The sequence below is a fragment of the Chrysoperla carnea genome, chromosome 5, assembly GCF_905475395.1.
Source record: "Chrysoperla carnea chromosome 5, inChrCarn1.1, whole genome shotgun sequence".
In the NCBI taxonomy this organism is placed as follows: domain Eukaryota; kingdom Metazoa; phylum Arthropoda; class Insecta; order Neuroptera; family Chrysopidae; genus Chrysoperla; species Chrysoperla carnea.
Window position 1 is genome coordinate 21,948,036 of NC_058341.1, and position 65,078 is coordinate 22,013,113.

A 65,078-nucleotide genomic window follows, 5' to 3' on the forward strand; every position below is an offset into this window, starting at 1 on the left:
GATTCCAGTTGGATTATTCTAGTTAACACCCAACAGCAGCTGTCAATTGTGTTCTGTCAATATTATCTTTGCATATACCTAGGTGCAGTCAACTACATGCATTGTAAGTCCATCATGTTAATTTGCAGGTCAGGATATTTTTCTGCCACGATAATGAAAGAAATTCAAGTTCAAAGTGATCATAACAATACCATTTTCCAATATCCAAGATATACCGCAAGCACTATTTAGTCAATATATAGGTATTCACGTATGTTTTCCTAATGAACTAACAAGCAAGCTTACGCCAAGCCATGATATTATTATATATATTATATAAGAGTCTACGTTTATATAAAATTTACCAATGACAGGGCTTCATAATTTTAAGTAAGACTACAGTTCCTATATATATTATATTCACAATAACTACTGAAAGAATGTGAATAAATCTTGACAATAATATAGCTCATACATCACAACAACACATGAGCTATAATTTATATAAACATTTAAAAAAATAAACCAACAGTTTGTTATAACTCTTTCAATTAGCAACTTGACTTTTGATAAAAAAGAAATAAAAACAGAGCTTTATAAATTTCTATTTCAACAAATTTTCTGTTGCAGTATTGATATTCACAAAATTTGTACGTATTTCACAAACTTTCAGACGTAGCTTCCTTTTGGTTTTGCTGGAATTCCTTTACTCAAACCACTTTTATAAGATTATGACTTTTCCCTTTGTAGCTTCAATAATGTGGTGCTTGAGCATAGGTCACATTTTGACTGAACGTGTTGATGAAAATTACGTTACAGGACGTTACTATGAACGGTTTTCATTTATTAGAGGATCCCGGAAGCAAACTTAATGATGAATGAAAGCAAACAATTGACTGAGTTAATTGTTGAAATACAATGTATAGACCGCGTAATCTTTTGTTTTTTAGGTCATGTAAGTAAAAAAATTGTAGCCCCTCTTAGATAGGCACACAAATATACATGTCACACAGAAAAGTTGTTAATTTTTTTATAAGACACATTTTTCACTCTTAATTTTTTGATCTATCTCTAACGGTTTACAAGAATGGTCTTACGAAGACCCAATTGACCTATGTTGCTCGTTTACGAACTCGATCTCACAAACTTGATATCTCTTTTCGTTTTTGAGTTATCGTGACGATAGACGAGCAGGCAGACGGACAAACATTAAGTGATTTTATGAACATCTATACTAAAATTTTGTTCGTAGCATTAATATTTTTAAGCGCTACAAATTTTGGACCAAACTTAGTATTCATATATACGTGGTATAAAAAGCTCAATCTAGAAGCAGTGCTATTTAGATACATTGTATAGCCCTGAATCTAATCTAGAATAAGGTTGATAATACTAACAACCATTACGAATACTCCATTATATACCATATACTACTCCTCAAACTCAATCTTATGTACTATACCATGCATACCTTTTAGATATTGTTGTAATCATTACATTTACTTACTGATTTAATCACAAGTTAATTATTTGTGTGGTCTTGTGTATAACTTTTATTATTAAAATTTTCAAACTGATTAAGGTACAACCATATTTATGGATACGTTTAACTATCTACCTTATTTTATATACCTTATTTTATTATATAGTGTAAAATCATGTACCTTTGATCATCCTTTAATTTTCTGAAAGACATTGCTATTTATTTACCATTCTGTATCTTTGAAAATATTATTGAATTTGGATGCGCATTAGCTTGTTAGACAATTTGTACTTTCTAATTTTAAAACATGTTGCTCAAAAATATTTATGAACCCTTGCCGCTTTGCACCGGTTGCCCTTGAAAGGGTGAAAACTGTTATCTCTAAATTTTATATAAAGATTAGCAACTTACCAAAATTGAAAAATTATTTTACAACAAAATTGTTGAGATCACTCGAAAACTTTCTTTTTGGACCAAGATATTCGTTTTCCAAACAAAATTGTCTCGTTTGGATTTAAAATACTGAATCTTTTGAAATAATCGTCGTACTGAAATTTGTTTCATATCATTCGATTACTTAAACTGACTTATTTTAAACCATGGCATAGAGTTATGTAAAAACTTTTAGAACTCTCTCGTTCTTGAAACAGAATTTTTCAAACGGACGTCATTTTTTAATACGAGACGCTGTCTAAATTCTTTTTCATGTTCATTAGAAAATTTGTACTTTCTAGTTTTGGAATCTATTGTTCAAAAATTGTTAAACAGTAAAATAATTCAAACTTTTCTAAGCTTTCATCCATTTGTTTTTTTATCGTTTTTGTTGTTTACATACGGAAGTAGAACGTTACAATACATTTTAAAATCGGAGAAGATACCTACATCACCCTACAAATATAAATTGCAATCCAAGGTACAACATTTTTCCATTTTTCAACCTTTGGTTGGCTCCATAGTAATATAATAGAACAAAATTTAGTGATTTTCACCCTTTTAAATGTAAAATAAATTTTATTATCTATAACGCATGAGAATGTATTATATATTTTATGTGTTTATAAATAGATTATTTAGTAGATTATAGATAGATACATTGTATCTTATATGTATCTAGTCTTGTAATAAATATATTCTTGAATAATTAGAATTTCTTCTAAAATAGTATTAATCCAAAACGATAAAAGTTCTAATAACCAAAACTGCAAACATACTCTAAATGAAATATTTTCAATTGTATAAACTTTGACTATTACCCTGCGAGAAGAAGCATACGATTTCTCCTCAGAAAATTTGAATCATTGATTAAATTTTCTAGAGCGATATACTTACGGCGTTATGATGAATGACTATTAAAACCGTCGGAAAATTATGGGTTGATGATTTTCGTGAAGGAGAACGGTAAATATAAAATAATCCTTGTTACAAATTCTTTTATAGCGTCAAGGACCAGTGCTGTGATTGTTATTTTTATTTCAGTAACTGGATGTAATTCGCCTTAATGTATAAAAGGTCTCCATTAAATCTTGTAATCAATGGTTTTAAATGGCTCCTTTGAGATTGAATCTCACTTATGAAAAAAGGTTTGATGAGGGAATAATCCGAAATGTTTCTACTAAATTTGGTAAAATGTCAAAGTAAACTTACCCATAAAACATACAATTAAATTTAAATGGATTAAAAAACGAAGAAGTTTTAAGCATTCAAAGGTTGTTACCCGTCTCTTTCTTGCAAAACAGAGTTTTATATGGCTATGGCGATACCGTTCAGAGACGTCACTATTAGATATCTCCCTCTTGTTTTTATTAGGAGTTTTAAACGTTCATATTTTGCATATTTCTAAAGATTTTCAAAAACCAAATGCACTTTTCTGCGAACTGATAAAAAAAGTTCAGGGAAGGTATTTTTCCCATCGAAAAAATTGAAAATTAAATACACCTATATAGTCTAAGTACCTCTTCTTTCAAAGTCAAAGTGTATTCATCAAATTAAACACACCTAGTCTAAATAATTATATTCATTTATTATATTAAGTAACAATATTTTAATCTTAAAAAATATTTCTTTTTATGTGTAATAAAAAAATGGATAAAATACATCCAAATATTTAATTGACATAATATTCTGTTTGGAGGTGATCGAAATTAATGGTGAGAAAATTTTTTTTAAAGTATCGAATTACAACAAGATCTTTTTAAAACACACGTATATCTTGTTATAAAGATATACAGTGTATCCAATTAAGTCAGCATCATGTGGGAAATTTTTTAATTATTTGTTCTACGAATAAAAGCCATTCTTGATAAAAAGTTCTGCATGGCCTATAACGCAATATGCATACTTTTGCATTCGTATACGTTGTTTGTCGAAAATTTTACTTAGGGATAAAGGTACATGGTAAAAAATTTTTTGTGGATATCACTGTGTCATCATCGGTGTGAATACCATACTGATTTGACCATTGAGGAAATAGTGAGACTAGCAATAGCAAGTCAAATCGGCGTCAAGTCCATACTGGTTGGAGATATCACAATATTTTTGGTGAATACTCCTATTCAATGCTGCAATATTACTTATGCTTACATAGATACTAAAGTATCTGTCTTTATACCATACCAGCATTGTAGTAAACGCCAAGCATTTCTTACTGTGTACTTTATATTTAGCCAGTAGTCAAAGCAAGTAAGAACGTCTTATCTCATTCGGCTACTCAGGGGATTTTAATTCTGTGTAATATTAATTTGTTTGCACGCTAATCTGTAGGCATAAATAATCAATACCAATACAAAGAAGACTTGTTAAATATAAATAAGTATTTTTGGGCATGGTAAATGGAAAGTATTGGATATAGGTCCGTTATTTTCATTTAGAATCAACCTCTCCCAATATAATTGCCGATATTTTAAAAAATGAAGTTATCTTTCTCTAAGCAAACTTAAAATTTTTCCACGAACCTTGCCTACGAATGCAAAAAATTGATATTTGACTAATACATATGGAGTTTTAGGCTACACAGGGCTTTCATAAAGATTGAATGTTTTTCATAAAACGAATTATAATAAAGATTTTCATATAGTGCTGACTGAAATTTGACACACTGTATATTATGTGAATTAAATGGTTAATTTATTAATATAACGATAGATTTAAAAAGATGTAAAACATACATTCTTTTAAATTTTGGACTTTGAGTGAGAGAGCATTATTACGTGGTGATTCATATGTGAATAATAATAAAACTGATTTTTTATATGAATGAAATTCCATACCAAACGTAGAATTTATAAATATACAACATGTGCTTAACTTCTAATATCTTGGTCTTAAGCATTGCTCCAATCTTGGGTAGTTCTGCAAACTAAAGAATTTTCGGCTTCTAAGCTTAAATACTATGAAAATATGTGTTACAAGATAATTTGTTTGCAAAACATACTATTATTTTCACCTTTAAATTTTTGTCTGTGCTAGTTTTTACGCATTTCCGCGACATTTGAAATAATTTAGCCATCGAAAAACTTATTTTTTAACCGAGAGATATCATAGGAACATCATTAGTTCGATTATCTTATTTGAAAATGTACAACTAGACCTTAGAATAATAATAGAAGCCGACTTCGCATTATCGAATGTACAATCCTTTGGTATTTTGAAAAATTTATTTATCATTAATGCCAATCTACTTTGGTGATAGCGGTTCTTAATTTTGTATAAGTTTTTTTTTCAAAATCTTCCATAACATCATTAGTTCAACTGGTAAGAACCATATTGTTTTCATGTTATGTGTTTTATTGAATTTTTAATCTATCACTAATCAATAATCAAAATCACAAATACCGAAATATAGAACAATAGTCATTATATTATTATATACGATATCAATTCATTCTTTAGTTAAGCTAACTGCAGTCTTCTCCAAAATTAAAAAAGTAAAATTCTTCATCTGTTTGAAATTTGCCCTTCAAACAAAATACAATGCACACACAATACAGGGTATTACTATTCGACATTAAATATTCAATTTGATGAGATTATAAATCGCTATTGAAAATAAATAATAGTTAAAAGTACTAAAAAACACGCTTTTGTAACTAGCTGGACTAGAAAGTAGAAAATAATTTCTATATGTTTATATATGTATATAAAAAAATACTGTGATTAAGAAAAAAATTATTTACGGTAAACAAGCTTTGGGTGCTAAATTTCTGTATTTTTTTGAACTTATTACTTATGTTTTTTTAAGTTATTTTAAACTGTTATTAATTTTCTAGTCCAGCTGGTACAAAAGCATGTTTTTTAGTTTTAGTTTTTAAATTATTACTATTATAGAATGTTATCTGCGCTTCCACCATCAAAGATTTTTTAGTTAATCCTAGAGATCCTGAAGATCTTGATCAAGATAATAAGACATACTTATTAAGCTATTGTATTTTCATCGGTTCTCGATAATTATGTGAAGTTTTAATTCAATCCGACATTTTAAAGGGGGTGAAAATCACGTTCAAAAATTGCGTTACATAGATACATACCAAGCTAATAAAAGTGTGTGTTAAAAATCGACTTGATTGTTAAACATCAATGTTATTTCTTTCCTTGAAGATCAAATATCTTGAAATCCTTTAGCCTGACGGCTAAATTAATGCCCATTTCTATATTTTTAAATTTTAATATGTAACGAATTCACTTAAGAAGTTTCAATCGAATAGTTTCAAGAAAGAAAAGAAAAGTTCAAATTAACTATTAGTACTTAATAGGTCATAATTGGCCGTTGTTGTCTCTTATTCTTCTATTGATGAGCTCTATTTAACCCCATTCATAGGATAGAAACCCCCTGTATATTAATAGCATATCAAGAAAAAATTTTCACAAAAGCTATCAATTGAATTTTAATTACTTAACGAAAGAAACAAAAGTGATTTTTAAAACACACGGGACCTTCTTTTAAAAAATGAATACAAAACTCAAAAGAAAAAAAAAACACCAAAGAGTTCTACATTTTGATAAATATGTAGATTCATATAATCCAACATGAAATGTAACCGATTACACTGGAGAGAAAAAAAATTAAAATACCCATTAAATACCATAAATACAATGACACTACCAGTAAAACCTACCTAAAAAAAAGAAGACGACAAACCATTATATTGTAACAAATTAAAAAGAGAAAAAATAATTTGTTGGAAATAAAAAAATATAAAAATGAAAACACGCCGATTGTAGCCTAGAAAAAATTGGCGTATGAGTCAAAATTATTCAGTATATCAAATATTCTAGTATACTATGAAACAATTTTTAGTTTCGCGATATTTATGAGATTTACTTGTTTGAGAAACACAGAAAATTCAATATTGAATTTCGTAAAACAAACCTTTTATCAATAACGCTCAACTCCAGCACTCTAGGTGGTATTCAACCCTGAGATGGGGTTCATGAATAGGTAAATAGCGATAATTTGCATAATCTCTTCTTGCAGGTCTTCTAAATCAGTTTTCAATGTCTTCGAAATCAGTTTTTAATCAATCTTGTTGTATTGAAGCTCAGATTTTTATTTATGAAGTTTTTAAATAATTTAACTTGAGAAGGTGAAATTAAAATAGAGTGATCATACGATTGCAGATAAAATTTTCGGAACTGAGCAAAAAATAGATGCAAAATTCTGTGTTTAATATTCACCTTAAAGATAATTTTATGGTCGGAATGTATTGATATCACCATTCTTTGCTTATCATATGCAAATTAAAAGGTGGAGCCATCTCATTGAAATACCATAATAATACAATAATTTTCCTGAACTTTTCACAACTTGCTGTCATTTTATCTGCATTTTTTTAAACTATCCTAACTATCAAAACATAACTATATAAAATTCAAATTTTTTGCTTTTTTAAGAAATTTTCCCGTCAAAGTAAGCTTTTAAGGACTAGTTTTGCATTAAAAAACTTGCAATAAAACATATTCTTCTTCTATCAAACTCTGTACGACTTTATACATTTCGAAGGGAGTTGGATAAAACCATGCAGCATGTTTTCTACAGCCAATTTGTGTTTTAGTCCAGCTTAACCTGTAATAACTTTTACACATTTACTATCGCCCTCGTATTCGAAAGACAGTAATTCGAAAGACAGCAAGCTTTAAGAAAACCGCACTTGTCATTACTACAGTAACGACTTCATCAAGTTTAAAATATACTTTTTTAATTTTTTGCTGGTTATAGAGGAGAGTTTAGGAAAACAAGTGTTAATGATGAGTGAATTTCTGGGATCTGTTGATGATAATTCGAGTAATTTTCTCAAAGGGTTCTTAAAATTCTCCTACAAAGTGTTTCATCTTAAAATTTTCCACCTCATAATTTTCATCAATCATACACCAATACATCCTAGATTAAATGTGACTTAAGTTTTTTAAAACAGAAGAAGAACATTATAGTGTGTGCATAATAAGATATTTTTTTAAAGGTTAAGTTTGTGTATGCACCGATCATCATCTTGATAGCTTATACAACAACAACAACAAAAAGAAACCAAAGCTATTATAGCTTGTTGCTTGCTTAGCTAGGCACAAGCTGCTTGCTTGCTTGCTTGCTTACTTACTTACTGCTGCGATCAAGAATTCCTGCGAAGTAGCGACATAAAGTGTTTGGTTCACATCTGTGTGTTGTATGCCGCGCCGCGTTCAACTGGACCACACACGTTGAATTCAATACATGATACTATAGAGTTCTGAAATCTATTTCTTTTTGTATATGTGTGTGTTGTTTTTTTTTTATATAAATATTATTTGTTTGCTGGTTGTATATGTATTTGTTGTATCATGATATCTTACTCACTTTATTTTATTTTGTTTATATGATTTTAAACAAACATAGAATGATATTTGAATCTGATTTTTCATGTGTATATGTTTTTTTTTAGTTCCATCGTTAATAAATAGATGGCAATCTACGTATTAGATTCAGGTGTTATTTTTTAATGTATAATTCAAAGAAGTAAAATTTACAATATATCTAAAATCGTTACTAGTTCATGAAAATATTTTCCTATGATTAAATGCAACTAAAATAATTAAATAATGGTGGAGGAGCAGTTAAGTAGCAAATTGTGTTAGCAACGGATATGTATAATGCACTTCCTTGCGCTTCCACCAAAAACGATATTTATAATCAATAGTGTTTTCCATAACAGATGATATATACAGAGCGTATACAAATTAACCTTTTCAGCTGTGGCTTTTTTAACATAGAATTTCAAATTTGTTTCAAAAGGTGTATTTTTGCTTACCGTTATTAACGAAAGGCTTTCTATGCTATTGTTGGATTGTTGTGATTATTTTAAAGCATTAAGAAATTCGTGATAAGTTTGTCGTAATATTTCTATTTTTCCAACCAAATTTTTTACAAATACACTTGTGCAAGGTACTTAAAGCAAAGTTTGATGACCTTGACAGAGCTCTCACCATTTATTTCGATCAAGTTTTACGTTATTTTTCCCTTTGTAGCAAATTCCTCTAATGTGATATTTCACAACACAAATCGTTTGAACTTATCGACCAACGTCATTCTATCGTTACCTTAAACTACAAACAAACAATTTTTCGGATTAAATTACCTGTTTGATGAATTTTTTAAATAATTACATCACCTTCCTAATTACATCCTCTGTGACAACTTCTATCACAAAAAATCTCGGTGACGCGGTGTTCTTTTCACGAGGTTAAGAAAATTTTGCGCCCACTAAGTTTCAAGTAGAGAATTATCCATGTTTTTTGTTAATATATCACCGAATAATTATTTGTAAGTTTGTTCGGAATGCAATAAAACGGAATTTTCAGAATGTTAGCTTACAGACACCCCGTTTTATTGAACGTTGATGAAAAAGAACGGTTAGAAACAATTTTCTTATGTCAGAAGTTATTCAAGAGACTGTCGATAATAAATAATTGTTCTTTGAAGGTGTTTGATAGAAGATGTGATTCGGGTATTCAGCAATATATATTTATGTTAGAGTATCGGTGACCATTAATTGGCATCCCGAAGTAACTTCGAATTTTGTTAATTGGTACTATGACTATACACACCTTAGACACGATTTTTTTGTAGCAATCAATTGTTAATGAATAAAATATTGATCTAATTTAAAATTAATTAAAATTAAAAAATTTATTATTAAAATAATATAAAATAATATTATTTAAATTAAGTAGGTATATATGATATTCAAATAATAGATTCTAATAATAATAAACAGAGCAAAAATATTTCCCGTGTGATTTTCAATCAAAATATACATATGGTACAATCAAATCAAAATCAAATCAAATCAAAATCTACTTTAAACACTTTGAAAATTATATCAATATTATGTGCTTATGTTGTATATATTCTATGAAATATCAAATTAATTATAAGTATTATTAATATTTTATATTAAAAATACACGACGATGAAACATGTTGAAAAATTATTTGAACCTTTTATATAATTTTTTTAATTCAAACAGTCGCACCTCTATAAGTAACATTCCTAATCTAAAGGAAATTAAAATTTTTAGGGTTCCAGGAAATAAATCAAAATTTGCTTTATTCTTTAAAATTTTATTGGCTGTTCATGAAAATAGCAATCAAATTTGTCTGCCTATTTCTCTTATACCCTCACTTATCACTTTCTCTTCACTTAAATTGGTCCATGTAATGAAGTTTTTCTCAAGATGTTCTTTTTGAATATATGACGAGTAAATAGCTTGGTAATAAACCTTTAATTTACAATCTTGATTTCCAAATATATTTACGGCCAATATATTTAACAATAATCTACAACTACTGTACATACCTTCTGTTGTTTCAACTGTTTTTCAATGACTGTCCGTGGAGAACTCTTCATGTAGATTATTCATACTGAGCCCTCGATATCAACTCACATGTTATTTTACAGAACCCATAACTTCCTACACTTTTACAAAGAATTCGTTACCAAGGCGATCATGAGCTATTTTTGCTATTCGCACAGCCAAATAAGATGTCATACTTAATCCAGTTTACTTCTAGAAAAGACTCTTCCACAGCCACCCACGATATCAGCCTTGTTACAGTATTATGGTACTATTTTGAATAAAAATACTTAATATAGTTTATATTTTATTATATTTGTATGAAAAAATAATGCGGGTTCAATCAACGCTAAGTCTCATGAATTTCGATCCCATTGCGAGAGATTTGTCTTTTTATGGAACAAATTTGGCATACAGATGGTTTAGTGATGAGGCTCTCCAGAAATGGAGTATTCTTCGAAAAGAATCTTCGAAATCATTCTTTCTATTATTATTATATGTTAATAATATTATTATTTATTATATTTCTTTCTATAAAATTTGATAGTAATATCTATAATCAAGTATTCTGCATCTGTTGACTTAATAAGTTTATATGCATGCTATAAATAACAGTTTTTGATCCGTTTCCGTTTTTCGATGAATTCTAACACCTCAATAAAATTCTTTAATTTTTTATGATGGAAAAATAGTATTTTAATAATCATAAGCCACTTTTCGCAAAGTGATCTAAGGATATAAGACTTAGATCTAAGTGATCGTAGGCAATAGGATTGAAAGATTAGAAAGAACATCGGACAATAAACAGAGGATATTCACTTTCATCTTTGATAATATTTGTGTAATGTTACTACAACATATTGTTATTTCACCAATTTACATTGTATTAAATAAAGATCACTTTATGTTATACATTATAATTTGTATAATATTGTTTTAAGAAAGTTTTTACAATACTTATGGTATTAAATATTTGATTTTTATATTAATTATTATTTTTATTTTAAAATAACATATTTCATTATTAACATTAATAATTTATTTATTTTTTTATTATTAATATTATTTGTTTATTATTTATTGCTTGTGTGATATTAAACTTTCATATTGATAGAAGTCAATCAAAAAATATAAATTATATTGTTTAATTAATAAAAATCTATATATGTTATTTTAAATAGATCTCAAAGTAAATATATGTTCTGTGTTTCATGAGAAAATAATTTATGTATGAATTACAAAATATACTTAAATTAAAATTATTAATAATTATATTTGTGAATTTTATTTTTTATTATTTTTTTTAATTAGATGAAAGTTATTAATCGGGTTTTTTTCGGGATAAAACAGCTGTGTAAAACAACAAATTTTTGTTTAAAATCAACTAGCAGTTTATCATCAAAATTTACACTTGACACCATGGAAACAAAATAACAAAAATTTAGCCTTCTGATGTGTATTACTGTTGTTGTGTATGAATGCTAGATAGAGTATCTCTTAGCTGGAAAACTAAGAGTTTCTCTCTAGCTGGAAAGCTAAGAGAATCTGCAAAATTTCTATGCTTTCAACATGAAACGTCTATTACACTCAAATCATGAGATCGAATTCTGATAGACTCTTATTTTTATGAGTGATTTTTTTAAATAATATGCACATATCCATGTAGCTGGGAGGCAAGTATTGGTAGCATATACTTAAAGATAAAAATGCAAAACATTTTCTGCAAAGTAATTTATAAAATCCATGTTTTATTTTATCAAAAAATTGTAACAAAAATTGATAATTCAACACGTATTTAAACTAAATATTCTTAGCTACATATAATTTTATTTACTTATAATCCAGTTTTTAAGAAAAAATAAAGGTATAAGCAGTAGCAAAAGTAATCATCCTATTGAAGGAACCTTTTCTATGTCGAAAATATTCTTATGTCTTTTATTTCATCAAGTGGTAATTAGCCCACTTACTATGGTATTTTGTCTCTCAATAGTACACAAGACGGTAGAGAAAGTTTCAAAGCATTCACTTAATTCAGGCTTGGTACCAGCTTCGCAGACAATTTTACTGTCTTTGAAGGGTAGTAGAAGTAGGATTTTCTTACCTGTAAAATCGAAAGTAAATCGTTGTACTAACATTAACTCATTAGCGATTTTTATGTAATATGTTTTTCAGGAGTAAATCAAAATAATTTTCACCAGGCTCTTGCCATAAGAAAAAATTTCATTTCACATTTTTTCCTTCCTTTTTAATCCTTAGTTAAAGAAAAAATATTGGCTTCAGGAAAACTTTATTGTATCAATGTAATGTGTGACTTTTTTTAACACGATTTTGTTAGGTTGGTATGAATCTATGTATCTATGAATCTTTAAAGGTGATTTTCACTCACTTTAAAACGTTGGCTTGAAATGAAACTTCGCACACTAATAAAGGACTGATGACAATAACATAATTTAATAAGTTATTGTTATATTATCCTTATCCAAAACCTTCCAGACTGACAATTAACTAAAAAATTTTTTATGGTCGATCCTTTTCTAAAGTCAAAGATAAATGTGTACAACGTTTCCCTTAAAAAATAATGGAAAATTCCATTGTTCTTTAAGTTTCAGACATTTGACATATACCAAATACAAAAAGAAACAATCTTTTTTTTCATATACCCTTTTAAATTAGGGTGTTTTACTTTTGTGTTATCTTGTATATTGTACAATATAATTCAGTTTTATAGTATACAATTTTATATAAATAAATAAATATTTCTCATGCATCTTGATTGTTTGATTTTGAATTTTATTATTTTAATTGATATAAAAATAAAAAGTAAGTAATATAAAGTAATAGTTTTTAATTAATTCTGTGATTTTGTAATTAATTGCATCTGCCATTTACAGATAATACTAATTAACAAAACATTTATTTAACTTTATTTTATATAGCAGCTATAGCAAAGCAAGCTTAATCAATATATATATATTTATATATAATAGTGGCAATGTTTTTTTATTTATATATATCTGCTACAAATACCTGGGTAAACTGGAGACAGGAGCGGGAACACTGACTTTATTCACACGTTTTGTCACAAGTTACTTTTAAAATTTTTGTAACTTTATAAAACCCCTACTAAAATGAGGGGTGTTTGTGAAAAGTTTTATGTATCTGGATATCTGTCTGCCTGTCTGTAACATCGTAGCTCCTAAATGGATGATCCGACTTTGATTTTTTGTTGTTTGAAAGGTAATTTGATCAAGAGTGCTCTCATGGAAGAACGTATTTCTCTGATAAAGGATTCTGTTTCTCACTTAAAAATATTTTGGAGTTTTAGAGCGTGAAAATGATGGTTCTCGTTTATTTAGATCTCTGACTCACCTAGACTTGACTGTATCAAGAGATTTTAGAGTTTTACATGGTTTAGATGACGGTTCTTGCTTATCCAGGTTAAGGTTCACCCAGGCTCAACTGTATTCAGAGGTTTTTGAGTTTTACAGGGTTAAGATGACGGCTCTCGGTTATCCAGGTTCACAATCCCCCAGGCTTGCGCATTCTTTGAAGTTTTAGAGTTTAAGAGGGTTAGGATGACTGTTTTCGCTTATCCAGGTCTCACTCTGACCCAGGCTTAGTTGTACAACTTCCTATGTTTAACTTCACCCCCTTATATACTGAGTCATAAAATATCTACGGCACACCACATTTCAATACTTTAAAAAACAAAAATATAGCGATCCCAATTTTACATATTCTTAGGTAACAAATACTGAGTAATTATAATAAAAGCTAAATAATATCACAATCTTGATACATTAAAATAGATTAACAATTTTATTTTATCTTAATTAACATGAAAATTTATTTACTCAGAATTTAAAATTTTTATACTTTAGACAAATAAACAACTCACGATTATTTTAGAAAATCCATTTGTTAAAATCATGAAATCGGACTTATTTTAAAAACACTTTTTAAACCAAATCTCATATTCCATACTATTTCTTGACGCCCTCTATTTTCATTTTAACAGCAATTTTAACACAATATTTTCAATTCGCCTTTATTTGAGTATAAATGCTCAAGATTTATGGATGTTCATGTGCTGTTAGTATTATAGTATGGAGAAACAGAATGTAAATTTTAAATGAATAGAAATTGATAAATTTGATGAAATTCTGAAAAATAAGATATTAATAATCAACTTGTAAAAGTTTCAAGTAATATATAAACGATAGCAAATGATAACAAATATTGATCTTAATTAAACAGCTGTTTGAGAGGTACAGACGTACAATTAGTTCAAGGGGTTAAAAATGCGGATATATTTGTATAAAAATGTTATTATATATACTTTTTTTTCTAATTTTAATTTATTATCATTTTTTTGCAACTAGGACAAAATTTATTACCGTGTGTTTGCAGCACAAAGTTCAAACCAATTAACAAATATAAGTGGATTTGAAACATTAATATGATATTTACAGGCTGGGTAATAAATTACTGAACAAATTTTATATTCCAGGTGCTTTGTACATTAATTTTTTCATTAGCTCTAAATGTAATTACCAAAATAATCTGGCAGCTTTATTTTACTGCTTCGTTATTTTGTTTGTGAAAATTGTTTCTCAACTTTGAGCTCTACAGTTGTTAGTACTGCGGTATAGTTATTCGAAAAATAATTCTTCTCTCCTATTTGTTACATGAATGAGCTTTTATTAAAGCAAAAAAAGCCATCGATATATCTATCCTACACCCTTTTTACAAATAATACCTATATGATAAAAACGGCATATTCAATAAAAAGCATTAAGAATATCGATGGACAATATGAGAATTTAAATTTGAAATAAATATCATTTAATTTCAAAAAAACTTCGAAGTCATCCTATATTATAATTATTAACAAATATAATATGTTATTAACTGACATCAAAATGACATTAACAGCGTTAAAAGAGTCATTAATAAATCAGTTTTTGATCGTTTTTACAATATTAATTTTGATTTGACTTATAAATTATACATTAAAAATATTAAAAATTTCTAATTATCCATATACGTTTAAGTTATAAATTAATTTGAAACATTCAAATATACTATGTTTGAGTTTAGTGTGTAGGTATTATTAGATAATTTCTTGATCAGAAATAATTATATTCGTACCAAAAATCAAAATCAATTACAGTTAGGTTGACTTTTCTGGGAGCTTTTAATATCCTTAGATGTTTTAATAGCTGTTCTTAAGAAATAACAACAAATTAATTTATATGAATTAATTGGACATATACTAAATAAAATTTTGAGTAGTTGTATGACTAATGCATGTAGTCTCTGAACAGTAGTTCAATATGCTTTAACATGTAATATGAGTCGGTTAAATTATAAAAACATACAAGTAAGCATTCAAGAAAACATACAGTAGTATCTTTCTTATACACATTGCTTAATGTATATGTACTCCGTCATACTCATGGATGCAGTATGCGATTTATGGATGTTGTCAGAATGATTTATCAAACGTTCTCTATAACCCCCCCCCCCCACCCTAATATTGTTAGTGGCGTAAAAACAAAGACAAAGCCAAGTAAAAATTATTGATCTACCTTCCAAATGTTATACCTACCCTAGCTTGTTTTATTAGTTGTAAATATACCTACTTAGTTATTTTCAAACTATCTATTAATTTGTTTGTATCTACTTACCTTACTAAGTAGATACCTATAAGTATCTATCTACCTAATAATAAAATTATGTATTTTTAATAATAATAAAAAAATTGATTTGAATTTTATTACCTAATGTAATAAATAAAAGTTGTCCATTTTTACTTATACTAATGAGGGGAAGGTGTAGTACCTAGAATCAACATTTATATTTATGCATTTTTTAGGGTCATGTATTAAATTATCATAACGGACATCGTCTCTTCTAACCACTATAGATAAATACCTGTAAACTATGTTACAATATCATTATATACCATGGCTCACACTTTAAGCTATCTTCAACATGTAATCGGTACAGTTCTTTACATCAATGTATATGATTGAAACATCGAAAATCTTACTTGTTTCTCTTGCAGGCATCCACTAATTTAAGCGTTAAGCAACAACTTAAAGTAAATTTTTCAATGACTCAGGGTGAATAAGATGTTAATTATGATTTATAAAACAATTTTCAATTCAAAGATTATAAATAGACTATCAAAAGAATCTTTTGATTTTGAAATTTTATACTTTTTTCACAAAGCAAGTTTATTCGAGAACTACTTCGAGAGGTACTACTTCTTACCCTTATGATAATAATAATAACTAACCATTGGTATTGGTTGAATTCCAAACAAGAATATATAATTTACTAATAATTTTATTACTTAAATTAATGTACAAGTTTTTTTCTTTTTAAAATAATATTATTTTTAATATTAATATTCGATAAAAATTGATCTATTACGAATGAGTAAAAAAATAAAATTGAAAAATATACTCTTGTAAACTATCTAGTTTTGTTTAAATGCCATCCCATCTGGAAGTTCTTTGGAGGATACTAATTTAATTTGACCCTACCGGTGGCTACATGGTATTTGAGTAATATTTGTTTAACATTTATTATCAAATTTTAGATTTTATAGCTGAAAGAAATGTTAACAAATTAAAAAATTAAAGCCTGTTTGTACTAAAATATCAACCTTTAATTTATACTTTCAAATATATTACTCGTTTACATTTCCACCATATTACCATTATATAAGGGTAAAGTTTAAAAAGTATTTTGACATATGACATTCTTATGTATTGAACACTTGTAGTCTTTTTCTATGGATATGGAGATAGACAATATTTGGTTGCCTATTATCTTCATTTTATATCCTGTGTATAACAAATATATATCAAGGTATTCGACACGTCTGAATATACTGGGTATTTCAACAATTAATACAGTTAATTGTTTATTTTCACTTGTCTATAAGATCATTCTATCATTGAATTCGTATGTTTATGATTTTGGTATTCGTTACCCGTCTTGCCACTTATAACAACTAAAAAATGGACAAAAAGTTTCAAATCATTCACGAAGCAATAAATGCATCTCTGATGATCACAGAGACTGTATTATTCAAAAGTGAAGACTGACAAAAACTTCGTAAATATGTTAATAGATCAACCTATTTAAAACTGTCTTTTATTTAATTGTTCAATTTAAAGTAAGTTCATAAGTTCAATTTGATTATTATAAAGAAATTTCAAATATTTCAAAATCAATTTACCATATTATTATTATTACTACTGCTTTAAATGCAACTCGTTGAAAATTATTATTCAAAATGAATTTCAAATCAACGCTGGTATTTTCAATTTTTGCATCGGAGGTACACAATGGAATAGGATTTGCTGTGTAAAATCCTATTCCATTGAGAATTTAATAACCAAAAAGTTATTGCCTAAATTAGCCTAGAATAATTGTTTTGGTAAAACTGGAAGCAAAATTATATTTAAGACTGCATTAGGAGTACACTGCCTATACTAGATATTAGAGAATCATTAAGAAGTTTTGTTCCTGATTTGAAAGAAAATAATATTTTTGTCTGTTCTAGATTATTTGAAATAGAAAATTGCATCGAACTTTCAACAAAATTATACTAGTTGTTTTATTTACCACTATAAAAATACATAATAAACTTATTTCATTTAAGTGTAAATCAAAACTTTATTATTGTCACAAATATTACAAAAAATTTATTTTTTATTCCGTTTCTTTGATTAGAAAACTATTATTATTACTATTTGATATAAAGTTACCTTTAATTTATGTTAAGTGCAAACATTAGTTTTAATTTTTTAAATTTTGTCTTAAGGTAATTTTATTATTGAGTACTGGATATTAAAGTATTATTACTTCAAATATTGTACCATTGCCCAAGATTCAGAAAGGGAAAAGAAAAAAGTTGGCAGAAAAACTTTAAATTCTCTTCTCTGTCCGACCCTGAACCATCAAAATTTTCAATTTTATAACACGCGCCTCTTTTTATTGGGAGATAAAAATAATGGATATTTTTTCAACAAATTTTTAAATAATTTAGCGATAGCACGTATGAACTACCTTAAATACAGTTGCGTAATTGACAATAAAATAAATTTTTGTATTTATTAAGATTATATTTATGTGACTATCAAATTAATTCTATAAACTTAAGAATTCAAATAAAATTATTATGAATATAAAAAAAAATATTTTGATTTTATGAAAACATCTTTTGATAGATAATTAGCTGATTTAGATATAAAATATGAAAGTTTTCTAGATCGTTAAGAAAGTTTTAAATCCAGTCATTTTTGACGTTTGCGGTATCTATTCATTCAAGTAGTTCTCTCGAAATTTACCAACAACGAGAGTACCCTGAAGGTTTGATGAAATTTTCCGACTCGCAGACGTTAATTATTGTTTTTTTTGATTAAGAGTGAATGGATATCAAAAATTTTAAATTGTATTTATCAATTAATCACCCTCTTGTATGTCTTTTGAGAAAAGTTTATATCGATTCTCTATTAAGTTTATGAGAATTGCGCTCTATTTTAGGTAAAAACACTGACTTTGATAGTTAATTTCTGATAATTTCTGATAAACCGTAAAAAGAATTGATATGAATTTTTCACAAAATACATATTAACGTGTGATTAATTGATAAGTAGAATTTAAAATTTTTGGTATCATTTTCATTTTATGGAATCGAAATACCTTTAAAGCTGTGAAAATGAGCATTATCATTGACTATATTAAGAACCATATTACAATTTTTCAAAACAAATTAGGTATAAAAGAGTTCAAATCGTGTGTTTTAAAACTGAAACGTAGGTACAAAAGGAAACAATAGTTGTGCGAATCTGAACTAATATTTAGTAAAGTGCATCACTAGACCCACGGTCCACCAGCCGCCACTGGACAAAAGTCCAAAGAATGACTTTTCTAGACCTACCATGTATCAAAAAATATTTTAATGCTTTGTTCGGTTTCTTACTTTTATTCGAGAACGATTAATTTGTCTACTAGATTACCATTCAAATAAATACCGAAACCGTCAAAGGCATCAATAATTCCTTTGAGTATATATTATTAAATAAGATTAAAAAAACCTTTCAAAAGACTGGTGAATTTCGAAAAAAAAAGAAGTTTTTATTTGAATGATAAGAAGAGACGAAGGAAGAATTGAACTTGAAACGATTAAATTAAAAAGATGAAAAAAATAAAAAATCAATATACTTTAGGTATAGTGCATACGTATATTATTAAAATTTTATTTATTGTCGGTACCGCACTTCAGGTGGTCTTCAAAACACCTTCAAAATATTGACAATAAATATGTTTGTTTGTTTGTTATGTGGTGATAGGATTGTACACATAAATATAACGTATCTGTGAACAATATGTGTCAAGAAAAGAACGTAAGAATGTACCAGGGGATGCAAAAGTAAGCACCCTATTTTAAAACGAAGTGATGCTGGCAGATTTCACGAGGGCTGGGTGGCATGCTCCAAAGAATTCCATCCAAAAATTTCGAAAAGCTTTTTCAAAGTATATGTTACTCTCAAAAATTTTGTTTAACAACAGAATTATAATTATTTATTTATTTAAGTAATGCAAAAAATTCTAACTTGTCGACCCTGGTATAGCTCAGTTGGTTAAAGCGTAACCAATTCCGTTCGCCATACGCCTAGGGTAGCTGATTTGATTTCCGCCGTCACAACAAAAATTAATTTAATTACTAGTGGTGATGGGCTGGTGTAGTGCATGGTATATTCATGAAAGAGATGCACTCAGCCTCTTAAAGTAATTGAGGAGCTGATAAATGAAATTATCAGCAGAAAAGGTGGTAAAACACATATATGGTATCACAATGAGCTCTACGGCCTAAGTATGGCCTAAGTGGACAGTCAATATAACCTAATCTAACCAAGCCATTGCAAAATCCATCCATTTCCATAGGAATATGATAATATCAACAGGAATAAATGTTTGAGTATCTTTTATCATAGATTGATTTTTGATTACTTTTAAGCTACCTTGTACACGAAGATAGACCTTACAGGTCATCAATTTGACCAGGTCGTTGCTGTTCAAATGACTCGGCAGGTATACTAACCACACATTGTACAATAATATCAATACATAACAATTGACTGCATTCATTTATTTTAAATGAATGGTATTGATATTTTTATTTATTTATTTATTTTTTTTTTTGAGAGAAGACAGATCAAAATATTTTTATGTAAAAATCTTTTTAAATGTATGGATGGATGTATGCATTCATTCACCGTTACGAATTTGAGAAAATTTTAATGATTTTTATTTGACATATTTTATGTGTGTGTTAAAATTTGTGGAATAATTTCAAGGATAACATAGTGAGAATTTCATCTTCAGTAATTTTAATCGTATTTCATAAATGGATCTCAAATTATCAACATTTGTTTGCTCCGGACACAAAATAGAGTTGTCGATCGATCAACTCTTAAAAATTAAAGAGATCATCAAAATATCATGTCCACAGATACTCATCAAAAGTATTAAAGGGAAAAAAACCCAAATTTTAACAATTTGAACTTAACTAAGATTAAACGACAAATTCTCAAAATTATGTTCAAATCATCAAAAACAGAAAATTACCTTTTCCAAAAATATGTTGATTTCTACCAGTTAAAAAAAATTCATAGCGCAGGCTAAGAGAGTTTCCTCAGAGATTGAAAAAATAACACATTTTTCATAAAATCGAATATCTTTAGATTTTCAAGAATTTTTATTTCGAAAATGAAGCGTCTCTAGAAAAAATTGCAAGGGTACTTTTTTGCTTGAAACTGATTAAAAAATACAAAAATATTCTTTGCGCTTCTTTTGTGCTTTTCTCTATTACATAGGATCGATGAACAATTGAAGAAATTTTTCCAAAATTCCATCATCAGTACAAAAGCAACAGCTCCATTTCCTTCGGAAATTCTCAAATACGTGCTTTGGTATCTTGAAGTGTTTATATTTACAAATAAATAATGCATTTTTAAAATTATTCGTAAGTGTGAATTAATATTTCCCAAGAGAAGTAAAGAATTTTTACATTGTATTTATTTATAAAATCTTTTAATAAAGCCAAGGGGTTGTTAATGACTTTCATTTGTGCTCTTTTGAGAAATAAAAACTTGTCTTTTAGTCCATTGGGAATATTAATATTAATATGTTCTAGAAATATTTTCTTATAAATATTTTAATCAGTTATATACTTAGAATGATGTATTATCAATTGCAATTTTTCTAGTTCAATGCATAGTTAAAAAAAAAAAAAAAAAAAGTCAGTTGATGTCAATTTATGTTATCAGAACTGTTAATATTTTCAATAGATCATTTTAAAACGGTTGAATTTTGAATTTTTCTTTACTTATAGAGTTTAGATAGGTCTTACATCTGAGGGTACTTGCGTACACTAACGCTCGATACGGATTAGAAACGCAATTGAAATTCTAATTTAAATTCTAAGGCAAATTTAAATTTTATTTTTTTACCATGTATATATGAAATATATCAAGGTATACTTAGTTTAGTCCCAAGTGTGTAACGCTTAATAATATTGATGCTTCGAGCAAAATTTGGGTATAGGTGTTCAAATAATCCATTTTCGGTTGTCTTTTCGCTTGTCCGCTCGTCTATCAGTTTGTCCCTCTGACAGCACAATAACTCAAAAACGAAAAAAAAAAGTCATATGAGGTCAAATTCGTAAATGGGCAACATAGATCAACTGCATCTTGAATCCGTAGGATCTATCTTGTAAACCGCCCGAGATAGAATTGTCCGAGAACAAAAATTTAATTTTAAAAATATAACTATGTTTCTTAAATATGCAACTTTTGTTTGAAACATTTTTTCGTAAACATTACTGTTTACCTTTGAGAGCGTAAATTAGGCGCAAATTATATCGTATGTATTATATGAGAATATCAGTTATTTGACTATGGTATGTATGTAAATGTGACTCTCAAAGAGTGGTAATCTTTTTTTACTTACATGACGTAAAAAAAAAAAAAAAACAAACGAATGCTTAATATACCCTGTCTATAATTGGTATTCCCACAATTAATTCTGTTAATTGTTTATAAACCTAAACCAAACTTATTAAAATTACAGCCAAAATAAAATAATTTGAAAAGGTATACTTTTTTTTTAAATTATTAGAATCATATTCGGCAGCGGTAAAACTGCCTAGAATGTATAAATTATTGCTAAATGGACATAGAAAATTGTCTTAAAATTATTTTAAAATTGTCAAAGGTTTTTTCGAGATGTCGCACTAGTAAATACAGTAAACGCAACCATCTTTCAGATGCCAGGCGTATTTCACTAAGATAACGCTTTAGCCGTCTTGAAATCAAACTTTTTCGTGTATAAATTTCACTTGTTACATGTTTATTCAACTTTTATAATCCAAGAAAACAGTGACAAAATTTATGATTGATTATTATTTCACAAAAGTTCTTATTTACTAATTAGCAACAAAAAAAAATATTTGTATTACATACAAACAAACATATAAACAATACATAAAATAACCTCGACCTAAATTATGAAACGACAATTAAACAGAATTTGGACAGAACAGAAAACAATTAAGGTAACAACAAAAAAATTACACTTTTTTTTCTAGTCAAAAACATTAAAACAGAACAATTATGTCATACACATATAAAATATTTCTTAAACAATAGTTGCTTAAAAATATTTTGTTGTATGATATAACTGAGCTGAGCTATTTACAAATTTGAAGAAGACAAAAAAGTAGATCTACTGTGCATGCAATTTTGTTTTGTTTAGTAGATCCCTTGGATTCTCTTATTACGTTATTTACTCTTTAATAAAGTTTTATTACACCTTACACAAGAATATTGTGAAGTGATACCAAATATCATAAAGTTTATGGAGGCAAAAATATTTGTGTTGTGTGAGTCCATAAAAACAGAAGTCAAAAAGACAAAACAATTCAATATACAATACTGCAACAAGAAGACTGCATGCAGTAAGACTACTGACTGGCAGGAATTCTTTTTTTATTTTCTTTGTTTTTAAACAATAACATGTTTTGTTTTAGATATTGTTGATTTTTTAATTGTTTTTCATTGATATCAACTGAGCGGAAATAATTTTATTTACAATATTTATACATTTAACACTATCTGGATCAAAACAAAGTTTAAAAAAAAAGATTTACAAGTTTTGAGAAGTTTAATTGCGTCAAGCAAATTTTGAATTTGAATTACGAACAATATTCACAATTGAAAATTATTTCAAGGTAGATACCTGTAGAAAAGGAAGAAGAAATAAGATTTTGCAGTTTTTTAAATGATTAACTTATTAAATTATATATGATAGGGTTCCATTGGAGCGTCAGTATGTTCATGAAATTTTATATTAGAAGCAGTATATAGATAATGTACCTACATCAAATCTCTTGTCTTAATTCTGGTAGTTTTTTCGATATTTGCATGTTGATTTACAATTTTGGTTCAACGAATAATCAAAAATCATGTCCTTGAGAGCCATTATAGCCATATACGTGTATCGGTACCTGTGTGTGATGCGAGCGACGCAAAAACGACGTAAAAAAAAACTATACGCGTTTTTTTTCGAAACTACGATTTTCAAACTAATTCGCCGGTTTACTTATATTTATGTTTCAGTGAAGCACGTCTCACGCCTATAAAGATCGTGCAGGTAAGTTATACAATTGCTAACATTGATATACAACTTGATGTTTTCAATTTTTTATGATGAAACGTTCATTTTATAATAAATTAGATGGCTCGGTGAACTTCGTTTCGCCTACAATTTATGTAATTTTAACTATTGATTGGCAATTATTAATCTTAATTAACCTGCAGCCCCAATTCATTAATAGCTATACTTTGCTGAGCCGGCTCACTAAATCCATTAAAGCCATTCGTAAGCTCTACTACTGGTTAGCCAATCCGCTGAATACAAATTTTACTACTATCTCTTGGACCAACCTTTGGCCTGGTTGAAGCCTTCGGCAGGGTAGCTTGCATATAGCTCTAATAAGTCCTCATTCGAATAACCTGAATAATAAATAATAAATAATATCTCAATACTATTCAAATACCTGGTTACAATTCTAGATCATGGTGGAAGCGCAAATAAATATATAAGTATATAGTAAAGTAATATTAAAGCATTACTTATATGCGCTTCCACCATTTATTACATTTTATATTTTGTCTTTTTTCTGGTATTTTGCTCAAATTCCTTAGTTTTTTTCTCTCATGAGAATCTTCACCTCACGTGATGCGATGACCGAGGGAAATAGAGATTCTTTTATATATATAGATACATAGAAAAATGTTTTATTTTCATAAATAATGTATATAACTAGCAATTTCCCAAATATAGAAAACTAATATTAACATAAGATTGATTCAATACTGTACATGGGTAAAATATACCCGATCACAAAGCCTATATTCTGTTTGGTCACCATAATGAGGCTGAGTTAAAGTCAGATTTTACTCAACAAAAGTGTAAGCCAAGTATGCACCTCGAATTTCAGCACACTCTATATAATCTAAAAATATATTTTAGTGTATTTACAAACACTATTAAAATATTGGTATCTTATAATTATTTATTCTTTTTAATTAATTAACTATATGGTTGTTTGATTCACTTGACTACCTACGTAGCTATTTACGTATGTACTTAGTTAATAAGTTGTTTACATTTAAAATGTTTAGCTAGTAAAGTTATTTGTTATAAACCAATCATAAAATAGTTTATAAAATAAATTATAAATTTAACGGACCAATGATTTAACGGTTTTAAATATTTATTTGTTCAATCATTATTAGTATTTGATTTTGTATACCGGGTTCAATAAGAACTATGATTATCTTAAATGTCTTCGAATATATGAGCATTGAGCCGTATAGTGGAAAATTTGATCAATCAAATTTTAAGTGTGTTGTACTAAAAGGACTTTGCATTGACTTAGAATTGACTTAGTTCTTCATAGTCATTCAAATATCAACTCATGTTGGTAGCCGATAAGAGATAGAAGATTATTTTAAATTAGAAAGATACTTTCCATAAAAGCTAAGATATGACATGCACTCAATTTCTGGATGTGGTAGAAAGAAAGAAAATATAATTTTGATTTCAAATTCTGCCAAATCTATTTTGAAAAACTCTGCAAATCTAAGTCAAATTGAAGTTCTTCTTAGGACATCCCACTCTGAGGGTAACAGTTTTACTTGCACTAGTTTTTATTTTGAACTTTAAAATTCATAGATATTTGGAGGTGGTAATTAGTTACTGGCTCACCCGGTATATGAAAAACATTATTAGATCGATCTAACTCTTAGTATTAGCTTCTTAACCCCTCTACTTATAAAAACTAAATTATTTATGATTAAAAATGCATGATGGTGAATTTATTTTTAAATACTTAACTACTTTAATTATTATAAAACAAATATTTGAAGCAATAATACACAGATGATTTGAAAGTTGGATTACATTTTTTGTTTTTTTTTCTTCTGGCTAGTGATTGAATGGAGTTTATAGAAGGAGGGGGCACAATGCAACATAGGATTTGAGGCACAAAGTTTTCCTAGATATATGTCTTGAGTATGTCTTTGGCTCTAGATAAATATGATATTTCTAGATAAATATGGTGGAAACGCAAATAAAAACATAGTATATATAAAGATGTAATATAATGTGTCATTTACACGCATTTCCACCATTTATTACCAGAAAGTGGATTTATAACGCAGACCCATTTTTCCCCGTTCATATTGCTTAAGTCTGTATATTCTAGGAATATATGACTAAAAAACCTTTTCAAAAGGCAAATATATTATTAATAAAGGTAGGTAAGTTCAAAAAAGCAAAAAATGATTAAAATGCATAAAGTTATAATTCTGTTAGCTTTATTTATAAATAAGTATGACATGCCGTTTTTTCGATGAACAACTATGTTAGTTGTAAATTGAATACCTTAGGCTTAATGCCGTTACAGAATTAAATAAATTCATTTTTCAAAAATTTTGTATGAATAAACATAAACATAAATATTTTGTATGACTTTTTAAGCCCCAATAAATATTTTTAAGTCATCCATATAAAATTGTAAAATAAAAAGAAAAAACTTTTTTATAAAATGCATAACAAAAATATTTTTACTTTTAAATGGAACAAATTTAATTTTCTCATGGGGGGTTACAAAAAGTGGTCAAATCTATTTGTACAATACCTATAGTATACAAGGTATCACAAAAGTAATCACCGTATTTTGGTAGTTTATTCCAACGAATGATTTTCATGTCGCCCATACATAGAGAAAAAGAAAATTCGAAGAAAATATTAGGAAAATTTCAAAATCATCAGAAACATTTTACATTTTCTAGTATTTATAGGGGATTTATTTATGATTTCAATATTCAATCCTAAAATTTGCGCCGATTCATTTTTTGATTAAAGGTCGTTGTAGTCGGTGAACAAAAACTCCGTTACTTATGACGAGATTTAAATGAAATTATCACCGTTTTCGGACAACCGAACAGATATCAATCTTTTGCAATTTCTTACAAGTGGCTTAATGCTGCTTTAATTTATTCGTCCTGCTAGCGTCTAAAACAAATTAACTAAATTTATCCAAAACTATTATACGATTTAGATGAGTAGGTAGATATGTCGATTAATAGTTTGCCAACTTTTGATAAACTATGGGTAGAACAAGATTTCGGGAAGAAAAGTTTCTCATTAAAAACCGATTTTTTGAAAAAATAGAAGCTTTCTAATTGTGTAATAACTGCGATAGGAGCGCAACGAATCCGAGGTCAGAAGTGAATCAGCTGCTGAGAATTTTGTTGACAAAAAACCATTTGATTGTCGAGAACAAGTCAATTGCATGGATATTTTTCCACCAAACCTTGTTTCATTAGTTCAGATAATTCAATTCGTAATTTCCACCATGCTGTATTCGAAATGCTAATTTTTACTTTTCACTTTGAATAAATATATACCTCAATTATAAAAAAACTAAGAACTCCTTTCGATTGGGTGGTTAATTTTGCGATACCTTGTACTTAAAGGTACACAAACAAATATTCAGGTAATATTCTAAACAAAATGATTATGAATATTTTGTTTGGACGGTTGCTTTAATAATATATGATAAATTTTGTATTAGATATATCAATATTTTGCCATGTTTTGACAGATTTTATTTATTTATTTATTTTTTTGTAAAATCTATTACAAAAGTGTTTCTTCAATATTTTGTTACGCCTTTTTAACTTTTTAGTTTGTTTAGAAAACATATAACTTTTTTTTTTGAAAAAAATACTTGTTCCGTAAAGTGTGACGAAAGTTACGATTTGTGTCTATCAGGTGGAGAATGATAAACTCAAGGAAATTGATTTTTTTTTGACATTTCTATAAATTATGTTAATGGTCTAATACCTTGGTGTCAAAGTTGGTTAAATAAAGTAAATAACAGGTATAAATTGAATGTGAAGTTTTTGGTCATGAAGATTATTGGATTTTTGATATGAAGATATTATTTTATCATATTCGCACCGTGCATGAGTTTTATAGGAGGCGTTCCATGGCAACAATACACTACTTTAATTATAGAATTGTATGGATGCATATGTAATTGTATGGATTGCATTTATGACTTACATTGAATATTTAATATTATTGTCTCATAAATTTAAATAAATAATTATGATAATTTACATTTGAAAAATAATATTTGTTCAATTTGATTTCTTATTTTCACAATTTTTAATGCATTAAATTTAATTAATTAGTGTTTTTCAATAATTTTAATTTGACATTTTCTATAAGATTAACATGTAAAGAATTGCTAATTAGTCATAACAGCCTCCTTTATCGCCAAAATGTCACACAACGAATACTTATTTAAGGACCGATAGATTTTTCTCAAAATCATTACCACTACATAGTAATTCAAAGACATTTCTCGCTCTCTGTCAATATGTATGCTAGAGCTTTAAAACTACGCAATGGATTTTGATGCGGTTTTATTTATAAGATAAAATAATTCAACAAGTAGCTGAGATCATGCACACCTATAATATGTAATTATATGCACAATACTCACTGATCGTTGCATCGATTGATCACATTGATCAATCGTTCAAATTGATGATGAAGATCAATTGATCTATGATACATGCAATTGTATGTATACTTTTTAAAGTAAACATATTAGGATCGTATTAATATTAACACATTATAGACACATAAATAGTATATCTCTAGGTGCTACCAAAGGTGTTTTATATTAAACATTGAAGAGTATTTATCGATCGTTTTGAATACGGTAATTTCTTATTCCATATTAGGTGATCGATGCTTATTGAAATGCCATTGAATTTCATCGATTAGTGTCAATAATGTTCACTATTGATTGATATTAGAGGCTATTTATATACATAGTATGTAAATAGAATATTATCCCACTAAGAAGAAAAAAAAGACGCAAGTTTAATTCTTATTTGCTTTTTAAACATTTCCTCAGAAAAAGATATTTAAGACGGTATTTAACCTTTGAGAATGTGTTTATTTTTTGGCAAGAGTTTCATTGTCACCTGCCCTTAGTTGCCGTAGTTTTCGATTGAGCTGTCGCATGCTTATGTAAAATTGTTGACAATGGTTAGCATTACCCAATTTTCCCATTGCTTCCACCATATCTGATCCTACACATACGGTTTTATATCTCAAAGTATATTAAGTTTAGTCTCAAGTTTGTAACGCGTAGTCCATTTTGTCTGTCTGTCTATCTTTCTGTCTGTTTGTTTGTCTGCCTTTGAACACGATAATTCAAAAACGAAAAGAGATATCAAGGTGAAACTTTCATAGTGTGCCCAAAACGATAAAGTAAGTTTGAGTTCGAAAATGAGCAACATAGATCAATTGGGTCATGGATCCGTAGAACCCATCTTGTAAGCCGTTAGAGGTGGAACTAAAGTTTAAAAGTAAAAAATGTTCTGTTTACAAAAGTTAACAACAGTGACTACGACAAATGAAATAAGAACGTAATATTATTTTATGTTTTAATTGTAAAGCTTATTTTAATAAATCATAAATTGTAATTTTACAATAAATAGAATTTTTTAATTGCTAATTTTGAAATTTACCACAATTAAATTATATTTATTTCAACCGTTCGGTTCGTGACAATTAAAAAACAAAAATTTAATTGTTTTTACAATTTATTTTCGCCCTACATATCGGATATAATCTTATTATAGCTACAGATATACGTAGTAGATACAATAATATAAAATAGCTAAGCATGATGTTAAACTACTTTCTGTTTTTATATATTTTATACAGACAATTATCTAGAAAATATTGTTATATATATATAACTTGTAACTTGTAACTTATAACTGGTAACAACTATACTACTTATTCTATACAGTTCTACAAAGAACATGTGTTAAATTCATATTTGTATTAACAACATGTAGTTTTTTTTTTCCGCTTCAGTTTGTATGTTTTGTGATGTCTATTCTAAATACCAAGGTGTATGTGATAAATAAAGTGTTGGAACGTAAAGGATGATATGTGGTTTCGTAGGCCATTATATCAATATAGTAAGCCATTATGTTGTAGCCCTATCAAGCAGAAAGGTAGTTATAAATTCGAAGCAATCTTTAGTCTATGGCAATCTTCAGTCTTCCAAACAGATTTTCTGATATAAATACCGTATTTAAAATGAAAACTGTAAGTGCGTGGGACACTTTTAGAATGGGGAAAAACACTTTACTGGCTTGACTGTTAAGCATGACCGTCACGCGAATAAGTCGAAACTAAACCCTAAAAATTCAATCTGCCTGATGGATCTGTGGTATCGCTCCTGGAAGGCCACTATCCTTTATTCATCTATTTAAAGATAATTAGGCTCCTTAAGTTCTTCATAATGGTGGGAGCGCATGTCAGAATTTTAAATATATCCACAGGTAATCCATAATAACAGGTTTTCATCAAATAAAATATAAAATTAAAAGCTGACAGATTCTCAATAAATTTATTTCTAGATGCAGGGTCTCCAAATGATTAAAGACATCCATGTCAAACGGGAAATATTACAACCATATTCTTACCACATCTTTTCGTAATTTGAAACAAATATACCTGTATAAACTAGCTATTAGGACGAAGAAATACAATTTGAAAAACTTTTGTATTTCTCTAAAATTCAAACATCAAGCTTAACTACGGAACATCGATAAATTAGGGCGAATATACACACTTTTTGATCAATAATTTGGTTTGTATTAATTAAAATAACTTTCTAAATAATAATAAAACGATAATTTACAAAAGATCTTATAAAAAGAGTTGAGTCTATACGGAACTCTAACAATCGCAATCTATATAAATTCGAGTAATGTATGTGCAATCAACTGTCTTTACAGAAGCTTTCAGAAAGTGTGCAAGTCATTTAAAAACAAAAAGGAAATAGGAAGCAAATGACAGCTCAGCGGGAAATGACTTTACATATCTCCAAAGAAAATAATCTAATTGGGTTAGATCGTATGATCTTGGAGGCCAATCGAAAAGCCCGTTAATCAGTCGTGGGAACTGTCGACGGGAGTGAAAACCTAAAACTTTGGATCAACTGGCCTTCGGCCTGGCTAGCACTAATAAATACCTATTCACAATACCTGAATAATAATAAATAATATCTCCATACTATTCAAATATCTCTTCCCAGTTCTAGATAAATATGGTAGGAGCGCAAATAAATACATTTGAATAGCAAGATGTAATGTGATATACTATTTATATGCTCTCCACTATTTATTTGATGTGTTTTAATTTTTTGATTCGCTCAAAAACATTTTGTAGTGGACCGAATTGTCAATCTAAACCATTCTCGCATCTTCTTGAACACACATCCGTTTAGCAGGAGTTCAATTACATACACCGACTACGCGAATTTCATAATTTTGGTTCACCCAAAAAGTCTTCAACGTCCCAAAAGCAGTTTTCACTTCAATAATTCCTTAATGTTCATAAAAATAAAAATTTAAGTTTTTTTTTTGTCCATTCATTATGAAATTGCAAATCAAACTAAACACAAAGTAACTGTCTGCTTATCAAGCAAAACAGTATTGTAGATGAGAACTTCTGAAAAACACCCGTTACTAAACATTATTCTTGTCTCCTGAAATCTTTTCCATGTGTTCCTGAAGGACTGTGTATATTTATATGTGTTATTAAGTGGTAGGTATATTCATATATATACTCGTAACTCGTATACTCAAAGTTTACACTCTCTGATTCTGATTCAAAAACATTGCATTTATCCCCTATCAATAGTTTTGTGTTACTCAATACAAACGATATAAACGTATACATATACATGGGTTCATGTACGTAATGCTATCAGACTTCAAAGGGGTGCTTGCTATTGTATGATTCTTATATTCAATTTATTATGCTGCATTCTAACATTTCATTCTGGCATAGGTACTTTTATTATAAGCATAGATCGGTGTAAGCTATCAGAGTAAATATAAAGGAAATGATGTATGTACCTATATTGAAAAAATAATTTAATAATATAATTGGATAGGTTTAATACAAATTTTAAAGTGATGTGGCAGAAAATGTGTTCAAAATTTTGTAAACGGTGTAAAAAAATCAATTTCCTTCAGCGACAAATTTTGAAATGTTCACCCCTTGATGTGGCATAATTGTGTAAAAGTGAGATACATGGGGCTTTTTTAACGTGGCATATGTGTGACCCTCGAAAAATAAGTTTAATCGACGGAAATACTGAAAATATTATTTTCAAAGCCACATTATACGGGTGTTAAATTCAATCTAAGTTTTCTGGTTCAATTAAAACCTTCGTCTAATTCATAACTGACAAAAATTAAAAGATCACTTAAAATAGAAAGTTGTTCTTTATAAAAACGCAAATATTTTTTATATACAATATTTTTTTGTAAACCGAATAGTTTAGACAGGAATTGATAGCAAAAATACCCTATGAGTTCCTATAAAAAATTAAATATCAAAAACAAGTCACTTTTAATGGAAAAGTTTCTTGAAGAATTTCTAGATTCCACAGAAGACATGCGAAAAAGCAATTTTTGGGTAAAAACTGTAAGGCTTGTGGGAAAATGGATCTTTCGAATAAAAAATATTACCCTTTTAATCAATAACAACTTTCTAATTTGAAGTGTTCATCTATCTATTATCGGGTATGAAATAGAGTGAGCTTTTCATGGATCCAAAAACCTAGGTTGTAAAATATGCGCTTATTGACCCAACATTTTTTGCTCGAAGCATTTTTATCAATATAACGTATTTTAACGAGTTTCAAGCAAATGTCAACTTAAAAAAGCAAATAAACAAGCAATTGAAATATTTTACAGTTTTTTGTTGGTAAATTTGTGAATTTCTTATCCTTAAGTTATTGGTGCTTAATTACTAAATAATAACAATATAAGTAAAATTAAATTTTTGGGTAATAATTTGAAAGCAAAATTTATGGATTATTTATTATACAGCGAGTTCATTTCAAAAGTATCCACCCTGAATAGCTGTTGACTTAATGTGATTATTGTTTTGAGTGAAAACACGTTGATTTACATATCAAGGAGAAAGTTCGAGTTGGTACCTAGAGAATTTTAGGTTTCATCCCTTCACTCCGAGCAATCCAGCTTTGAAATTTCACTACCTTGTAGTATATAATTTTTAAAGGCACAGATGGAAGGTATGGAATCCATTAATATCAATTTAGCTTAAGAATCAATCGATCGATTTTTCTGTGGAGAGTGCCATTTGAAATTTCAAAGTTCGAGTGGCTGGGAGTTCTCTAAGTACCATTTTCAAACTTCTCCTTCGATATGCAAATCGACCTTTTTTTGACTCAAAACAATAATCACATCAGGTCAAGAGCTATTAACGGTGGATACTTTTGAAATTAACACACTGTATATACAAACCATAGACCTATATATCAAAAAAAAATATAATAATATATTAATAAAGTAGTGTGTCATTACTATGGAAACTTCTGAACGGTGCTCATATGTATATCGTACAAGATTAAGCCCCTTTTCATGATTTGATAATTACGCTACTGTAATAGATACTGTATCATTTAATTCGATGTTGATAATAATAATAATATTCTAACCATAGCACCATAGCTCTATAGAGCTCCAACTAGCTATAGCTAGCTACTGTATATTTACTTAGAGAGAGCAGAGCTATACATGTATGTATACATGTATAATGTAAATGTGTTTACCACTAAATCAAAGTAGACATTAGATGTTGTTTATATTGACATCTAGAAGATTTATTTCCAGTGAAATTTAATTCACACAACACTTGTGAATTTATTGTGTTCATGCTGCACATCCAGTTCACTTCATTTAGGTATATCTATACTACTAATATCTACCCAATATCAAATATAAAATTCATCGCGTAGGAGCTGCGTTAGCTAAGCGAGATCCCTCTGAGAATCAAGAATTTTTATTTTGAAATTACCTAGAAAAACAAATGGAAGAGTACTTTTTTGCTTAATGTGTTTGTTTCCCTACAGTATTGTAAAAAATTGTTGGTTTATTGCACGCTACATAGAAACCAAATGCATACTTTGTAGTCAAATAATGTATTATTTTTAGCTTTACAATACCACGCAACTACAAAAATATATAATATATTGTGTACAAGTGTTGCTTATAAATTTGATAATATAGATATCTCTATTCAATCATGAATACTCTAACTATAGTCGTCTCTGCTCATCAAATGATGGATCTTCGATGAACTCATAATTAAATTAAAATTTTGTTTTTATATCATCGACAACCTTATATTATTTGGGTATTATTATAAACTACAAGATTGTCTAAATATTTAAGATAGTTTTTTATTACACTTTCTAGATTTTTTGATGTAGAAATATCCAATTGAAAAGGATAATCTATATGATTCATCATTTTTTCAGCTAACTTTGACCGATAATAATAAAAAGCCCGATGGCCTAAGAATTTTTTGTGATTTTTGGAAAATTTGTTAATAAAAAAATGTACTTATAAAGTTAAAATCCCAAGTATTATTCAATCTTTGCACATCTCCTTAAAACTAATCAAAAAATACAAAAATATTTTGAAGAAATTTTTTCTAAATTCCATCGTCAGAACAAAAGCAATAGCTCCATTTTCTTCGACAATTCGCTAATACGATGGTTCGTTATTCATTCAATAAGTATATAGTTTTGTTTGTATATCAGAACCATCGAACCATCATCCAGATTTAATTTAGTTACTTACTTGCAGGGTACATGTTTATTTAATTTTAGTTAATATTGTATGAAATGGTTATTGCTTTCTATCTGGCGGATAAATGATAAAGATTTTCGTTATAATTGGGTCCAAATAACCCTGAAAATGAATTTTATTCAAATCGGCAACAACATAAACTTTTGCAAATTTTGGAATTTTTCAAAGGGGTACCCTTTAAAAATAAATAGATTTGATAAAATCAATTTATTTCTGATTATGATAAAAACATGGTTTTATGCTATTTTTTTCACGACGAAAACGATTCCAGTGTTTAAAATACGATCCGATCAATGGTTTTCAAAATATCACTCTCATAGCTCTGAAATTCCAAATCCGAGGAATTATAGATCCAATATCATGAAGTCTTTGTCTGGCATATAAATGAAATTGCAATTTTTGTTATTTTTGGATTAAATAAACTCTGAAACTGATTTTCTTTAAAATCGGCAGCTTTTCATATTTCGAAATTTTTAAAAAATGTTAGGTACCTAACGAAAAAGATGACAAAGTTTCATCTAACACCAGAAATCGGTAGAATTTACTGCATTTTCAAAAAAGCTGAGAAAAATACTCATTTGAGTCATTTTACAAAAGCTAGATCTTCTTTTAACAGTAATTTAAATAATTATTGCTTGACAGGTGTCTAAAAATTCATTTTGCCATGGAGAAGATACTGTGATCCCGAAACAATCAAATGAATGAAATTTTTCATTTTAAATGGATTCTCGTCAAGTGTCAATCCATTCAATACAAAAATCTTCGTTCATAGAATTGGAACTTGGAATGAGATTAAAACGCCGTTGATTGGAATTGTTTTTGAGAAATTCTGTTCAAACATACAACCAACAGCAGCTCGTCCTTCTTCAACAGTCCTTAAGATAGAATATCAAGCCTGTAATAAGACAAAATACTTCATTAAACAATTATTACTGAGCTTAACTTCAATTGTAATTATTTTCTAAAAAGTATGAACATATTTGTATTAAAATTAAGTTGAAAAGTAATTATAAAATAATTATTCCAAAATTCTCCGAACAAATCAACTAATCAGCATGACTTGATTATTAACTCAAAATAGAAAACCAATCAACAATAAACTCATTAGTCTTTAAAAAAACTGAGTAGCAAAGTTCTTCTACAAAGGTCATATTACCCCCCTACCCACATATGGGCTTCTTATAATTAGATGCTTTTAAAAAACATTGGATTTTTGCCTTCACTTACAAGCTTTGAAACCTCTAACTCAGTTTGGAGAGGATTAAAAAACGGATCGGAAAGTCTCTTATATCTCAATTAAGAAGGACTGTGCAGGTGAACAAAGCCTTAAAAAAGAAGCCAGCAGTTTTTCTCATGCAATCCCTTTCAAATTGTTGAATCACCCGCCACTATTACATCCTTAATACCGATAACAAGAAACATTTAAATGACGGTAAAAAAATAATCAATAGGACGCAGAAAAGTTTTACTCAAAAGAAATGAGTTTCAGTAAGCAATAATTTCCACAAAATAGTGTAAGAAACTATGAAATGGAATTATAAAACATCCCCCATCTCCCATTTCTCGCTATTAACCTTAGATGCAAAGCATAAGTCTACCTTTTTCGTGAAAAAAAATGACTAAATAAAAGATTAATTGATTAATTCCATAGAAAATAATCATCCAAATAAAATGTATTCATACAGACACAATAATATATAATCCTATAAAGATGTACACCTATTATTCTTCTCAAGTGGAACAAACAACAACGATATAAAAAAAACAAGATCAAAAGAACAAAGAGATCAACATCAGAGAGAACATAACACATTATCATAGAATATGTTTATGGTACCATATATGATACCAAAAACAGTAACCACGCCTTCAAATCATAATCAAAAAACAAACATATTTATATCTCAATTCATATAATGCATATAAGAACATAACATAATATCATAGTTATCCACTCTACTCCCACCACTTTTATATCATATTTTATGACAATAATATGCATGCACACACACGTAACACACCAATCGTATGATCTAATACCCCACCATATTATATATTTCATTGGTCGATAAAAATTGTTAAATAAGTTGTTTTAAACATATGCATAACAAGGATAGTCATATCATATAATATCATATAGTATATTTAAAACAAAAGATAAATGATATACTTTATTCTCTTTTAAGTGAAATAGTATTATATATGTAAATGTTTGGTGGAAGTGAGATGGATAACTAAATTTATACATTGTTTGTTTTTGTCTAATATATGTTTGTTAAATTCATTATAACCGTTTTGTTTTTTTCTATAATATTGCTATAATATGTAAACATGTTTTAAATGAGTTGCCATTCGTTATGGATATTACAGTTGAATTTATTAGACGTGATTTTTTTTTTCCATATAAATTATTTTTAATTAAAATATTAAATTTCAATTTAATATAAAAAGGGTTGATGCTTATTATAATTGCTAATGTAAACATTTATAATCATGATTTTTAATGGATTTTTTTAATAATAATGAGTCTAAAAATATGAAAATTTATTTATTTTAGACTAATTAAAATAGAGTTTAGGGATGTACTAGATCGATAACGAAATGAGGAGAGGTAACGTCTACCTCATATTAATTTTATTTTTAAACATAGGGGCTAAAAAATTTTTTATTAAACCTTTTATAATAGCATGCTTTAGCTCGTTTAACTGGAAATGAGTCCCAATGGAAATTTTATTTACTCCATTGCAGACTGACAATGATTTATTTTTTGAAAATTAATCAATTTTCCAAAGTTTTCCAAATTAAATGTTGAAAAAATTGGTTTTGTTAACTTTTCTTATAAGATTATACCCAAAACATCGGATCCCATTTTCCAAAAAAAAAAAATTCCTTCAAAAATTAAAAAAAAAAAGTTAATAAATTAACAAATTAGAGAAAAATAATTTTTTAATCTAAAATATTATTTTTGACAATACAATTCAATTTTTTTTTTTTGGCCAGAAAGAAAAAATTGAGTAATTATTTTTTGATTAACCCAAGAAAACGAATCCTTTGCACCAAATCGTTTTTTTTTTATTTAGCCATCAAACAAACGCCAATATTGACATAATATAAAAAAAAAGCTAACCTTATCAAATAAAACAGACGAACACATATCAAATCAGTGTAAGTTAAACAGAGATAAATAAAATCAGAAATAATAAATCGTTTTGTTATCTCATATATAAACATACTAACAAACAGAGTGAGATACATATATATAGAATATTGATTCAGGACAAAGATGGATAAATTGAAAGAGGAATATATATAATTTGAATTATGTTAAACAGACATAAAAGTCAACAATAAAAACATTTTTCTAGGGTTTAATTTATATTATTGGTAGTATGAGAAAACATTATATGATATTTTGAATATGTTAAAGTGAGACAGGCATGTATTAAGTAAGTAGGTGGAGCTACGATAACAAGTCAGGTTAATACTAATAAAGATCACATAGTTTGAGCACTTACTTTCAGTATGTCATGTCAAGTCTGACAGCCACTACTTTGATTGTCATGATTGGTACCAAGCACTATAAACGTTTAAATATTATAAAGCGTGGATATTGAATATATGTATAATTATTCATCCCTGAAAAAGTCCACACTTGAGAGACGAAACGACTCACATTTGAAGTGATTTTAAATTGTGTATATGATTCGAAACCAGTACACGTGACTTTTGACTTCATATTTTTTTAAGTGTTTTATTTTGAAGTGAACTTAAGTGGTGATTACTTAAGATGGCATTAGAAGATCATCGTTCTAGTCCAAATACCGCGAATAGTCCTGGACCAATATCAAATGAAAAACCGACAACAACCGAATGTACACGAGTATCATCAGCATCACCTGTATCAACGACATCATCATCAATGCATAATTTAAATAATACAACCGGTACAAATTGTACCGACTGTTTAAGTAATAATGAGAATGAAATTGATGAAAAACCTATTATGTTACCGTTACGGTTTTCCATTGACAGTATTTTACAACCTGAATTTGGACGTAAAGCTTTAGTGACAAAATTGAATACATTGAAACCAAAAGTTTTGTATCGACCTTATGATTTATCAACAACGAATTCGAAACCAGATGAAAAACCGATAAAACCGTTTAAATGTACTACATCAGCTTCATTGACATCCTTAGGGAATTTGTGTGAAACAGTGTCACAAAACAATACAATTAGTGCTGTACCAAAACGTATCACAAACAGTGTGCCACAAAACTTTAGTACCCCAAATCATGAACAAACTGAAAAATACTATCGTGATACAGTGAGCCCCGCGAAAAGTACAATATCAACGGCATCGAATGATTCCATTGGTTCAACATCGACAACATCCAGTTCAAATACCCAAACAAGTTTGGATCCAAAAACACCTACTTTATGGCCAGCATGGATCTACTGTACAAGATATAGTGATCGACCCAGTTCAGGTAAGGATCATTGATTATTATGTAATTGCAATTTATCGAAACAAAAAAGTTTAAGTTATAATCCAAGAAAGTTTGGATTTTCCACGTATCCTATTGATTAGACCCGTAGGAGAAAGAAGAAAAGATAGAAGACAAAGCTCATACATGACACTATCTTTCATCTTTATTTCTAATTCCTAAAAAGCGCTCAGTGCTTATGATTTCTTCACATGAAACTGCAGAGCTTTATACATTGAGATAACAATTTGTAGTAGACGAGACCAAAGTTAAATTTTCGGAAATAATTAGTTTGTAATTGTTAAAATTTCGGAAATAATAAGTTTTTAATTGTTAAAATTTCGGAAATAATAAGCAATTTATGCATAACTTAAATCTTTGTTTGTTAAAATTTCGGAAATAATTGCAATTAATGCACAAGTTAAATCTTTATTTGATAAAATTTCCGAAATAATTTGCAATCAATGCATAAGTTAAATTTTTAAATGTTAAAATTTCGGAAATAATCAGCAATTAATGCATAAGTTAAATCTTTGTTTGTTAAAATTTCCGAAATAATTGCAATTAATGCACAAGTTAAATCTTTATTTGATAAAATTCACGAAATAATTTGCAATTAATGCATGAGTTAAATCTTTAAATGTTAAAACTTCGGAAATAATCAGCAATTAATGCATAAGTTAAATCTTTGTTTGTTAAAATTTCGGAAATAATTGCAATTAATGCACAAGTTAAATCTTTATTTCATAAAATTTCCGAAATAATTTGCAAATCATGCATAAGTTAAATTTTGAAATGTTAAAATTTCGGAAATAATCAGCAATTAATGCATAAGTTAAATCTTTGTTTGTTAAAATTTCCCAAATAATTGCAATTAATGCACAAGTTAAATCTTTATTTGATAAAATTCCCGAAATAATTTGCAATTAATGCATGAGTTAAATCTTTAAATGTTAAAACTTCGGAAATAATCAGCAATTAATGCATAAGTTAAATCTTTGTTTGTTAAAATTTCGGAAATAATTGCAATTAATGCACAAGTTAAATCTTTATTTCATAAAATTTCCGAAATAATTTGCAAATCATGCATAGGTTAAATTTTGAAATGTTAAAATTTCGGAAATAATCAGCAATTAATGCATAAGTTAAATCCTTAATTGTGAAAATTTCGGAAATATTTTGCAATTAATGCATAAGAAGCAAAAATTAACAAATTATAATTATTTATCAATTACAATTTTCTGATTGTTAATTGAGACAGTTAACAATATTATAATTTTTAATTGATACTGGAACATACCTATTTCCTAAATTTCTATGTACCTATGTTCAAAATTTTCAACGTATCCTTAGGAATTTTCCCAGATTTATTATCATTTAACAGAGAAATACCACATCATTGTAATGTAATTGTATTTTGAAACATATCTAACTATTTTTTTTTTTAACAAAACAAAAATGTAGCGAATAATGTATTTAAGAGCAACTCCTGAATACTAATGAAAAACGTGTTTTGTATTCACTGTTGTGTACCTATGTGTGCATGTGAACTGCATTCTGGACCACCCACCTTGCTGCATAAAACTATCTCTACAGACTCTCTGTTTTAAAAACAAGCATTTGTGAAAAAAAATGTATATGTATTAGTTTGATTTTTTCTTTGCAATCCGATGATTAATGATTTACGAAAGCTTGAACAGAAGTCATTTTCTTTTTTGTTCTTCGGGAAATTCATTTTCCATATTGTAAAGGTTAAAGTAATGCTGAATAATTAAATTTTCCCATGAATAAATGCAATGAGTATTGATAATGTGGTTTTTACCTCGTTTAAGATACTGGAACGATATAAGGTCCACGTAACTTCAAAGTTAAATAACTAAACAAAATTTTCAATTTTCGATATTTTGGAAATTACTCCAGATATAGAAAAATTTTATTCTTACTTTTCGTCTTACCATCAACTACCGTCTTCACTATTGTGCTCATACATCCTTAATTAGTCGGATGCAACGGTTTTTTTTGTTTTCAATAATTTATTAAGAAAACATATCACCAATCTACCGTTTTCACATAAGACAGATATTTAATTGATCTAGAATAAGTCAAACTGCATATAAAAAAATTTAGCCTTTCATCCAAAATGACTCTGGCGCTTGTACCTTCTTAAATCCGCTTGTACAGTCAAAAAAGTGACTGTAGCCCATCTAAGGTCTATCAAAACTCCAAATTGCTGCAACAACAAATTTTTCTTAAAATATCTTATAAGATAAGGTCTATCAGTTTCATTTCTAACAAAATATAAAGAAAAAGTAGTCTAATCAGATATTAATTTTCAGTCCTAATATTTTATGGGTCATGTTTGATTTCTTGGAGGGCAATCAATTACAATATTTATGATTTTAGAAAAGGCCGGGCCCGGATTTTTTTTAACAAAGCCCGTATCGGGGCATCATACGAAATCTTACTCAATTGTAATAAATTTCTTCTAGAAGAAGTAATTATCAGATTACAAGCAATAATATTCATTCTATTCAATGTCCAAACGTTTTGGTATGAAAATGTTTAGCTACTATTTTAGCTACTTTTACCAAAACCCAACGTTAAAACAACGGCGTATTTGTGTATAGATGGGATTGCCTTTCTGTCTGTAATAGTTTTTACTCATGTCCACGAAATATCAAAAGAATTTATCATTGAATACTTAACCTTTTTTATAAATGTGGGCTATCATAGGAAGCGGGCCATCATTGGTTCCATTACCTTTAAACCATATACAAACTGGTTAAAAAATCAAATAAATGCAATTTTAAATTAAATATATAATGAAATGATTGTTTAAAAAAAAAATGTTAAAAAAATAAATCATATGAATATTAAACAATAAAATATTACATAAATGTTAAGGGGGTTGGATTTATATGTAGGGTGTTTGTGTATGGTTAAACTAACCATGCATATTACACCCGCTTTCCCGTTTTAAACAAATAAATATATTGTATAGTTAAATATTATTTATGAGCAACTAAATGATTCTAATCCCATATGGGAAATTATTGTCACAATGAAATAATTTATTTATATAGTGGATGGTACTTAAAACTTAGGATAGTGTGAAAAACAACCATGATTCAAGGGGTTTGTGTGTTTTGAAAACAAACCATAATATAATAGTTTTGAATGTGGTTTTATATTGCCAAAACATATCTCTTTCTTCTTACCATAAAGATCGTGAGCCCATACTTACGGAAGGTTTTAATGATTCTTTTTGTCTGCCTTTATTTCGACGATTATTTCTTATCTATACCTATACGTTGCAGAAAGAGAAAATTTTAATAAAACAGCAAGCCTTGGAACTCTCAAGAGTCCAAAAATATGACAAGGGCACAAAGATGATACGGAAGAGAAATCTCACAGCAGATGAATCTACCGAGGATATTACTTCTTCTGAATCTGATCTTCATACTAATTCCTAGAAAACGCTCATACATCCACACCCATTAAGTAATTCAAAGAAATTTCGACTAATTAACTAGTTCCAAGAATCGACCACATAAATTTATCTCACCTCGCAATCACAGCGCCTCTAAAGTGACATGATATCTATTCTAGTAATTCTATTAATTCTAGACAAACTTGTGGATGAACTTTAAAAGAAACGAGAATGGTACAGTAATTTTTACAGTTAATTTTCGTTTTTACGCAATTTGATCAATTTGAACACTGAAAAACCTCGAAATAGAGCAACTTAGTCAGTAACGATGTATTCTTAGGACTTAGAAAAGTGCTTTTTTGGTGAATGTATTCATCAACGTTCTTATTTAACAACGATAGCTCGAGCCGAAGATTTGCTCCGAACAACAAACGCGATTTTACAGGTTCTAAGAAATAAGAAACTAAGAACTGAACTAAACTTTTTATTACGGCGCAGTTAATTTTTGAAACGGTCTACGGGTGTAAAATTTCTTAATTCACCTAGTTGAATATCTGTATATTAAATTTGCGGCCTTTTCAAATTTGCGGAATCAGAACACTTTCAGCTTTGTATTGAAATAGATGCCGCACAAATTTAGGAGAAAAATTTTGAATCGTAATATTTTGAAATAAACATGGATGAAAATTACCCGAATAGGCTAGAAATGTGTTTTTGGAGAGACTGAAAACAATTATTGCGATTGGGGTACAGATGAAAGTCGCAACTCATTTTTCTGGCTACGGGTTTTTCTAAAAGCAGGCAGACAAAAAGAATCATAGATATTTCGCATTATTTTGGGCTTCCGGTCTAATATTATAGACATTACAAAACATCTTATGGATAACTCGGTTGTTATCGAGTTAACCACACTCTAAACACTATACATACATACGAACAACAATAGTTGCTCGATTCTATGTTAAATATGTTTAATAGTGATATAATATAACAATAATGTGTACCACAATTGCCCTAATTTACATTCTTATTAAAATAATAGAGAGGAGGGTTGGTATCCTGGAGAGATGTTATACTTGTATACCAATATGTTGTGACTGTTAGTTATCCTTTATTCAATTCTCTATATCATGGTTTCCTTATTTTATATCCATATAATTAAATGTATATTGTATCAAATTAAATGTCTCCCAAAGGACTTGATTTACAGGATAAATAATAATTATAATAAACCCTCTAAATATTTGTTGTTCTCATTAAATTATATTGTTGAAAAAAATGTTACCAATAATGGTAATTTTCTTGTTGGTTCCTTGTTCAATAAACGAGTTAATATACTGATTATTTTCTAACACTTTTAAACACTTATTTTTTCTTCTGGTTTCCAACCATACCTTTTTTTGGTGTATATAATGATTTTGTCCACGTCCCATTAAAATTTCTATAACGTCCAGCTCTCTAAATTTTGCTATCTTTGAATCCGAGAGATTTCTTTCTAAGAAAGAGTGGTTGTTTTTTTAACGCTTGGAATCTTTCTTCTAGGAAGTTCTCGGAGCAAAATATGTTGTATGTTTGAACAAATGTACATAAATTTGCCCTACATTCTTAATTGTGGCCTTGCCATACTTCCTTTTGGTTCACCTTTGTAATTTGGTAATCTTTTACGCACTGAATGAAGCAATTGTTCAGACTATCGCTTACTTGCCTGCTTGATGGTCTTTTAAACTAATTAATCAAATGCACAAAAGCATTCTCTCAGAAAACGATCTCTGCAGATTTTTTTATTAGGAGAAGGAAATTTTGACATTTAGAAAGCTCTATTCTTAGTCTGTGAAAAAAAAATTGTTAAATTTTGTCGAGAAGTGGGTTTTACCATAGTTTTAGCATAGCAATTGCAATTACCATACTGGAAATATCTTAAGAGGGACTGATCTCCACTTAAGTGAAATAAATAAAGTGTCAGCCAGAAATATTCACGACCAGGAGCATCTTTGAAGCAAAAGAGGTACAATAGATCAAAACTACACTTAACTCAAATTTATTCTAATATCTAGGCCTACCACTTTCATGCCGTCTTTGACTTTTCGGGGTTTTCTTTGTCTATTGCTATTGTTCCTCTAGTTTTTGTTCGGAAACCAAGCAATGACTGACTCCATTCACCTGAGTTCATGATTGCCTTAAGAATTTTGATTTTTAATCACTGAAAATCTTCTGACTAATTTAAAATACCAATAGTTTTTTAGATAACATGATTTTTATTTCATGCAAACAACTATAAATTTTATGATCAATTTAACAGAACTATCAAACAATCCTTGTTTGTGACATAACTAAAATTCTTTGTGAAGACCTTGAAAATAAATAAACCCAATTCAAAAACTGATTTGTTTGATACAATTGTTCGACTCTACCTATAAGGTATTTGACGACATATATAAATAAATACACTAAATGTGTATTGTATTTTTTTATAACAGGTGTAGTACATTGTCCAAAAAATCTTGATTCTTTCAAAAAAAGTTGCCTTATTGTATATATCTTAATAATATATTCTCTGTTACAAACGAAATGTAACAAAAGAAAAATGGAAATTTTGAAGATAAAAGCTCGACGTAAGCATACAAAACTTCTTGGATTGAGTGTTAAAAACGCTTAATTTATATTATGGAAGTGTTGGAAAATCATGCCTGATATAAGAGCTATCTATCAATTTCACAAAAAAGTTGATTTTGAGAAAGCTAGATTCTGCATATTTATTTTCTTATTTAAATCAGGAAGAAATGAAGAACGTAGACGTTTACTAGACAATTATTTTTCATTCCTTTTACAGTTCTGCCGTTGTTAAGCTCGCACAGATTTTATTCTTATAAAAAAAAACATTTTTATCATTTTAGTGGGGCTGTAATTTTCATATGATTATATAATGAAATAATGTTAGAAAGTGGGTTGCTTTATTATCGCGCATCCAGATTTGGGTTAAATAACAAAGTTCAAGAAGGAAAGAAATGCCCAAAATTGAGATTTCTTATCACATCCAACATAACTATTCCAATCTATTACACTTACTTCTATGCGCTTCCACCATTTTATCATTTATCAGATTTCTACAAAACCTGTAAGTTCTGAAAATTTATATAAAAATAAGTATAGTTATCGATATTATTTTTGAAAAATTATTATTTTCCATTTAGTCCCTTGCTTTTTGTTATTTTTAAATAAAACTTAAAATTCAACGCAATTAATTCGTCAACAGTATTTGTTTTCTCAAATCATTCAAAATCATTTAAACTTTCATATTATTCAATTTTTTTACTTTTCTATTAACAAGTCTCATGAATTTACGTTCTAAAAACGACTGATTACATTTTAATCAAACATATACACATTATGTACCTAGACCAAGACTTACTAAATGTAGTTGCCTCGTTCCCTGAGTCTGAATCTTTCAGCAAAAATGATTAATACAAAAAATCTATCTTCCATCTTTTTGCTCAAATTCGATATGAAATATATCTATAAATATTAATAATAGAACTTCTTAATTACTTGTATGAAAAATAAAAATAGCTAATTATAAATTGATTAAAATTAAATTTTAAAAACAAGTCAACAAAATTCATAAATTGCATTTTCATAATTAACATTATAGAAATTTTATAAAATATAAATTTATTACTCCATAAGTACTTAGAAAATTAAATAAACTATCAAAGTACTTAGAAAATAATATTATGAATAATTCTCAATAACAGGGAAATTACAATAAAGGACATAAAATATTCATAAGTCTTTATATTTTTCAACATAATTCACAAACAAATTATTATTGAAAAATGTATCCAAGTCTATTACATCATAATATATTATTGAGGAATGTATTCATGTTTAATTTTATCTATATTATCTGACATGTAGCAGAAATTGCATATTTTATGATAATTTTACCTAAAACTTATATATTAAATTATTAATGAACATAAAATTAGATATTATGAACTTTTCTAAAGCTATCTAATAACGAAAGTTTTCTATTTAAAGTAGATAATTAAACTTTTTTTTTGCTAATTATGTGCATGTATATTATATGGGATTAATTATATAGTTAATATCAATTTCTGCCTACAAAATTAATAATATGCAAACAAGTATATCATTATTAGTTTTTCAAAAATAATTATTCGTTTTATGAGAGTATAATTAGTCAATTATTTATTATAAAATGTGGTATATCAAAAATAAAGTTTTTTGAAATAATTAGGGCTGTGTACTATCTAGTAATGAACCGCAAAGTAGAAAAGTATATAATTATTTTTCATACAAAATTATATATTCAAATATTGTGTTTTTTTGAACCATATTATCATTTCCCTTAATTAATATCTATAACTAATAATGTAGTTTTTTTTTTAAACTCATACCATATTTCTTTTAAAATGATTCTTCATGTTTTATTAATGTATGTGCAGAAAAAAAAATTATGAGGGAAGTATTTTTTTTTTTTGTTAAATGTTAGTATGTTCATAATTATATCGTTTATGTTTCATGAATTATGAAAGTATATAATTATTTTCAGTTTAATTTCTATTTTTTAGTTCTTAATTTACCTATTAGAAAAAAAAAGTTTGCATAAACACGATTAATTACTACATATTTTAAAAATATAAAATTTCTTTTTTCATTTTTCGAAAAGCATGCTTTTTTATTGGTGTTGTGGTATCAAAAATTCATTATAAATATGGTGGGAGCGCCAATAAATGTACACATTTTCAGATATGAAAATCGTTATTCCTGAAAACTCCGATCAGGATAACCAAATAAACTTTTTTTAAATTATTGTATTGTCATCGGTCTTTGATGTTTATGCCAAATTTCGAGTTAATCCGACGTTTTAAAGCGGATCAAAATCATGTTCAATGTTTCCGTTACATATTAACATATGTATGAAGCTAATAAAAGCGTGTTAAAAATTCAAAATTCACCTGTTTGTAAATATTGGGAAAAATTTATCTTTCCTCCTAGTATGTCGTATATTTTATTACAACATGATCTGCCTCAAGAAATTCATAAACATATAAATATTTTTTTTCACACACAAATAAAACTTCTCTATGAATCAAAATAAAATGATTGTCATGTAAATTGACCAGTATTGTACTATACCTATGCTAGTGGGTGTGTAGGTGTGTAAGTATGGTTTATAAAATTAATGGATTATTATCTGTTTATTATAAAGTTGACACTATATGTTAAGTATTTTATTATTATTACATACAACTTATATTATTATACATGTACAATTTATTTTATATAATATATAAAAGAGAGTGTTGTACCTAGCAGTAATCAAAATTTATATGTACGTGGTTTTTAAAGCCGTGCATTAAAATATCACAATGAAAATAGTAAAATAGAAGGAGAATTTTAATATTAAACAATTCGATTAAATGTGTGAACTATAGTACAAGATCATAATGTACCATCAATCACACCAGAATGTATTTATAATCGCTATTACCAATTATATCTGAAGGTACTCAACATACAATCTTTACAGTCTACTCTAGGGAACAACAGCGTAAATTATAAGGGATTTCGCTATATAAAAGGTCAAGTAAACCGTATTTCAGCCATTAAATTACCCTAAAATTGTAACTATTTTACTTCTAATAAAAAAACAATATAAAATGAAAAACTAGGACATCATTTGCTACAAAATCCTAGGGTAGCTTTTTGGTAGAATGTGATTTATAATACAAAATACAAGAACCCATAAAAAAAATTAAAAGGCAAATTTTTTAAAAATTTTTATTGGAAACTAATGGAAATGCTTAATCACTCTCCGGCTTGCCTTCTAACAAGTAAAATTTGTATTTATTTAGTTGTTATCTCATGCATAGTGTTTCATAGTAAATTGTATCCCAGGTACTATACTTTACCGTATATAATATAATATGAAATCTAATCTTTAACATGCATCTGTTAAGAAAACCGCATCGATTAAAGTCCACTGTAACAACCACACTTCTGTGTCCATGTTCAGAGTTTAAAGTCATATCAAATAATGTATTATATTATATGTACAGATATATTTGACAAAGCGTATAAATAAAACCTAGTTTTAATATCATTAAATTATATTTTATATTATATTATTGAAATTCATGTTTAAGTTTGACACGTCATTCAAATATTATTTTAATGACAGGTTATTTTAAAGTCATTCGAAATAAAACTTTTATTATAGAAACTTATAAAACGACCTGGAAAAAAGGTTATAGATCACAATTTCTTTAAAAAATAAAAACAAAATTCCTTCTGCTTTTTTACTCTTGGTGGTTAGGAGGTTTCATGGATCAGAAGAATCTTTTTTTGAATAAATCTGACGGAACCCATTGTATGGGATATCGATCAAAAGGATGGCGAAAATAGCGAAAATAGTACATACTTGATTATTTATAAAAGCTGAAGGCGCTCAATTTAAAACACTATGGATAATTCGGAGCGCCTCAGGCTTTTACAAATATTATACATTTCTGTCTCACTGTCTAGTTTTCGCTTTTACCAAATTATTTAAATTTTTGTAATCCTCAGTTAAAATCTCAATTTTGATTTTTTTTTTTAAAGGAGATAAAATATTTTAATTCGTAAATAATATGTTCGAATTAAAATTTTGAATGATATTAATACAGTAGTTTTACTGACATTTATACAATACGTATTTATAAATAAGTAAAAGATTTTATCAAATATAAAGTAAAAAATGACTAAATTTTGAGAAAAAAATTACCATAAAGACCCTGTGTTATATTTATACAGAGTGGCCCATCCGCTTCAAAGTAAACAATATTAAACAATAATAGCTAAAAATATTTTTTATTGGCCGTATGCAAAGTAGGTGGAAGGGACAACTGAATCGATCACAGTGCTATACTCTTATAAAATTGACAATAAATCACAAGTTTTAATTCTATTTTTCAATTGTTTACATGTAATTGGTATAGCAAATGTCAAGTAAATCAAGATTGGCTAATAATAATTAATTAAAATTGTTGTAGAAATTAGAAATTGTGAAAATAAGAGTCGATAATAATTTATTAAAATTTGTTAGAAAATAATATTAAATTTTGAATGTAAACGATAAACTTATATGTCTCTCCATAAAGTTATATTAATAATCTAATGTGTCATCCCGTTGGGAAACTCATAAAGTAAAACTTATGTACAGTGCTGCGATTACAAATTTTTAAAGAAAATAACACCCTGTACAACTTAAACAATTGATTATAATATTTCATAAGATTATAAATCTTTTAGTTAGAATAAAAACAGTGTATTGTCTATAAAACTAAAGTAACATTACTTAAAAACAAATTTATGAAATGAAAGCAAACGAATTAAACATTTTTTGTAAATAAATGACATTTTAAAATTTCTTCATATATTTTTTAATAAAACATATAAACACACATTTTTTAAGTGTTGATTTATAAATGTGATATTTAAAAAAAAAACACTTAGAAAATCTTTCAAAACCATACAAAAGTATATCCAGTTGAAATATTTATCTATTACTAAAAATATTTTTCAATCGTTTAGCTAATAAATTTTATTTATTTCTTCTGAAATATTATATAGTCCACTATACATATGTATAGTAGTGACACCTATAATTTGCATAATCATAGCTGCAACTTGGGTGGTGGGCTGTAAATTTTATTTGTTTACAAATAACATATTAGTTTTCTTTGTGATTAATATTTATTCAAGGTATTAATCTGGAACAGACACCAACGAGTGTTATATATTATGTAAAATGCGCATATTGCAAATTTTGTATTATTGAACATATGAAATCTTATAGCACTTTGCTTTTCGCTTTAAAAGTAGGTATATGCACCCAGCCTTATACAAAGATATTTTGAGAAAATATTCGAGGTCTCGATATTCCATGAAATTTAATGGTGATATGCTGTATATTTGTCAAAATGTTCGTCAATCAAAAAAGGACATCGTGAGACTTTGATTTTATTTCATTTTACAAGCTCTTATTTAGTTCACCCGATTTCTGTAATCAAGTCTTTCAGGTTAAATTTGATCCGCTTTGAGAATTCAGAGCTAAAAATTTGCAGGCTTATGTAAAACGGCTGCCAAACCATATATATGGTATACATGTTAAGATTTTTCCCACTTTCCCAAACAATTGACTGAGTTAAGCCTAAGACTGAGTTAAATTTAAACGGCTTTTTGGCCAGAGTCACTAGGGTCTTCCCATCGATCTTTTCTAGTTGTCATCTCTTTTTTAGTTGTTATCGGGAACCGTAAACTCGAACGTGAAAAAGAGAAAGAACACTCTCGTTCAAATTACTTTTCAAACAAAATGTCATAGGCAGACACACAGATACACAGACGCGTTAAACAATCCTCTTTGTAAGTCGGGTGGTTAAAAAATGAAATTATTATTATAGATAAAAAATTATAACATAATCTTATGTTACTAATGATTATGATATATTTTTGACATCAAGAAATAACAAAACCATTAAGAGCCGATGAAAACATTAACTTTTGTAAATCGAACAAAAGCCAATGGTTATTACCAAAAAAAAATTGATTTTTATCAGTTTTCAACGGACTAAAAAAACTACTCTTTTGTTTTTAAAAAAAACATGACATAATGCCGATTATTACAAATCGTTTGGACCTCAATCTACCCTTTTAGACCTTCCAAAATCATATTTAGTGACATTTATCTATTTAAATAGAATTTGCCCTTTTTTTAATAAAAACCAAAACATAATCTGCCATATATTTATCATGTAAATGACGTATTTGATCATGTGACACAATTCTATTGTTTTAAGAATTGACATTTTGACAGGAACAATTATTTTAAAAAAAAGATATGTTTCACAGTTCTGTTAAAAGAAGTATTGAGTTTAATGCTTCTGTTTTTTTAAGTTTCTTGTCATCGACAATATTTGTCGGTAGATTTTGATTTAAGGATAATAAAACCTTTTTACTTGATTAATATAGTAATCAAAAATATAGATGATACCACTTATTTTTTTTGGTTTGATAATGATATGAAACAATGGATCTTTTAAGGGTCATTGATGTTTTGAAATATTGTTATTTTAATTTTTGTTTTTATAAAAATGATTTTCAATTTGATCGTCTGATAGCATTTGAAAAGTCGGTTTATTATGTAATTTTTGAGTATCCATCTTATTTAAAATTATAAAACAACGATCAAGGCCGTTTTAAATCCATAATTTATATACAGAGCGTTTCCAGTTAATGCTAAACCGTTCATGCAATGACATACCGTTCATGAAATCAATGACAAACCTGTTTGTATATGCATCTTGAGAAATGTCCATAAAAAACTTGAGTTTCTATAGTAATTCACTCAAAAAACTCTTTATGTTTAAAATTCGATCCAAATAAAAGATATGTAATGAAATTACATTAATTTCCACAATTATGGGGGATAAATCTAAATTAAGAGAGTTTTATTTTTTTTGAAACGTAAAAATTTGTTTTCGGTATGAGTAAGCAAAGTACTTTCATTTTTACATTTGCATTTGCAATATCTATATACTTTTTGGCACATGTACGTTCAAACTATTATTACCAATTATCTTTCCATTAAAATGACCGATTAATACTAAATTTTCCTATGTTTAATTCAAAGACGAATTTTCTTTATTTTTAACCTTTTTAATTTAAACGATTATTGGTTGATTTTAAAGGTCCATCAAAGGCATTTGAGGGACAAATTTTCCAAAAGACTTCTTCATTGAGGTTCCAGATAGATTTACGAAAACTAAAAAAACACACACTCACTGATAGAATATGCTACAGGTCCCACGCTGGCTTAATACAGCAAAGTCATGTAGATATCGGTAATTTTAACGGCAGGAAGAACTTTGTAAACTGGTCTCTTCAGTTCTGTAGTTATAAGTATTTTAGGATTTTATTAACGAATTAAATTCATACCGACAAAACAATAATAATGAACAACAAGCCATAAATGAGGCAAACTCTTTTGATTTACCTGGTCATAGTCCACCCCTTCCAACGCCACCTCCAATGGAAGCTGATGTTTACGAAGAAATATCAGTGACATTAAAACAAATAAAAAGTCAATTAGAATCATGTGACAAACAAGATGTACCTAACATGTATGATAGAACCGAATATCAAGATTGTACTAGGATGCCGAATAAATATGAACCAAGTACTTCAAGAAATTGTACTCAAGATGGGTCAACAGGTGAATATGTCCTTCAAAAATTCCAAGAAAGTTTATACCAAGTCAATAAACATGACTTATTTTCGGTAGGTAATCTAATAATCTACTAAAGTCGAAAGTAATAGCTATATAACAAACTTTCTTGGAAAATTTGTAAAAGTGCAGGATCCACTACTTAATATTGATTGGTCCGTAGGTTTAGCCTCAGAAAATTTGAAAGACTTCTTAAATGCACAATATAAAATTGCTGAGAATGAAAATGCAATTAATGAATTATTGGTTTTAAATCGTGAATCAATTGATCGTATGAATGAAGAACGTCAAGAAGTTTTAGAATCGATTTCTCATGTTCGTTTACAATCAAATAGTTTAAATGTACAAATGAATCAAATATTAAATCGAAATATACAAGCAGTCTCAACAAGCTATGCGCAAAGTTTACTGTTGGCTAGTTTAGATTCGATTGAAAACGTGTCGACGAATGTTATCAATGAAGGTAATTATTTCGTTTAGCCTTTCATCTTTGCTTTTCCATCCTAAAACAGTTCTGCAGGTTTCTACCAATCGTCGAATCGAAAACCGCAGCTGAATTATCAAAATTAAGAAAAACGATACGACCTCTTCTTCGAGAATCATCTCGGAAATGGTTATTAAAATTCCATACTTTTCTTCTGCTTGGCGAAAACAAATACTTGGTTTATAGCCGTCCGTAAAAATTAAATATGCGGGCCTGATCAGATTTTGTATCCAAAATCATCTTTTTGCCGAAAGGTTTTCAAAAGAATGTTTTGCAACACATTTTTTCCTGCTTTTTTTTACGAATTTCTTTACTAGAATATTCAACTTCCAAGGCGCGGCCGCGGAACTTACAACAATATTTCGTTGATTCTTGGCAAAATTGATTAAACTTTTAATACGTTATTGAAATGAGTGTATCATCTTGAGGTTAGGTATTTACTGAAGTAAATAATTATTAAATACCTCAATTTAAGGTTTAAATCAAATCCAAGCATCATTACAAGTGGCAATTGATCAATTTAATCTGGAACATGATCAAATTATAAATTTCGCAAGATGTAAATTAAAATTAGTGCATAATTGTATTTTGCAAGAGGATAAATATGGTATTCTTAAAGATGCAACGGAAAGCATAAAATTATGTATGGAACAAACTGTAATTGAAGCATTAATGTTGCTGAAAAAAGTTCAAGAACATTTACACTTGTTATTAACAATGTTAAATCCTGTTCCTCAAGAGTTTCATGATTGTATTAATACAGCACCTACAGTGAGTCCCGAACGAGGTATGGCATTTTGTATACGAACGATTGGTATAAAATTTGTGAAATCAATAGCGCCACGAGCGTATAATGCAATACGGGATGTGTGTAAAATAAGTCAATTTATTTTGATGTTACCAAAATCGTTAGATGCATGTGTTACGCGAAATTTACGTACAACAAAAATGGAAGCTGCTGAAATTGGTGTTAAAGTTGCGAAATGTATTGCGAATATTGATTTGTAATTTTTTTTTAAATGAAAATTCTGTAAAAATTAGCAGAGCTTATTATTTTGAATTTTGCTTATAAGGTAGTTCGAACGCCAAGGCAAGTTTAGATTTGTGGTTGAAATTATTTGTATCTTATTTTCAACTTTGATGATGAACTTTGTTTTAACTTCACGAATATAGACGACAAATAGGAGTAAAATTTCTCGATACCTGCCTTAGTTTTCGAAATATCGAAAGCTAAAATTCCATTCTCATCCCTGTTTTGCATTCCAACTTTATTTTGAGTTTTCTTTTTCGGCTGGATTTATAGTGCCATTTTTTCCAAGCTATAGTGCCAAGTTTTGATGTGTAGGTTTTACGATGAATCTTGAGGCATTGAGAAAAAATCTGCTCATGTATTTGAAGAAACTATCATTGTAGTTATATTTAAATATGAATAATAATAAATAATATTTTATTTATTTAAACATAAAATATTTATCTACAATAAGAGATATATTTATCGTTGCAAATTGATTTGATGACAAGATTTTACAATAAAATACACTCTATAGTTAGAAGTATTTGTATTTTAAATGCAAGTATATTTTATACACTCTCTCAAATATCTATTTAAAATATACTCAACTCAACTAAATATTTTCAAATTTATTAAATAATTCACACTTTTACATATAAATAAATAATTATCAATAAATAAATCATAATATTTATTTTAAAATATTATTTTTATACAATGCAAAAGTATTTATATACTTATTTAAAAGTGTTTATTGGTTGGTATTTAAAGTATCATCGTGTTTTATGAGTTGCATATTCAGTGCATATACAATTACTTGGAATATATCGTCTCCTTGACTTGAATGCGATCAGATATTTTGTAATATCTTCTCATATATGTGAACTGTATTAAAATCTGGTTTCCTAAATCTAATATGAATCACAAATTGATGGAAAATCTAAGATATCATGAAATTATGATTAACTAACAAGCCAGATATGGACAATAGATAATTTATTTCGGTCTAAAATAATCAAGTCGATGAAATTGTGAACAAAAGGAGGATAAGTGACGGCATAAGCAGTGAAGGTTATACACAATATTTTTGTATTTAAAATTCAAGTTGCCTAGCGAAGCGGGTTGTTCACACCTAGTATAAGTCATAGAGTTTGCGACACCTTGATGATATCGTGTATACCGTTTTTAGGATAGTTGCAAGAGACGATGATTTTTTAATCGCGATAATACATCATTAATATTTATAACTATTATGTTTCTGATTATTTATAAAGATTGTTAATGTAGGTATGTCTGTGTACAGAAATATGCAGTTATCAGACGTGGCCTTTTAAAGAAATGATAAAAAGGTGAAAATTTTACTTGAATTATTTCTACCATACGACCTTCAATCTACATAGGTACATAAAAAAAAACTTCAATCGTGTATGACATTTTTTTTTGCAAATAGACATAAAAAAACTAATTTACACACAATAAGTTTAAAAATGTTATTAAAACTAGTCGACAATTGAACGATACACCATGTACCGTGTGCTATAAAAGTATGGAAAATTGTTAAACAGAATGTTTTTACTTAATAAGGTAAAAATAATTGATTAAAAACTATGATTTGACTTTATAAATAAATATTGAAAATAAGACATTTTTAATGTCTTTATTTGCACAAATATAAGTTTAGTTGCAACTTCTTTCATGAATTTGACTTGTGGCTTCAAGCTAAATATGTTTTAAAGAGAGCTTTAATAGAACATTTTAAGGAGATCCTCCAATTCACTGAATATAATTGATTGAAATTGTTCAGTTTTCTCAACTAGCTTATCATAGCTTCAGAAAATGCCTTAAAACCAAAAAATAGGCACACCCTCTTGCTGGTTGAAAGTAAATTAAAATTGTGATAAATACTTTAAAGTAAAATTTTCTTATTTTTACAAATTAAAAAAAAAGTTATTTATTTGACATCGCAATATTTTTCAAAGTTAAGTAAAGAGTTCTTATACTGTTTTAAAACTGGTAAAATATATCTATGAATTTTCTTTGAAAAAACATTTTTTTTTTTAATGAGAGTTTTAATACCTTACATACGAAAGCCTTCGATTCTTCGACAGATTATAGTTCTTGGAGAGGGGTTAAAAAGTATAGCAATTATCGACTATGATGTGGGAAGATTACCCAGGTTTTTGTCTAACTAAAACATTCTATTTTTATCAAAATTCACAATTTGGTCGGCTTCAGTGAATGATAAAATCTAGTATTGAAAAATAATAAAGGCATTAAAAATTGATAAAGTATTAAAATAGTAAATTTTAATATATTCAGAAGTCAAAACTACTTGTTAGAAGCAACTGATGGATCTCCTTAAGATTGGTTTCTTACATGTGAGAATACATTGGTATTTTTGTAATTTGCATAGTGGCTAGGTATATAATAAATATATATTTACAATTTATTAGAAAACAAGGTATCAATTTATATCTGATAACCATTTATGACTTAAATATGCAACTATTATTGAGACATTTCACAATATGTGCACTTATCTATGTATAGATTCGTCTGAAATACTCGTTTCAAACAGACAAGATATAAGAGTTTCTATAATCATTGCTTCAGAATATACAAATCATCGAAATATATCTATTTGATTGTTTCGAATCAAAGATTTTGTATTCGCACCGTGCATGAGTTTTATTGGAGGCGTTTCCATGGTAACGATACACTACTTTAATTATAGAATTGTATGGATGCATATATAATTTTATGGATTGCATTTATGACTTACATTGCAAATTTAATATAATTGTCTCACATATCTAAATAATTGATTATGATAATTTATATTTGAAAAATTATATTTGTGCAATTTGATTTCTTATTTTCACAATTTTTAATGCATTAAGTTAAATTAATTAGTGTTTTTCAATAATTTTAATTTGACATTTTCTATGACATTAACATGTAAAGAATTGCAAATTATTCATAACAGCCTCCTTTATCGCCAAAATTTTTCACTGGAAACGCTGGCATCAATTTTATTGTCCCTACCATGACTACGCACGCAACGAACATGGATAGTTCTACAAACAAAGATATTTTCGGGGTTTCAAATATAATATCATGAAGAATATATTTCAACGAAATTATTTGTATAACATACTGGTTTTTTTTCAACCATTTCAAAGAATCTACAGTGCCCCTTGAATAAAATCTACTCAAAATGTATAGTAACTTCCAATTCAAACTTCCAAGCATAAAAATCTTAAAATCGCACAATTAAAGGCTCCATACTATCATTACATAATACCATATTTAATTGTAGATATTTATTAAATAAATAATTATTTGTTAATACTTAATAATAATAAAATGTTTTGTTACATTATTATGTTAATTTATTTTATATTATTATTTATTATTAATAAATAAATACCTACATTATTTTCGTTTTCCAATAAAATAAAATAAAATGTAAATTAATTAAAATTTTTGATTTAATACTAAAAACTATTTATTTTGAATATATACGAGTGAGTAACAACTCTGCTAACAAGCTTTTTGAAAAACTCAACTCACAAGTATATGTTAATTAGATATTATTTATTTGCTAATTATATTTATTATGAAATTAATTAAATGTTTTATTATTAAATAATTATTATAAATAATTTACTTTCACATAGCAAAGCATATATAGGATGATTTTTTATAAATTCTTTTCTTAGATCCCCATTTTCATTACTTGATTTTTTCAGTACTTGATTTTACGGTTTTTTATGGCTTCAAACTGCAGAAATAGTATTCAAAAAATTATCTGCTTTCTTCTTGAGGAAAACTTGTTTTACCTGAAAATACTTGAAATTAAGTGCCAAAAATTGAAGCCTAGAAAAGCCAAGTTGACTTTAGTGGCAGAAAACTCGAATCTGCAACAAAAAGTATGTAGTTTCGTTCAAAAAAATAAAATTGACCTCTGTTTAACCTGGATGCCCCTCTGAAAACAAACTGGACACATTTAATGCACTCCTCTCCCGAAAAAAGAATACCCGGGGTATTTTAGGAGTTTTTGTGCTATTTAAAAGCGTTTTTGAAAGAACTGATTAAAAAATCAGCCTTTATATAATATAAAGTATACGTACATATAAAACATCTCTAATTAATATATTTTTAAAAATAATTATTATCATTATTTTTAATTTTTGACATTAATTATTTTATTTTAATTTATTTGCATGTACCTGTGTATTAAAAGTATTGTTTAAAAAATATATATTTTAAAAATATAATTAGGTGTTAAAATATAATAATAATGGCACTTCATTATTGGTAAACAATATATTTCCTCATCAATTATTGTTTTCTATGAAACACGTATTTTTGCGTCAACAGGTTGACTTAAAATTTACTCATCAAAAGAATAAATGGAATTTTGCGAAAACTTTTGATAAGCCATATCCCGAATATAGAACTCCCCTTCTGCTGCTTTGTACTGAGGGTTGAAGGGGTAATAAATGATATCACTAAATGGTACAAAAGTATTAAAAATTATTTTGCACCAAATATGGTAAGCCCACTCGACAGTTTCCTATTTTTTTTTAAATGAATTGAAAAACTTTTCCGTATGAGCTTTTAAGACCAAGATATAAGTCAGTTTTAGTCAACTGATACATTGAACTCATGCAAAAAGTTTCAACTTTGGTAGCAAATATCTTTTAATGGACTGGTAACAAAATTATGAATTTTGAAATTCTCAAGGCGACGATTATTCTTAACAACTACTCAAAATTTTATTTCATTCAGTAAAAAATAATATAATTATAAGTGAACATAAAAAATAATTGGATATTATTTGAATAAAGAATAACAATTTGTCTTTCTTGTTAATATGGCTAATTAATGTAGTTTGAAGTTATTAAAGAAGTTAATATCGAGATGGCGCTAAATTAGGTTCTACACGCAACGAAAACATGGATTTTTAATATAAATAAGGTCTTTCTTATAACAAGAACTCTTTACATATGATTATAATAAATAGCATATATCTAGGCCCTTTTTTGTATCAAGAACTTTTCAGCATATCAAGAATTTTTCTGCGTGTCTAAAGGTTGAATTTTTATCACTTTTTCTATGATTTTTAATTGGAATAAATTATCCTTTTGTGATATAAAATATCTCAATTAAATTATTTTCTAAATAAAGTGAGAATGAATTCACTAACAACTCAAGGATAGACTAATTAAAAATGTATTAATCTAATTAATTATTATAAATTAATCTGTTCAATGAAAGCAACTGTGTTAAATGAGTAAATAATTAAAAGATATGTACAATATAATCAAACGAACTAATGTTAAACTTTGCAGTTTTCTTATCAAAAATCAGTCCTTGCCGTGTCTCATAAATTGAAATTTTTGCTTTAGCGATTATGGAATTGCCTTCGAGTTTTACGCCGGAGCAGGAAGATTGTAATTTTAATTATTTCATGACCTTAAATCAGCTTTCTAATACACAATTAAATGTAAGGGAAAGTTTATCGGCCAACTTGTACCAGGCATTTTACTTTATAAGAATGATTTAAGGGAACAACTAATGTAAAAAGAAACGTAATTAATTGTTTGAAACCCCTGTTAGATATAATCCCTGTAAGATATAATCGCAAAAAACAGCACATAAATCTTTTATTTTCCAAAAATTATTTATCTTATTTTTTTTAAATATATTTTTTTTTTGTTACAGGCCCACGATCACGTCGCATGAAAAAACCGAACAGTGGTATCCATGATGAGAAACGTCCTCGTACTGCCTTCAGTGGAGCACAATTACAACGTCTAAAGAATGAATTTGCTGAAAATCGTTATTTAACCGAACGCCGTCGCCAACAATTAAGTGCTGAGCTAGGTTTAAATGAAGCACAAATAAAAATATGGTTTCAAAATAAACGTGCTAAAATAAAAAAATCATCAGGACAAAAGAATCCATTAGCACTACAATTAATGGCTCAAGGTTTGTATAATCATTCAACCGTGCCCATGTCTAAAGAGGAGGAAGAATTACAAATGCAAATCAATAATCAACATCGATAGCTTATCAACTTTTGATGGACTTAGTAGAGCATTAAGTTTTTTTTTTTGTGGTTGAATTGTTCCTGTTCAAATACGGTTATGATATCGTTTATAATCGAATTTTATTTCCCCAATGAGAAAAAATTTATTCGTGTCTTGGTACATCGAGTAAAAAAACCATATGAGAATCGGCTTAGTTTTAACGAATTAAATTTTCGGAAAATGTGGAATCGTTTGAATGTGGCACTTTATATAGTTTTTCGAGAATTGTAAATTTATTGAAATTAAAAAATTAAATTTATTTAAAAAAAAAAGAACAACTTTGCACATGCAGCTCCAAAAACTGCAGTTGTACTTGGACACGAGTAAGATTTTTATTTGGAATAAATGAAGTAGTTAATTTTATTTGAATTGAAGTAATAATAAAAGTTGATTAAAACTAATTATGGTGATAACTTATTTGTATTTGAAAAAACACATAATTTTCATTTTATATAAAAGACTCGACTAGACACCATTTAAAGTGAGTTCTATATTTGAATCTCATTTTCTACAAATAAGTCAACTCTTACCTTTTTTACAAGACATGTAATAAATTGTAAATTAATTATATATCTAAAAGAAATATCTAAATTACAGCAGCGATTGATTTTTCCATTTTAAAACAAACAAATAGATAACTGGTTTTTTTTTTCATATTAATTATAGGCTAGGAGCTCAAGATATCAATTGTGCCGTTATATGTGAAGATTTAAGACAAATTTATAAAGTTTGGTGAAGAAATTGCACGTTATTTACCCTTTATGTAAGATCTTTAGGGCTGCAAAGAGAACCAAATATGGTTAACTTTATACAAAATTTCAATTTTAATTCCACCAATTTCATTAATTTTTTATTTAATTCACGTGACATTAAGAAATAAAAAAAATTTTCACACAGAAATGAAATCGATCTAATTCATTAATAATATGTAATTCACACAATAATTTCATTATTTATGTAATAATATTGCCTGTATTTTTAAATAACAATATTATTTATTAAAAAATGTAGGCAATATTTTTACATTAATGAAGAAATTATTGTGTGAAAACTTACTTATATAATGAAAAGATATGGAATATTTTAATGTTACCAAGCGCGGCGCTGAATCCGATTCTCTATATGCAATGGATTTATTTTCGATTTAAAATTTTCTCATATTAAATTTTTACCGAAAGGTTTTCTTGATCATATAACCTAGCGCAGAAACAATTCGATTATGTGTGTCTGACTTTTTGATATTTTAAGTAGGTATTACATATTAAAGTTAAGAGCTAACGCTGCAGCGTCAATTTAAACTAGCGTTTTATGGAGGATTGTCAAAATAACGAAGTGTTAATATTCTTACTTTCTGCTAAATGTATTTCAAATTCATTTAACGGCACATTTGATCTTATCGACTCTCGATCTATTAAAACTAATTTAAAATGAGAAAAATTATGACTCCGCAAAGAATTAATTGACATTAGAATGCATTTATTTCATATTTAAAATACGCATGCGTGTTTGTGTGTATAAATTTATGCCATAAATAGCAAAAAATTAACTTTAACTATTTTATTTTATTTAATTTTTTTTTTTAAAACTACCACTCCCTTAAATATTTCTATTTAACAACTTTTTTTATTTGTATTTACAATTACTTTTCACATAAATTCGAATTTAATTAACAAAGGTCGTTATTATAGAAAAAACTTTTCCGTACAAATTATCTCATTAACTATATTGAGATAAATATTGTTGTTCAAAATGTACAGGACTGATTTAATAGCACACCGATAAAATTTCACACATGAAAAATGAAGCATTCTAGTTCGGGTGACATTTCCGCCTATTTTTTGCTGATATATTAATTTTTTTCCCAATTTCCCCGAAACTGAGTTTATATTTATTATATTCTTTATAGTACACATAATATTGGCGATTACAGAAAAACTTGTCTATTTAATTCTATCGTTGTGCTATCAACCTGTACTTTCTTTAGATTTAATATGTCTATTTAATTTGTTAAACAGTGTTCACTGTAGTTTTTATATGTATTTATTTTTAATTTATGCGACAAATGCCTATTAACTTTTAAGAGAAATGAAAAAAAATAGATTTAAATCTTTTTGAGTTCCCATCGATATTTTAAAAAAAAATTAATAATTACGATTAAATGATAAAAACTGCTTATTAATTGTTATTTAGATGAGATTTTTGTGTGAGTGTATATATTAATATAGATGCGTTTGTATACAGGGATGTCAATTATCTAAGAATTATTTTCTCTTAAGGTCGTTTCCTAAAATTTTCACATAGAGATAAAATTTCACTTTCAAAAGTGAAATTCTCCATTGAATTTCCTCATTTTTGATAGTTATTATGAAAAAAATTTCCCAATAGGGAATAATGGTGATTTTTTTTTCTCATTTCTTTACAAAATATGAAAATATTATAAAAGAGATGACAAAAAGTAAAAAGTAAATAAATTAAAAATAAAATTGGGTAAGAAATACGATATGAGCATTTTAAGCTACAAATTAATCATATATTGGATTACTAAATTATGATTTGCTAGAAAGAGATACATACAAATCATTGATGGCATTTGTCTTATTTTTTTGTAATAATTTTCCGAACAGTAATTTTTGATTCCTGTTTGTTACATGAATGAGCCTTTATTAAAGGGAAAAACCATCCTTAATCCCTATTATAAAAATTTGATTAAGTTGTAAAAGTTTCCTTTACTTATTAATGATATCTCGGATTTGAAAAGTTGTAAAATAACTTTTAGGCTATAATTTTATCCTCTATTTCTGTTTTTTCTAATACGATAGTTTCAGGACACCTTTTTAGTCAAGATTCTCATTTCTATGACCTACAGAAGGTATGAAAAAGTTTAGCGTCTCGTTTAATATTTTTTAATTTGTATCAAAAGACCTTAAATATAAAATAATTTCAGATGGATCAGTACCTTTTACCGCCAGAAATTTCTTCTCGAATAATACTATCGCTATATGATAGCCCTTAATTTCGTGTCGTAAATGTTATATCTCTCTAGGGTTTAAAGGAAAAGACTTTTCGGTGGTAATAGTTATTCAACCACCCGGTATATTGACACTCGCCCTGTAAGTATATATTTTGTACATATTAATGCGTGGCTTGGTGCAATATGTCATTGTTAATAAACAATATACGTTTTATTATTATTTAAAAAATAATTTTATTTATATAATTAATTAAAGGCTAGTAAGGAGTAGTACAATTAACGACGCAATGATCAACACACACAATATATGACAGATTCTGTCATTATTGATACAAATTTATGATGATTATTTTTTATTAATTGATTAAAAAATATGTGACATATTTTATTCTTTTTTTTAATTCAATTAAATTTGATTTTGTTTTTGTGGGTTATAATTTTTTTTTTTTTTTGATAATTGATTAGTTTATTTTTGGTTGTCTCCAATTATGGGATGGAACTTGTCATAATTTATTTTAATTAAATGAAAGGCTTTTGTTGATTTTGGTGTGAGTTAAACGATGGTTCATAGACGTTTATTTTCATTCATTTAATATAATACACAAAAATGTACACTTATGGGTTACTTAAATTGAATAATAAATTTTTATTACGCGCACGTTGAATTCAACGAACGTTAATTTGAAAGTACAAAATTTATCATAATTCAATCGGGTCACAAAGACAGCAAAAGACTTATTCGAACAATTTCATAATTTCTCTTTGTTTTTTTGTTTTTTGTAGCCATGAAAATTGCTGGACAAACTTTGACTACACAAATGGTTCAACTAAGACTATGTTCCCCATTACAGTGCTCATATGCTCTTAATTAATCGGGCACAACGTGTTTTTTCGTTTTCAATAATGTATTAGGGTTTAAACTTTAATTTTAATAGTTTTTTTTTTTTTTAAATTTTTTAACCGACCAGTTCTGGGGAATTCTAAATAATCGGGTAGCCCCCTCCCCCCAAATTTTCAGAATTGATTTAGACTTAGTCGAAATTGATTTTAACTTAGTCCCTTGTTGCTCGTACATCCTTAAAATGATTTAATTCCGCCATTTCCATAAATTGAAACTTTAACTTAATTGAAAAATCTCTTCATCCCAATTAATCAAATTATAACAAAATTTATCTCCAATGTTTAAAACTTGATAAAAAATTGAAACCGCTGAAACCATCCACGTCTTTTGGTAAGATCGTATATAACCCTCCTTACAGAAAGTTGAATATTTCGATTAAATTTGCCTATAAGTGTACTGCATTTAATATTATCAATAGTGTGATATTTTATCGTGTTTTTATTAATTGAAATTTTAATTAAATTTATTTCAATTATAAAATATATATATATTATATGAATAATACTAAATTGACACCGTTCAATCTCATATTACAATTAATTATTAATTTAAAATAATTGAATGATACACAAAATTAGAATGATTTGATTGTTGTTTACTAGTTTTGTAATACAAGACAAAGTATATGGTATTAAATTACCGGATTTTAATAGGTGTCATTTTGTTAACAATTTTATATGTCATTAATATGCTATCTATACCTTGATGATTATATGATGATTATAAATTGAAATAAA

General features: G+C 27.7%; 1 protein-coding gene and 1 long non-coding RNA gene across 2 annotated transcripts; one reads left to right on the forward strand and one right to left on the reverse strand.

Moving 5' to 3' along the window:
• Positions 1–32,417: 32,417 nt before the first annotated feature.
• On the reverse strand, positions 32,418–44,949 carry LOC123299710. Its single transcript, XR_006535357.1, has 4 exons — positions 44,938–44,949; positions 42,981–43,050; positions 35,425–35,430; positions 32,418–32,427 (listed from the first exon to the last, which is right to left on the reverse strand). It is a non-coding gene; the product is annotated as an uncharacterized LOC123299710 (long non-coding RNA).
• A 7,104-nt stretch (positions 44,950–52,053) lies between these two features.
• Positions 52,054–60,448, forward strand: LOC123301055. Its single transcript, XM_044883783.1, has 6 exons — positions 52,054–52,200; positions 52,560–52,863; positions 53,039–53,338; positions 53,835–54,344; positions 60,102–60,263; positions 60,330–60,448. Exons 1-6 carry the CDS (start codon positions 52,135–52,137, stop codon positions 60,446–60,448), a joined length of 1,461 nt encoding a protein of 486 aa, XP_044739718.1. The 5' UTR covers positions 52,054–52,134.
• Positions 60,449–65,078: the final 4,630 nt, after the last annotated feature.

Bases quoted from the DNA above. Each gene is read 5' to 3' on its own strand.
- LOC123301055 (XM_044883783.1), top strand. From the start codon at position 52,135: ATGAGTAAGCAAAGTACTTTCATTTTTACATTTGCATTTGCAATATCT. The intron at 53,339-53,834 runs GTAATTATTTCG...CCTCAATTTAAG, and splicing joins GACGAATGTTATCAATGAAG to GTTTAAATCAAATCCAAGCA. The intron at 60,264-60,329 runs GTTTAAATGAAG...AAAAATCATCAG, and splicing joins ACAATTAAGTGCTGAGCTAG to GACAAAAGAATCCATTAGCA.